At 46.1% G+C, this 60,948-nt stretch overlaps 2 protein-coding genes across 4 annotated transcripts; one reads left to right on the top strand and one right to left on the bottom strand.

Moving 5' to 3' along the window:
• Nucleotides 1-1,476: 1,476 nt before the first annotated feature.
• LOC144508387 (uncharacterized) lies at nucleotides 1,477-25,275 on the top strand. Of its 3 annotated transcripts, XM_078236257.1 has the most exons (9): nucleotides 1,482-1,556; nucleotides 4,977-5,294; nucleotides 10,856-11,173; nucleotides 18,187-18,307; nucleotides 19,054-19,109; nucleotides 20,541-20,605; nucleotides 21,057-21,098; nucleotides 21,222-21,265; nucleotides 23,819-25,275. In XM_078236257.1, the coding sequence occupies exons 1-9, from the start codon at nucleotides 1,505-1,507 to the stop codon at nucleotides 23,823-23,825; spliced, it is 1,023 nt and encodes a 340-aa protein (XP_078092383.1). In that variant the 5' UTR covers nucleotides 1,482-1,504; the 3' UTR covers nucleotides 23,826-25,275. The 3 variants fall into 3 exon arrangements, with proteins under 3 accessions (XP_078092384.1, XP_078092383.1, XP_078092385.1); XM_078236258.1 differs by lacking the exons at nucleotides 4,977-5,294; nucleotides 10,856-11,173 and adding an exon at nucleotides 16,749-17,066 and having other exon boundaries at nucleotides 1,477-1,556; XM_078236259.1 differs by lacking the exons at nucleotides 1,482-1,556; nucleotides 4,977-5,294; nucleotides 10,856-11,173 and adding exons at nucleotides 15,451-15,515; nucleotides 16,749-17,066.
• Nucleotides 25,276-30,877: 5,602 nt separating this feature from the next.
• LOC144508388 (uncharacterized) lies at nucleotides 30,878-38,720 on the bottom strand. The gene is made up of 4 exons (XM_078236260.1): nucleotides 38,396-38,720; nucleotides 35,426-35,510; nucleotides 33,702-33,789; nucleotides 30,878-31,709 (listed from the first exon to the last, which is right to left on the bottom strand). The coding sequence occupies exons 1-4, from the start codon at nucleotides 38,700-38,702 to the stop codon at nucleotides 31,545-31,547; spliced, it is 645 nt and encodes a 214-aa protein (XP_078092386.1). The 5' UTR covers nucleotides 38,703-38,720; the 3' UTR covers nucleotides 30,878-31,544.
• Between the last annotated feature and the right edge of the window lie 22,228 nt (nucleotides 38,721-60,948).

The following is a 60,948-nucleotide window of genomic DNA, read 5'->3' as shown; positions in this document are numbered from 1 at the left end:
AGTTTACAAAGTACTAATATAGTGTATATAGTATTGTGTATGGAATGTAAGTGAGAGTAGTTTTAATGTCTGTTTTAACTTGAGATAAGGCAGCATGCGATGAAGGGACATGGATTCATTGGAAATCTAATTGACCTATGGTAACTGCATTAAAACAGGCGCTTATCAATGTGTTTTTCCTGGGACAGCTGCTTTGCTCGAGTATATTTTTGGTGTATCTGTCAGCGCTTGATATAACTCGATTAGATTTACAGAATAGTTTTGTCAATCTTTTACAGCAATTATGCAAAGTCTTAATAAATACATATCAAGGCTTGGAAGTGATTAGCGTGCTAAATATAACATAGTTCATTCAACTAACAAATACGAAAATTTTAAAGAACTGCGGAGTTACAAAAGTTAATTACATAACTTAATTCTAAACCTACTATTTTATTCTAAACATCAAAAGTTACGCTAACTAATGTATTGCACAAGGCTGAAAGTTTTAATATCTGTTTTTCTTTCGGGAGTTGATAATTTCCATTGCGAAGGAGGCGGATGGTTACACACCAGTAATTGTTCAACCATAACGTCTCCCATCACTGGCTCAAGGTCCATATGCTTTTCCTCATTTGTCAAAACAGGTATTGTGATTAGCTGGTGTCCCAGAATTCAACCTAAAAGCATATAATGTTTGCCATAAAACGAAATTGATGTTTAGTGCTTAGTTGACACACAATCGAAATATGACATAACATCGATTGTGTGTAAACTAAACATCATTTTCCCTAAAATGGGGTTAACTGAGGGCCAGGTATGATGGCCGAAGTGGCATTTTTCGGTCTAGTAACGAATTGCATAGAACGGGCAACATGGGATCAATTATTAGATTCTGGTCAATTTCAAGTGTATTGTTTGTTATATGTAGCCGGACATAAGTTAAGCATTCCGCAATACAGTCCTTCCCTTTTTCAGTCGCAATCGGATGTTTATGTTGTTAATGGGCCCATATTACTTCGAAGACCCCAGTCCTCCGAATATAATTCTAGAAATGTTTTGTGTTAATCTCGTTATATCTTGGAGCTCTATTTTTGTACTGATTTTTACAGCGCTATCGATTTTTAGGTATCCCTTTGCTACTCCTACCTTGCCGAGAACCCTGGATTTGCAATGTACTTTACACATTTGTATGTCCTTCCTTTCTATTAGTTTTTAAAAATATATCGTCACGTATTCCCTTGTCGAGCAGTGCTGTTTATTTGCTATGTGGAGTTTTTCCTCCCAGGGCAACCTGTCGTTCCGGTATTGAGTCTGATAACTTTTCTTTTGCAAAAATATACTTTATTCGGAAAGTATTTGAAAAAGCATTACAAACGTTTCACCATGGTCATTGCAGAGTCCAATACTGCGTGAACAGCACTCGGTCCAATCAGCATTGCCGCTTTCGTAAACGCTTGAACTGATCTGTTCAGTAAAAACAGGAAGAGCGGATCAGAGTGTGACGGAGAGAGATATTCTCGGGATGGGGGGACCACTGTTAACTGCGGTTGCTGTTTGCTCGTTTATAATTGAAGGTGAGGATCACAATCATCTATTTCAATAATTAGAGCAGCAAGTGATTACCAGGCAATTAGATTAAAGGTAGGTCAAAGGTAGGGTTCTGAAGACTGTTGAGGAACAGAGAGATCTTGGGATCCATATCCACAGATCTCTGAAGGTTGCCACTCAAGTGGATAGAGCTGTGAAGAAGGCTTATAGTGTGTTAGCTTTTATTAACAGGGGGTTGGAGTTTAAGAGCCGTGGGGTTATGCTGCAACTGTACAGGACGTTGGTGAGACCACATTTGGAATATTGTGTGCAGTTCTGGTCACCTCACGATAAGAAGGACGTGGAAGCGCTGGAAAGAGTGCAAAGGAGATTTACCAGGGTGTTGCCTGGTTTGGAGGGTAGGTCTTATGAGGAAAGGTTGAGGGAGCTAGGGCTGTTCTCTCTGGAGTGGGGGAGGTTGAGGGGAGACTTAATAGAGGTTTATAAAATGATGAAGGGGATAGATAGTGAACGTTCAAAGACTATATCCTCGGGTGGATGGAGCTATTACAAGGGGGCATAATTATAGGGTTCATGGTGGGAGATATAGGAAGGATGTCCGAGGTAGGTTCTTTACTCAGAGAGTGGTTGGGGTGTGGAATGGACTGCCTGCAGTGATAGTGGAGTCAGACACTTTAGGAACATTTAAGCGGTTATTGGATAGGCACATGGAGCACACCGGGATGATAGGGAGTGGGATAGCTTGATCTTGGTTTCAGATAAAGCTCGGCACAACATCGTGGGCCGAAGGGCCTGTTCTGTGCTGTACTGTTCTATGTTCTATGTAAAATATTACTATCGTTAAGAAAGTAAAATGTTGTGTCGAGTTTGACTGCTTCCCTGTATTTCTTTGATTTGGAGATGCCGTCGTTGGGCTGGGGTGGGCACAGTAAGAAATCATAGATAGAATCATAGAAAACCTACAGTGCAGAAGGAGGCCATTCGGCCCATCGAGTCTGCACCGACCACAATCCCACCCAGGCCCTACCCCCACATATTTTACCCGCTAATCCCTCTAACCTATGCATCCCAGGACTCTAAGGGGCAAATTTTAACCTGGCCAATCAACCTAACCCGCACATCTTTGGACTGTGGGAGGAAACCGGAGCACCCGGAGGAAACCCACGCAGACATGAGGAGAATGTGCAAACTCCACACAGACAGTGACCCGAGCATCGAACCCGGCACCCTGGAGCTGCGAAGCAGCAGTGCTAACCACTGTGCTATCGTGCCGTAACCACCAGGTTAAAGTCCAACAGGTTTACTTGGCAGCCGGAGCTTTCGGAATGTTGCTCCTTCATCAGGTGATGAAGGATGCAGGAGCAGTGCTCCGAAAGCTTGTGCAACCAAGTAAACCTGTTGGACTTTAAGCTGGTGCTATGAGGCTTCTTACTGTATTTCTTTGATGTGATTATCTTTCCTCCACTTGAGTCACTGCCTGTATGGAGTTTGCACGTTGTCCCTGTATTTATGTGGGTTTCCTCCAGGTGCTCCGGTTTCCTCCCATCGTCCAAAGATGTGCAGGTTATGTTGATTGGCTATGTTGGGCAGCACGGTGGCACAGTGGTTAGCACTGCTGCCTTGCAGCAAGAAGTCTCACAACACCAGGTTAAAGTCCAACAGATTTATTTGGTAGCAAAAGCCACAGCCTTGCAGCACCAGGAACCCAGGTTCAATTCTGGCCTCTGATCACTGCCTGTGTGGAGTTTGCACATTTTCCCTGTGTCTGTGTGGGTTTCCTCCGGGCGCTCTAGTTTCCTCCCACAGTCCAAAGATGTGCGGGTTAGGTTGATTGGCCATGCTAAATTGACTGTAGTGTCAGGGGACTAGCATGGTAAATATGTGGGGTTACGGGGATGGGGCCTGGGTGAGATTGTGGTTGCTGCAGACTTGATGGGCCAAATGGCCTCCTCCTACACTGTAGGGATTCTTTGATCCCCAGGTTTACCATCCTGATAGAAAGTGGTCAGATGGCTGTGACAGTCAGAGGTAAAGCATTTTCTTAAAAGAAAATGAACCATAAGCTGAGGCGGAGAATGAGAGCTGGACATTCGGGGAGAAAAGTCAGCATGGTTATTTTGATGACAATTGATTGTGGGGAATGTAGAACCATAGAAAATTACAGCTCAGAAACAGGCCTTTTGGCCCTTCTTGTCTGTGCCAAACCATTTTTTGCCTCGTCCCACTGACCTGCACTTCGACCATATCCCTCCACACCCCTTTCATCCATGAACCCGTGCAAGTTTTTCTTAAATGTTAAAAGTTTATCACTTTATCCGGCAGCTCATTCCACACTCCCCCCACTCTCTGCATGAAGAAGCCCCCCCCCCCACAATATTCCCTTTAAACTTTTCTCCTTTCACCCTTAACCCATGCCCTCTGGTTTTTTTTCTCCCCTCGCCTCAGTGGAAAAAGCCTGCTTGCATTCACTCGATCTATACCCATCAAAATCTTATACATCTCTATCAAATCTCCCCTCATTCTTCTGAGGTGGCGATACCAGCGTTGGACTGGGGTGGGCACAGTGAGAAGTCTCACAACACCAGGTTAAAGTCCAACAGGTTTATTTGGAATCACAAGCTTTCGGAGCGCTGTTCCTTCATCAGGTGAAATCAGCACAGGTTGCTTTGTAGTCCTGTCACGAAAGAAAACTTGGCAAAAAGGAGACATTGGGACAAGTGACTGAACCCTCGGCCAAAGAGGACGTTTTTAAACAGCGTATTGAATAGAGAGATGGGAATGTTTTGGATCGGATTGATTGAAGTGAGGACTGGGGCAGCTGAACAGCCTGGTCGCTAATGGTGGAGCGATTAAACCCCGGGAGAAAGCAGAGACCAGGACTGGGGCAGAAAGTGATCTCGGAGGGAAGAAGGAGCTGACAGAGATTATGGAGGCGAGAGGCCTGAATGCGATTTAAATGATAGCAGTGAGTCATTTCTGGAGCGAATCAATGTTCCCCCAAATTGTGTGGTGCAGCCGCCTGCGAGATAGTTATTGATCGAGGGTAAATATATATTCTTGTACTTGCGGCTTCGAAAAATAGAGATCGAACACTAAAGAAAAGGGCCAGAAAGCAACCTTTCTAAAAGCAACATAATGATATCTAACATCCAATTACACAAGTTTCCCTCAGGGGAACAGTGCTCACCCATTGTGCCTTCAGTGAATGAGTGAATTGATCAGCGAGTGGAACAGGGACTGGCGCGGTTCTCAGAATGGAGACACTGACCGCCCTAGCTGTTTGTTTATTGATATCTGTGGGTGAGGATCACTTTCTCACATCATTTATTTTAGTAATTGGAGAAACGACACAGTAAGGAAATCCGGAGATGTTGTTATTAACACTTAGAAAAGTCTGTGTTGTGTTGAGTTTGACCGCTTCTCTCAATGTGATTTTCTTTCCTCAGCGGAGCCCCAGGGTTTAATCATCCAGACAGAAAACAGTCAGATTAATGTGATGGAAGAAGGAGACGCTTTTTTCTCAGTGAAGCCGTCAGCTGCGGTGAAGAGTGGGAGTTGGGAATTCCAGGATGGAATTATCGCTCAGTGGCTCGGTCCAAATTTTACTCTGCACAATGACTACAAAGATTGGTCTGAATTATTCCTTCCTAACGGATCGCTCCTGCTGAAGTCAGTGACAGTTTCTGACAGTGGGAAATATACTGTTAGAATGGTGCCAGAAACCGGCAATGAATCAACAGCAAACATCACTCTGAATGTCCTTGGTGAGGGACGTCTTTGTGCTCTGCGCATGCGGGATGACGCCGCCAATGGCATTGTGGGGGTCGCGGGGTTGGGGAGGGAGGGATGGGAGAGGCAAAAAAAAGGGGCGGCATGGATAAGTTGGGCCGAAGAACCCAACTTCGGGGCAGCATGGTAGCACAGTGGTTAGCACTGCTGCTTCACAGCTCCAGGGACCTGGGTTCGATTCCCGGCTTGGGTCACTGTCTGTGTGGAATTTGCACATTCTCCTCGAGTCTGCATGGGTTTCCTCCGGGTGCTCCGGTTTCCTCCCACAGTCCGAAAGATGTGCTGGTTAGGGTGCATTGGCCGTGCTAAATTCTCCCTCAGTGTACCCGAACAGGCACCAGAGTGTAGCGACCAGGGGATTTTCACAATAACTTCATTGCAGTGTTAATGTAAGCTGACTTGGGTCACAAATAAATAAATTTTTCGTGGCTATCCTGTTGGCCCCGCATTATAAGCCGGAGATCTTGGGGGTCAAGGAGCCGGTGCCAGGCCGGTTACTGCACTTGATGGTCCGTGAGGGGGCGTGGTCATTCACTTGCTGAATGTCTACACCCCGGGCGGCGGACTGCAGCAAACAACTTTCTACGAGAAAGTGTCCGCTCACATCGACACCATCGCGGGGGGGCGAATGCATTATCCTCGGGGGAGATTTCAACTGCATCCTCGAGGCACGGGACCGCACCGGCCCCTGGCTGCGCACCCTGGCGACGGTGAAGTTGCGGGACCTGCTCGGGTCCCACGACTTGGTGGACGTCTGGAGACATCTCCATCCTGGCTCCAGCGCCTTCACTTACATGAGGCCTGGAGTTGGAGCATCCAGGCTCGACCGCCTTTACATTTCGAGGGCGCACGTGTCCGGCGTGTCTTCGGCCTCCTTGCGGCTGGTGGCGTGCATGGACCACAGCCTGGTGTGGGCGGACTTTGCGCCGTCTCGCGTCTGGCAGGGGTCCACGTACTGGCACTTTAACAACACGCTGCTGGAGGACGAGCGCTTCCTGGACTCGTTCCGTCGATTCTGGGCCGGCTGGAGAAGGAAGCGGGGAGGCTTCCTCTCCTTGAGGCTCTGGTGGGATGTGGGCAAGACTCACGTCCGTACCTTCTGTCAGGAGTACGCAAGGGGGTCGACAAAGAGGCGGAAATCCAGGCTCGAGGACTTGGAGAAGGAGGTGCTCGACCTGGAGGCACGTCTCAATCGCCCGACGCGGAGCCGGCCCTGCGTTTGGAGTACAGGGAGAAGGAGGGCGCGCTGCCGGACCTGCAGTTGCCAGGTCTCGCGGCGCGTACGTGAGGTCGCGGCTCCAGTTCCAGGTGGACCTGGACCGTGGCTCCCCCTTCTCCTCGCTGGAAAAAGGGCGGGCTAACCGTCAGCAGCTCCTTACGCTGCTGGCCGACGACGGTTCCCCCGTCTCGGATCCGGAGGGCATCCGGGCCATTGCCCGGGAATATTACACCTCGCTCTTCTCTCCGGATCCGTCCAGCGACGATGCCCGCAGACCTCTGTGGGAGGACCTGCTGCAGGTCAGCCCGGAGGGCGTCGGCAGGTTTGAGACCCCCATCACCATGGCCGAGCTGACCGGCGCCCTCAATGGCCTCAGTCGGGGCAAGGCCCCGGGGCTGGACGGGCTGACAGTAGAGTTCTTCAGGGCGTTCTGGGACGTCCTGGGGAGCGACTATGCGGGGGTCCTGGGAGAGAGTGTCGCTACCGGGGAGATGCCCCTTTCGTGGCGCAGGGCCATCATTGCCCTGCTGCCCAAGAAGGGGGATCTCCACCTCCTAAAGAACTGGTGCCCGGTCTCCCTCCTCAGCACGGATTATAAAATCTTTGCCAAGGCTATGGCTTCACGCCTTGGGTCCGTGCTGGACCACATGATCCACCCTGACCAGTCCTACACGGTCCCAGGCCGTTGCATACACGATAACCTCCACCTGGTCCGGGACCTAATCCATCATTCCCAGAGGGCTGGTCTGTTGGGCGCTTTCTTGTCATTAGATCAGGAGAAGGCGTTCGACAGGGTGGAGCACGAGTATTTACTCGGAACTCTGCGGGCATTCGGGTATGGGACGCATTTTGTCGCCCGGATCCGATTTCTATACTCTGCCGCAGAGTGTCTGATTAAGGTTAACGGGTCCCTGACGGCGCCCCTTCGCTTTGGGAGGCAGGGCTGCCCCTTGTCCGGCCAACTTTATTCTATATGCGTGGAGCCATTCCTGCGCGTCTTGCAGAGGAGGTTGTCAGGTTTGGCCCTGCGCGGACCGGACGTAGGGGTGGTCCTGTCAGCTTATGCCGACGACGTGCTCCTCGTGTTCACAGACCCGGCTGACCTGCGGAGGATGCAAGAATGCCAGGCGGTGTACTCCGCCGCGTCCTCCGCCAGGATCAACTGGGCCAAGTGCTCCGGACTGCTTGTCGGTCCTTGGGAGACAGACCCCCTTCCGGAGGAGCTCAGGCCTTTCACCTGGAGCAGGACCAACCTCCTCTACTTGGGGGCCCATCTCTGCCCAGCCGAGGAATCCTGGCTGACGAACTGGCGGGAGCTGGAGGCCAAAGTCTCCGCCTCCCTGAATCGCTGGACAGGACTGCTCCGAGTGCTGTCCTACGGGGCGTGAGTTTGCGTCATAAACCAGCTGGTCGTCTCCATGCTGTGGTACCGGCTGGTCACTTTGACCCCTCCCCCTGACTTTGTCGCCGATATCCAGAGAACCCTCCTGCGGTTCTTCTGGGACAACCGACTGCACTGGGTCCCTGCTGCGGTCTTGTATCTCCTGCTTGAGGAGGGCGGACAAGGTCTGGTGTGCCTCTGCACTCAGATAGTGACCTTCTGCCTCCAGGCCCTGCAGAGGTACCTTTACGTTGAGCCCCCTCCACGATGGTGTGCCATGGCGACGTATTTCTTCCGCCAGTTGCACGGCCTCAATTATGACGTGCAGCTCCTGCATATCGAACTGGGGCGTGCTTCGACCGCCCTGCAGGAGTTGCCCGTCTTTTACCAGGACCTCCTCACTGTCTGGAACACGGTCGCGTCGCGACGCAGCTCCCCCCCCCCCCCCCCCGAGTCACGAATCAGGAATCCGCTCCTCCAGTCGTATGACTTCAGGTGGCTGGCGGAGAGGAGGGCTGTGGACGCCGGGGTGACCAGAATCGGGGACGTGTTCGATGGCGGAGGACCGGGCTGGATGAGTCCCCGCGTGCTGGCTGAGCCCCCGCGTGCTGGCTGAGCGCGCGGGGCCGACCGTCCGGCGCGCGGCCAAAGCCATCCTAGACCTTAGGACGGTCGTGCTCGGCCCCGAGTGCGCATGCGGTCTCGAGGCGGCGCAGGCGTGTGGTGGGATCCCGCCCGAGCGTTCCCCTGTTCGGACGGAATTCCACATTGGCCCAAAACCTCAACCCCCCTCCCTGGGTGAGGTGCCCCACAGCCTGAGCCGCCTCGCGGAAATGTCCTCCGTGCCTTTTTCTACCACGCGGAGGCGTTTCCTGTACGGGCTGCTGCTGCACACCTTCCACTACCGCCTCCTCGCCTGTCGCCCGGATACACCCTGGCGGGCCTTGTTGCCGCCGGGCGGCGGAGGTCCCCACTGGAAGTCCCTCTACGGAGGGATCTCCCCCAATTACGTTGGGGACCTGGGGTGGAGGGTGATGCATGCAGCAGTGCCGCACAACCGTAGGATTCACTGGTTCATGGGCTCCGAAGACTGCCCTTTCTGTGGCCTTGAGGAGTCCGTGGACCATGTCTATGTTTTGTGTCTTAGGCTGCACTCCCTTTATGTTTTCCTAAAGGACCTTTTATTGATGTTTTGTTTGCACTTCAATCCCACGCTCCTGATCTACGGACACCTGGTGCGGGGAGGGGAGGGCCGGGATGGCGACCTCCTCGTGAACCTGCTTCTGGGCCTGGTGAAACGTGCCATTTACCGGTCCAGGCAGCGGGCGATCGAGGGTGCCATCCATCCTGACTGTCTGCCCCTCTACCACGGCTACATTCGCGGCCGGGTGTCCCTGGAGAGGGAGCATGCGGTGTCCACGGGCGCGGTTGACGCCTTCCGCGCCCGTTGGGCACCGCAGGGGTTGGGGTGCGTTATTGACCCTGACAATCACATTTTAATTTGATGTTTTTAAGTTTCCTTTGTACTTTGATTTCTGTTTGGGCTGTTCCCCCCTCCTTTTGGGGAGCTGCCCCTTTTACTTTGTCCTGACTTAACCTGAGTTTGTTTATTTGGTTTGACCTAAAAAGAGGGCAGAGAGATATTCTCAGGATGGGGGGACCACTGTTAACTGCGGTTGCTGTTTGCTTGTTTATAATTGAAGGTGAGGATCACGATCATCTATTTCAATCATTAGAGCAGCAAATGATTGCCAGACAATTAGATTAAAATATTACTGTCAGTTAAGAAAGTAAAATGTTGTGTCGAGTTTAACTGCTTCCCTGTATTTCTTTGATTTGGAGATGCCGGTGTTGGACTGGGGTGGGCACAGTAAGAAGTCTCACAATGCCAGGTTATAGTCCAACAGGTTTATTTGGAATCACGAGCTTTCGGAGCGCTGTTCCTTCATCAGGTGAAATCAGCACAGGTTGCTTTGACGTCCTGTCACGAAAGAAAACTTGGCAAAAAGGAGACATTGGGACAAGTGACTGAACCCTCGGCCAAAGAGGAAGTTTTTAAACAGCGTATTGAATAGAGAGATGGGAATGTTTTGGATCGGATTGATTGAAGTGAGGACTGAGGCAGCTGAACAGCCTGGTCGCTAATGGTGGAGCGATTAAACCCCGGGAGAAAGCAGAGACCAGGACTGGGGCAGAAAGTGATCTCAGAGGGAAGAAGGAGCTGACAGAGATTATGGAGGCGAGAGGCCTGAATGCGATTTAAATGATAGCAGTGAGTCATTTCTGGAGCGAATCAATGTTCCCCCAAATTGTGTGGTGCAGCCGCCTGCGAGATAGTTATTGATCGAGGGTAAATATATATTCTTGTACTTGCGGCTTCGAAAAATAGAGATCGAACACTAAAGAAAAGGACCAGAGAGCAAACTTTCTAAAAGCAACATAATGATATCTAACATCCAATTACACAAGTTCCCCTCAGGGGAACAGTACTCGCCCATTGTGCCTTCAGTGAATGAGTGAATTGATCAGCGAGTGGAACAGGGACTGCTGCGGTTCTCAGAATGGAGACACTGACCGCCCTAGCTGTTTGTTTATTGATTAGGTTAGGTTAATTGGCCGTGCTAAAAATTGCCCTGAGTGTCCTGGAATGCGTAGATTAGAGGGAATAGTGGGCAAATATGTAAGTATATGGGGGTAGGGCGTGGGTGGGATTGTGGTCGGTGCAGACTCGATGGGCCGAATGGCCTCTTTCTGTACTGTAGGGTTTCTATGTTTCTATGATATCTGTGGGTGAGGATCACTTTCTCACATCATTTATTTTAGTAATTGGAGAAACTACACAGAAAGGAAATCCGGAGATGTTGTTATTAACACTTAGAAAAGTCTGTGTTGTGTTGAGTTTGACCACTTCTCTCAGTGTGATTTTCTTTCCTCAGCGGAGCCCCAGAGTTTCACCATCCAGACAGAAAACAGTCAGATGAATGTGATGGAAGAAGGAAACGCTTTTTTCTCAGTGAAGCCGTCAGCTGCGGTGAAGAGTGGGAGTTGGGAATTCCAGGATGGAATTATCGCTCAGTGGCTCGGTCCAAATTTTACTCTGCACAATGACTACAAAGATTGGTCTGAATTATTCCTTCCTAACGGATCGCTCCTGCTGAAGTCAGTGACAGTTTCTGACAGTGGGAAATATACTGTTAGAATGGTGCCAGAAACCGGCAATGAATCAACAGCAACCATCACTCTGAATGTCCTTGGTGAGGGACGTCTTTGTGCTCTGCGCATGCGGGATGACGCCGCCAATGGCATTGTGGGGGTCGCGGGGTTGGGGAGGGAGGAATGGGAGAGGCAAAAAAAAGGGGCGGCATGGATAAGTTGGGCCGAAGAACCCAACTTCGGGGCAGCACGGTAGCACAGTGGTTAGCACTGCTGCTTCACAGCGCCAGGGACCTGGGTTCGATTCCCGGCTTGGGTCACTGTCTGTGTGGAGTTTGCACATTCTCCTCGAGTCTGCATGGGTTTCCTCCGGGTGCTCCGGTTTCCTCCCACAGTCCAAAGATGTGCTGGTTAGGGTGCATTGGCCGTGCTAAATTCTCCCTCAGTGTACCCGAACAGGCACCAGAGTGTAGCGACCAGGGGATTTTCACAATAACTTCATTGCAGTGTTAATGTAAGCTGACTTGGGTCACAAATAAATAAATTTTTCGTGGCTATCCTGTTGGCCCCGCATTATAAGCCGGAGATCTTGGGGGTCAAGGAGCCGGTGCCAGGCCGGTTACTGCACTTGATGGTCCGTGAGGGGGCGTGGTCATTCACTTGCTGAATGTCTACACCCCGGGCGGCGGACCGCAGCAAACAACTTTCTACGAGAAAGTGTCCGCTCACATCGACACCATCGCGGGGGGGCGAATGCATTATCCTCGGGGGAGATTTCAACTGCATCCTCGAGGCACGGGACCGCACCGGCCCCTGGCTGCGCACCCTGGCGACGGTGAAGTTGCGGGACCTGCTCGGGTCCCACGACTTGGTGGACGTCTGGAGACATCTCCATCCTGGCTCCAGCGCCTTCACTTACGTGAGGCCTGGAGTTGGAGCATCCAGGCTCGACCGCCTTTACATTTCGAGGGCGCACGTGTCCGGCGTGTCTTCGGCCTCCATGCGGCTGGTGGCGTGCATGGACCACAGCCTGGTGTGGGCGGACCTTGCGCCGTCTCGCGTCCGGCAGGGGTCCACGTACTGGCACTTTAACAACACGCTGCTGGAGGACGAGCGCTTCCTGGACTCGTTCCGTCGATTCTGGGCCGGCTGGAGAAGGAAGCGGGGAGGCTTCCTCTCCTTGAGGCTCTGGTGGGATGTGGGCAAGACTCGCGTCCATACCTTCTGTCAGGAGTACGCAAGGGGGTCGACAAAGAGGCGGAAATCCAGGCTCGAGGACTTGGAGAAGGAGGTGCTCGACCTGGAGGCACGTCTCAATCGCCCGACGCGGACCCGGCCCTGCGTTTGGAGTACAGGGAGAAGGAGGGCGCGCTGCCGGACCTGCAGTTGCCAGGTCTCGCGGCGCGTACGTGAGGTCGCGGCTCCAGTTCCAGGTGGACCTGGACCGTGGCTCCCCCTTCTCCTCGCTGGAAAAAGGGCGGGCTAACCGTCAGCAGCTCCTTACGCTGCTGGCCGACGACGGTTCCCCCGTCTCGGATCCGGAGGGCATCCGGGCCATTGCCCGGGAATATTACACCTCGCTCTTCTCTCCGGATCCGTCCAGCGACGATGCCCGCAGACCTCTGTGGGAGGACCTGCTGCAGGTCAGCCCGGAGGGCGTCGGCAGGTTTGAGACCCCCATCACCATGGCCGAGCTGACCGGCGCCCTCAATGGCCTCAGTCGGGGCAAGGCCCCTGGGCTGGACGGGCTGACAGTAGAGTTCTTCAGGGCGTTCTGGGACGTCCTGGGGAGCGACTATGCGGGGGTCCTGGGAGAGAGTGTCGCTACCGGGGAGATGCCCCTTTCGTGGCGCAGGGCCATCATTGCCCTGCTGCCCAAGAAGGGGGATCTCCACCTCCTAAAGAACTGGTGCCCGGTCTCCCTCCTCAGCACGGATTATAAAATCTTTGCCAAGGCTATGGCTTCACGCCTTGGGTCCGTGCTGGACCACATGATCCACCCTGACCAGTCCTACATGGTCCCGGGCCGTTGCATACACGATAACCTCCACCTGGTCCGGGACCTAATCCAGCATTCCCAGAGGGCTGGCCTGTTGGGCGCTTTCTTGTCATTAGATCAGGAGAAGGCGTTCGACAGGGTGGAGCACAAGTATTTACTCGGAACTCTGCGGGCATTCGGGTACGGGACGCATTTTGTCGCCCGGATCCGATTACTATACTCTGCCGCAGAGTGTCTGATTAAGGTTAACGGGTCCCTGACGGCGCCCCTTCGCTTTGGGAGGCAGGGCTGCCCCTTGTCCGGCCAACTTTATTCTATATGCGTGGAGCCATTCCTGCGCGTCTTGCAGAGGAGGTTGTCAGGTTTGGCCCTGCGCGGACCGGACGTAGGGGTGGTCCTGTCAGCTTATGCCGACGACGTGCTCCTCATGTTCACAGACCCGGCTGACCTGCGGAGGATGCGAGAATGCCAGGCGGTGTACTCCGCCGCGTCCTCCGCCAGGATCAACTGGGCCAAGTGCTCCGGACTGCTTGTCGGTCCTTGGGAGACAGACCCCCTTCCGGAGGAGCTCAGGCCTTTCACCTGGAGCAGGACCAACCTCCTCTACTTGGGGGGCCACCTCTGCCCAGCCGAGGAATCCTGGCCGGCGAACTGGCGGGAGCTGGAGGCCAAAGTCTCCGCCCGCCTGAGTCGCTGGACAGGACTGCTCCGAGTGCTGTCCTACGGGGCGCGAGCTCGCGTCATAAACCAGCTGGTCGCCTCCATGCTGTGGTACCGGCTGGTCACTTTGACCCCTCCCCCTGACTTTGTCGCCGATATCCAGAGAACCCTCCTGCGGTTCTTCTGGGACAACCGACTGCACTGGGTCCCTGCTGCGGTCCTGTATCTCCCGCTTGAGGAGGGCGGACAAGGTCTGGTGTGCCTCTGCACTCAGATAGTGACCTTCCGCCTCCAGGCCCTGCAGAGGTACCTTTACGTTGAGCCCCCTCCACGATGGTGTGCCATGGCAACGTATTTCTTCCGCCAGTGGCACGGCCTCAATTATGACGTGCAGCTCCTGCATGTCGATCTGGGGCGTGCTTCGACCGCCCTGCAGGAGTTGCCCGTCTTTTACCAGGACCTCCTCACTGTCTGGAACACGGTCGCGTCGTGACGCAGCTCTCCCCCGTCAGGAGTAGCGGCTCTCGTGCGAGAGCCGCTGCTCAGGAATCCGCTCCTCCAGCCGTATGACTTCAGGTGGCTGGCGGAGAGGAGGGCTGTGGACGCCGGGGTGACCAGAATCGGGGACGTGTTCGATGGCGGAGGACCGGGCTGGATGAGTCCCCGCGTGCTGGCTGAGCCCCCGCGTGCTGGCTGAGCGCGCGGGGCCGACCGTCCGGCGCGCGGCCAAAGCCATCCTAGACCTTAGGACGGTCGTGCTCGGCCCCGAGTGCGCATGCGGTCTCGAGGCGGCGCAGGCGTATGGTGGGATCCCGCCCGAGCGTTCCCCTGTTCGGACGGAATTCCACATTGGCCCAAAACCTCAACCCCCCTCCCTGGGTGAGGTGCCCCACAGCCTGAGCCGCCTCGCGGAAATGTCCTCCGTGCCTTTTTCTACCACGCGGAGGCGTTTCCTGTACGGGCTGCTGCTGCACACCTTCCACTACCGCCTCCTCGCCTGTCGCCCGGATACACCCTGGCGGGCCTTGTTGCCGCCGGGCGGCGGAGGTCCCCACTGGAAGTCCCTCTACGGAGGGATCTCCCCCAATTACGTTGGGGACCTGGGGTGGAGGGTGATGCATGCAGCAGTGCCGCACAACCGTAGGATTCACTGGTTCATGGGCTCCGAAGACTGCCCTTTCTGTGGCCTTGAGGAGTCCGTGGACCATGTCTATGTTTTGTGTCTTAGGCTGCACTCCCTTTATGTTTTCCTAAAGGACCTTTTATTGATGTTTTGTTTGCACTTCAATCCCACGCTCCTGATCTACGGACACCTGGTGCGGGGAGGGGAGGGCCGGGATGGCGACCTCCTCGTGAACCTGCTCCTGGGCCTGGTGAAACGTGCCATTTACCGGTCCAGGCAGCGGGCGATCGAGGGGGCCGTCCATCCTGACTGTCTGCCCCTCTACCACGGCTACATTCGCGGCCGGGTGTCCCTGGAGAGGGAGCATGCGGTGTCCACGGGCGCGGTTGACGCCTTCCGCGCCCGTTGGGCACCGCAGGGGTTGGGGTGCGTTATTGACACTGACAATCACATTTTAATTTGATGTTTTTAAGTTTCCTTTGTACTTTGATTTCTGTTTGGGCTGTTCCCCCCTCCTTTTGGGGAGCTGCCCCTTTTACTTTGTCCTGACTTAACCTGAGTTTGTTTATTTGGTTTGACCTAAAAAGAGGGCAGAGAGATATTCTCAGGATGGGTGGACCACTGTTAACTGCGGTTGCTGTTTGCTTGTTTATAATTGAAGGTGAGGATCACGATCATCTATTTCAATCATTAGAGCAGCAAATGATTGCCAGACAATTAGATTAAAATATTACTGTCAGTTAAGAAAGTAAAATGTCGTGTCGAGTTTAACTGCTTCCCTGTATTTCTTTGATTTGGAGATGCCGGTGTTGGACTGGGGTGGGCACAGTAAGAAGTCTCACAACGCCAGGTTATAGTCCAACAGGTTTATTTGGAATCACGAGCTTTCGGAGCGCTGTTCCTTCATCAGGTGAAATCAGCACAGGTTGCTTTGTAGTCCTGTCACGAAAGAAAACTTGGCAAAAAGGAGACATTGGGACAAGTGACTGAACCCTCGGCCAAAGAGGAAGTTTTTAAACAGCGTATTGAATAGAGAGGTGGGAATGTTTTGGATCGGATTGATTGAAGTGAGGACTGAGGCAGCTGAACAGCCTGGTCGCTAATGGTGGAGCGATTAAACCCCGGGAGAAAGCAGAGACCAGGACTGGGGCAGAAAGTGATCTCAGAGGGAAGAAGGAGCTGACAGAGATTATGGAGGCGAGAGGCCTGAATGCGATTTAAATGATAGCAGTGAGTCATTTCTGGAGCGAATCAATGTTCCCCCAAATTGTGTGGTGCAGCCGCCTGCGAGATAGTTATTGATCGAGGGTAAATATATATTCTTGTACTTGCGGCTTCGAAAAATAGAGATCGAACACTAAAGAAAAGGACCAGAGAGCAAACTTTCTAAAAGCAACATAATGATATCTAACATCCAATTACACAAGTTCCCCTCAGGGGAACAGTACTCACCCATTGTGCCTTCAGTGAATGAGTGAATTGATCAGCGAGTGGAACAGGGACTGGTGCGGTTCTCAGAATGGAGACACTGACCGCCCTAGCTGTTTGTTTATTGATTAGGTTAGGTTAATTGGCCGTGCTAAAAATTGCCCTGAGTGTCCTGGAATGCGTAGATTAGAGGGATTAGTGGGCAAATATGTAAGTATATGGGGGTAGGGCGTGGGTGGGATTGTGGTCGGTGCAGACTCGATGGGCCGAATGGCCTCTTTCTGTACTGTAGGGTTTCTATGTTTCTATGATATCTGTGGGTGAGGATCACTTTCTCACATCATTTATTTTAGTAATTGGAGAAACTACACAGAAAGGAAATCCGGAGATGTTGTTATTAACACTTAGAAAAGTCTGTGTTGTGTTGAGTTTGACCACATCTCTCAGTGTGATTTTCTTTCCTCAGCGGAGCCCCAGAGTTTCACCATCCAGACAGAAAACAGTCAGATGAATGTGATGGAAGAAGGAAACGCTTTTTTCTCAGTGAAGCCGTCAGCTGCGGTGAAGAGTGGGAGTTGGGAATTCCAGGATGGAATTATCGCTCAGTGGCTCGGTCCAAATTTTACTCTGCGTAATGATTACAAAGATTGGTCTGAATTATTCCTTCCTAACGGATCGCTCCTGCTGAAGTCAGTGACAGTTTCTGACAGTGGGAAATATACTGTTAGAATGGTGCCAGAAACCGGCAATGAATCAACAGCAACCATCACTCTGAATGTCTTTGGTGAGGGACGTCTTTGTGCTCTGCGCATGTGGGATGACGCTGCCAATGGCATTGTGGGGGTCGGGGGGTTGGGGAGGGAGGAATGGGAGAGGCAAAAAAAAGGGGCGGCATGGATAAGTTGGGCCGAAGAACCCAACTTCGGGGCAGCACGGTAGCACAGTGGTTAGCACTGCTGCTTCACAGCGCCAGAGACCTGGGTTCGATTCCCGGCTTGGGTCACTGTCTGTGTGGAGTTTGCACATTCTCCTCGAGTCTGCATGGGTTTTCTCCGGGTGCTCTGGTTTCCTCCCACAGTCCAAAGATGTGTGCGTTAGGTTGATTGGCCATGCTAAAATTGCCCTTAGTGTCCTGCGATGCGTAGGTTAGAGGGATTCGTGGGTGGATATGGAGATAGGGCCCGGGTGGGAATGTGGTTGGTGCAGACTCGATGGGCCGAATGGCCTCTTTCTGTGCCGTAGGGCTTCTAAGATTCTAAGAACCTGTTACCATGCTGTAAACCTCTATGACTCATACATAAATTATGTAGTCAACATTTTTTCCCATGGTCGGGGAGTCTAAAACGAGAGGGCCTCGGTTTAAGGTGAGAGGGGAGAGATCCAAAAGAGTCCAGAGGGGCATTTGTTTTTCACTCCGAGGGTGGTGAGTGTCTAGAATGAGCTGCCAGAGGCAATTGTAGAAGCGGGTACAATTTTGTGATTTTAAAAAGCATTTAGACAGTTACATGGGTAAGATGGGTATAGATGGATATGGGCCAAATGCGGGCAATTGAGAGTCGCTTAGTGTTGAAAACTGGATGGCATGGACAAGAAGGGCCTGTTTCCATGCTGTAAACCTCTATGACCTCTACACATAACCACTCATGGTAACACAGTATAAAGTTACAGGAATTCCATTCAGGATCAAGAGTAGAGAGAATCCATTCCCTCTCACTCAGAGTTGCCCAGAGGTTGTCTTTAAATTAGATGGCCATTAGCTCCTCAGGATTTAGTCCTTGTTACTTCGATTCTTTGGAACTTGGATGCTGTCAAGAGCTATGACAATAGATGTACATTGCCACAGGGTTGCAATTGTTTCTGGCATTTGGTTTTAATCTCAATGTTTTTTCTTATTGTACTTTCAGATCCACTCCTAAAGGTCCAAAACTTAAACTTAGGTGCCATAATTGGCATAACGAGTGTTCCTCTTATTCTGGGATTGATCATTGGGATAAGTGCATGGTTGATCAAAAGAAAAGCATGCGGGTAAATATTGTTTTTTTTAATGTTACTGGCATCTTTCTTAGTTTTGTCCATGGCCGGGTAAATTAAAGTAGATACGTGGAAATTTGTTTCAATATATTTCTATATCACTGTTCAAATCTATGTAGTTATAATGCATGTTTACACAGGCAATATTCATGCTTTATAATTCAGGTTGATTGAAATCTTCCTTATGTTTGCTTCTCACTCTGGCATTATGACATTTCTCTACCGTTACCGGTGCAGTGACTTAGTTTTGCATCCCCGAACTACACCGACTCTAATACATTTTAGGTTTCTGCCAAGCTTGCTTTCCTTCTCCATCAGCTCCGAGTTTTGACTATTTGTAGTAATATAAATGATTAGTTAAAAATGAATAGATTGTGTATACAGGTAATCGAAATTCTATATCCAACCTCTGATCAATTCATTTTGGCTCCATCTCATTTTGCCTGAATATATTTGGTCTTGACTCCCAATGTTACTTCATTGACATTGTACCGCCAACACCTTCTCAAGAGCAATTAGGAATGGGCAATGAAAGTGCTGGATTAGCCCGCATGTTCTGTGAAATAATTAAAAAAAACGCAGATGTTGCCCAATGTACATGTCATTTCTTCCTTCAGTTAGTAAACCAGTTTTCACTAGTACTAAGACATTAACACATATAATTTCTGTTGCAATATGAATGCAATATTGAATCTTCCCGTAAAGTTTACATTTTGTTCTGTTGCGCAACATTGGCTTAGGAGAAAAAATTCAACACAAGAGCAAGAGGCTACGAACAGTAATGCAAAAGCAAACGGTAAGTGAAAGACTTTCCATGTTGTTGTCGGACTGCAGGCTTTACTAGTGCCTTTTGAATTTAAGTTAATTTAAGCATGTCTCAGAAAGAGTTTTGAAACATTAATGTTGCACTTTAATGTAAATAACCTAATGCAACAATTCCCAATGCTCGCTTTGCAAATAATTGTGCAGAGTACCCAATGCTGATTTGAAATAAATTGACATTCCTCACATGTATCGGTCAGCATTCTGCTTCGTTCAGGTTTTGAACATGGCACTAACAGGTGGATGATGAAAGGAAGCAACCGTTTATGCAATGTACACCTTGTGCAACTCGCTTGACATTTTTACATCTCATCTATATTTGTGTACCTATTTCACACGATTGCCTCATTTTACTGAGAGTTGCACATACCTTGTGAAAGTTCAGAACCTTATAGCTTTGCATAGGGATGCAGAATTGACCTTGAGATGGACATTTTGCAGAAGCTAATCATTTTGTTGTCTAATAACCGGCCCTCAGTTTGTAACATCAGTCAGCTTCATTAGCACCCACACGTTCAATTATTGTGGCAATTTTGCCCGTGTGTCTGAATGCAACATGGGTGAAAGTGACTCAGGAGTTCATTCTATTTCTCTCGTGATTCATTCTGAGAACTATAAAATGGTATTATGACTCACTATCACTCATCTTACGTAATCGCACATAGAATCACTCTCATTATCCATATTCTGCACTTTTTGGTTCAGACCTTTCCAATTGTCCCATGAGACTGTAAAATTAATCTAACAACTCCAGTAGTAACTATTTAATAGGCACAGAATCCACTTCAAAACAAGAATAAGAAACAAAAACTGCCACCTCTTAGAGCATGAAGCAACTGTTCCAACTCTATTGGCATCTTGAGTGGTTCATTGATTTCGGACTAATGTCACTCTTTTGAAAAGAGTATACTGAAGATTAACTGGAACAGTACCAGAGAAACAGGACTTCAGTTTCATGGGAGAACTGGAGTTGTTCAGCTTATTCTTCTTAACAGCATATAGCAAAATGCAAGATTTAACAGGTGTGTACAAAATTGCAAAATATTGTGACAGTGAAAATTGAGGAACTGTTACCAGACACAGAGGATCAGTAAATATTGGATAAAGGTGCAATTTTATTGGAAAAGACAGTTGTGAGATGCATGAATTTCTCTTTAGGCAGAGAGCTGCTATGATTGTAATACATGGCACCCATGCCTGGTGGACACAAATTGAACAGTAAGATCACAAGGAAATCAACTTATTTACAAAGATATGGGGAAATGGCTGGAAATTAGATGAATTGTATAGGACTTTCAAAGAGCTGTAACTGGCATGGTGGACTGGAAGACTTCCTTTAGTGTTGTCATTGTATGATTCTATGATCATATGTTGGTGGCTGTTTATTCGTGTTGTATTCTCACAGATCCCTCTGCTGCAATTGGTGAGAGTTCGGCAGCGACCTATGAAAATATTCCAAGAAAACAGAAGGTTGGTCCATTATATTAATATATGGTCACATTGCTGTGCACATTCAACTAAAGACAACAATGTCATTGTTCCTGCAGTAGTGTTAAACTGGATTCACTCATAAGCCAGACTCGGGTAGGGGTTTCTGATTTTCTTGCCTTACTCAATTCAAGGGTCAGTAGGCTTTTAAGAAAATCCAAAAATCTACTTGGTGCAAGATGGAATATGTGGGTTAATTTTCAAGTTTGCCACAAGAATAAAGAGCAGGTTGTGTGTAAATTGGATACTCAGTTCACTGTTGTTTCTCATTTAACACATGTTAAAAAGGAACATTCAATTCTGAAATTTAATCTGGGGGTTGGTAATTTTATTGTGGGATATATGATATGCTAATTGTTCTAAAGTCTAAAGTAATGACATGGATTTTTTGTGTACCTGATTATATTTTGTTTTTCAAATTACATTTGTACAGGAGCAAGCTTCAAAATCACTTGATGAAAACTCAGCTTACATGGTCAGGCTATTAATTTGTACATTCCTCTCAATCATTCAATTACAATTCTTTCAATTTTTCAATTCTATTTTGCCACATTCTATTGCTGTCCAATGAAAACAAATACTTCTTAAATTTTTACAGGATTTACAATTGCAGGATCGGTCAGTTTATGGTCAACTAATGAGGTATGTAGACAGAAAACGTCAAGTCATCGAATACCTTTTTTTGAAACGTAGGTGTTTCCATTTACGAACAAACTTGCAAACGAATTAGGGACAGGAGTCGCCCATCTGGCTCCTTCAAACTTACTTTGCCATTTAATAAGATCATGACTGATTTCATTGTGGCCTCAACTCCACATTTCCTTACAACCTCGATAAACTTTCACTCAGCCATGCTAGTCAAGAGTTTATTCACCTCTGCCTTAAACATAGTCAATGACCCTGTCTCCACCATGCTCTGGGGGGAAAGAGTTCCAAAGGTTCACAAACCTCTGAGAGTAAAAATCTCATCTCCATTTTGAATGGGCAATCCCATATGTGCCCCCTAGTGCTCTCTCACAAGGGGAAACATTCTTTCAGTATCCACCCTTCCAAGATCCCTGATTTGTCCTCAAAAGTAGGATATCACATGACAAGGCAGTGGTTAATTCTGACCTTCAGAAGTTCTCATGGTATGCAGTGTCAACCAAATCTTGTAGGACTTGAGACTGTTGTATCCCAAATACAACAAGAACAGTTTCATAGCAATTTGTCTGTACTCACATAAATTACCAAATCTAGTAAGTTCAATTTCAACTTTGTCTATTGAGAGCCATGGACACTGGATGATCAGCCCACTGTGCACGACAATAACATTATATACACTTTGAGTATATTGTGACTGAGAATTCATCTGTGGATTGTTTTCTAAAATATTGTTGTTTTGGACCAAAGATTTCAGACTTGGTGCAGGATTCAAACAAATTACCTCCTGAAAATTTTGACTTCAGGTCGTAATAATTATAATGCTACTGATTTGTGGAATTTACTTGACTCCAAAGACATGTAATAAACAATAAAAATCTTGATGAATTTAGCTCAAATATATTTTGTGCTTTGACAAGCATCACATTAGATGGTGGGAAGCGGTGGGGGTTGGTATGGATAGGGTGAAGGAGAAAACTACTAAAACCTGTTACCTTCCCTCCTGTCCACATTGAGTACAATTTGGACATGCGTTTCTTAATCACTGGGCATGCGGAGAATTGGAATAACCAGCAGGAAGCCCTTTGTGGGTTTAAACAAAGACAATTCTTTATTTACTCACTCAGTCACTCAAACAGCCTGACACAAAAACACTTCTTAAAAAAAAAAGCACTGTTGAAGTAAAGAGTGCAGTTTTACAAGTTTTAGAATCAAAATGACGAGCTCATAATTCCCATGGCTGTTTGATTCTGGAAAACATGCATTGGAGGCCAGTTGGGAAATTTACTCCTGAAGTTTAGTTTAGGTAGGTTCCACAGTTGCAATCACATGTTGAAGTGCGACCAGGATAGTCTCAAAAAATTGGAATTTCTGCAGGTCACAAAGTTAATTGTGGTATTGGTGGGCCTGAATGTTAAGAATTGGGGAAATTTAAGATTAAAAAATAGTCAAAGCAGGGAGTTGACTAGAGGCAGGTGTCTGGAGAGATGATGGGATGTGAATTAGCCTATCAGTGGGAAATAAGTATTTTACTATATGACTGAAGAGAATAATGGTGTTATAGAAGTGGTACAAAGTTGAGAGATAAGGAAATTGACACGCAGCCAGGTAAGTTCAGTTTTATTTGCAAAAATATATTTTACTCGTAAAATATCTGAGAACATTTCAAAATGGCCACAGACTCTACAATAATATTCAGGTTTTCTATGTACATCATGTTGTACTCTCAAGGTGCTTCAACACTGCCAAAGAAATGTTACAGACATTTCAAAATGGTCATTACAATGGTGCAAAGGTATTGAGGTTGTCTACCTATAAAGTTGAGGTGCTTCTATACAATTGTGATCCATGTAATATTCACTGGGAGTAATTACTCAGTATTTCACTGAGGGAGTTCTGCACATTTCTGTTCCTCTCAGTTCACTATGGCTGAAAGGCCTCAGAGAGTGACCTTTCTCCATTGTGCCTCTTCAGTGACTGCCCAGGCTTTAGCGTATTCTCAGCACATAATCCTGGGCTTTGGAATGTGCCAGTCTGTTGGTTTTGGGACAACTCTTTGCACTGGAAGACCAGCAAGTTTCAGCAGACCAAAGAGCATCTTTCACCACGTTGATGATCCTTGGGATGAACCACGACAAAAACCATCTCATCTCTCTCCCGACCTTCTTTGCCAAGGCACATTCCAAAAGGAGGTGAAAAACTGGTTCTTTCCCGCCACAGTCACCTCAAGGGCAACATGCAGACGGGGTAAGACTCCGATGTGTAGGCAGGATCTGACAGGGCCTTTCTCACCAGCAGCCAAGCTAGGCCTTGGTGTTTGTTTGCAGGTTCTGGTGATGAGGCAGCTAGGTAAGTTCAGTTTCTGAGCACACATCGCATCCTGTTTTCCAATGTATTTGGCGGTTTGTGGAATACCATAATCCACAATTGTAGCAACATATATTTTCACTCCATGTGAGCAATAAAAAAAGTTACTTTTTCCAAAAAGTGATGCATTTCACCAAAATTATTTCGACAAAGAATCAACGTTATTTCCACTTTTTTCTTTCACAGGCCTTAACCTCGTTGATGACTATCAGGGTATTCTGGTACTGTGACTCCATTCAATAGAAGCACAACAAATTCATGAAGATGCTGTTACAAGAAACTTGCCTTACTGATTTCCTCTGAAAAAAAGCATTGATACCATTGACAATGTTACTTTCAAACTGCTATCTGCCTCACCTTTGCCCTTCAATTCAGCATGTTAGCTCTGCTGCTGTCAATGTGGTCATCTCCAGGTTTCATCCCCTGTTCTCAATAAGGACTTTGCCCTTCCCCAACCCAATTGTTCAACAACACAGCTCTCTGTATCAGCGGGGAAGCGACACACATCATTCTGCACCCAACTGGTTGAGCTATCCTTAACCAAATCACAGTGGGCCACACCAAGCATTGAGTTCCTGTGCCAAAACTGCCAAATTACTCTGGAATCACTCTGGATAGCAATGATATGTGACATTTCATTTTGCATCACCCATCAGGGCCCTGCCTTCCTGCAGCACTGTGCCATATTCCAGTTTTTTACTCCATGATAGAGCAGTGGCACTGTCCTAATCATTTGCAAATGTCATTTTTAGTTACTTGATCACAGGGCTTTTCTCTGTCAAACTTCCTGCAGCCTTTCACGGTTGAAAATGCAGCCTCCTCGAACACCTCTCCTCTGCTGTCCAACTCAGTGCTTCAATTAGAAGGTTATTGATGCTTGCTGGAGGCCGAGGAATGAACAGTACAATGCTGTCCTTGCACCTGATGCCCATTTCTCTAGAAATCATTTTGAAATGCAGACTACATCTTTTCATTCCCTTCCAGGGCCAAATGTCTGTTTGCATCTATCAACTGGATCACTTTAATGCTAAACATCTCCGTAAGATCAGACACCAGTTTCCTATACTCATGAACTGAAAGGCAATATTAGCCCATCTTTTAACAATTTAATCCTTGTTATCATTCTGGTAAATGAGCACCACCGCAACTTTTCTCCTCTTTGTACCTCAACCTCCTTCAGATGAGCATCAACATCCCATTAGATATTTTAATGCTGGTACCTGTCTTTTATTGATTCATGTCGTTGGTTTATATATTTTATAAATGGCTGTGTACAGCAATGGGTAACACACCTAAGGAAGGACATTCGTTTGTATTGTGCCTCATTGAATGATGTGCAGTGAGGTACATATGAATGATAAGCATTTGACTTGGCCAAGGTATTGATGAATCTTTATACATGTAAAATTAATTTTATATATCTGGATTGTAAATTTTCTCTTTTGATTACATATTTTTAAAAATGTTTGATTTTCACTCATTTCATTCTGTTGCAAAATGAAATATTATTTCTTTTATTTTCCTTTTATTGCTGTCTGTGAGAATTCCTCATTGTGATTGTGCTGCTTAGTGTGTTTGATGGCATCATTGTTTCTGGTCACCAAAACATATTCAAACTGACTCCAGATTAAAATCTACTAACAAAATATTTGAAATCTATGCCAAGGAGATTGCTCCAACCTAATGGACACCTTTTATCCAGGCCAACAATGAATGCAGTCACTTCACTGGCATTACACAATCTGGCTATTGGGTTTGTTTTAAATGCAGCACCGGCTCACCAGAATGTCAGTGGTGCTCCAAACATGACATCATGGGACTAGTTCATATAGTCCAGGCTTTTATTTCCTTTCAATTATAACGTTCTTAAGTTTGTGAAAAGAATTGATAGGGGTGATAGAGGGTTAACTTTGACCATTGGTAGGGAAGTTGAGGCTCAGTCACACTCTCCAACTTCCTTCTGCTGGACTCACACACATATGGGCTAACCTTCAGCAGTCACCCTCTGCTGGACATTCTCTGCATCACACATACACAATCTCATCTTCAGCAATCTCCCATAGAGTCATACAGTGCAGAAAAGGCCTTTTGGTTCCCTTGTTTGGACTCTGTCTGTATCTCCTCGCTCTCTCTCTCTCTCTGTCACACGCACAAACACACACACACACACACATATCTCCCTCTAATCTAAGAGGATAGGATATTCCGGCCAAGCTTGCCCGAAACCAGAAAATCTCACCTGAGGTCAACGGGCCTTTCCATGATCTGCCCCTCACCCGCTCCAATTCCTGTGATGGGCAGGACAGTAAAATTCATCCCTCTGTTTGTCTCTCTCTCTCTCTCTCTCTCTCTCATACACACACACACACACAGGGGCCAACCTTCAGGTACGTTCCAACGGCTCTCTGACTCAGATCGGTGGTGGGCGAGGGGGGAGGGAGGGGGGAGGGAGGTGGGTCAGATGGCTCTCTGGTGGGGGGGAGGGAGGCGGGTCAGATGGCTCTCTGGTGGGGGGGAGGGAGGCGGGTCAGATGGCTCTCTGGTGGGTTCTGCTGCCACTCTGCATGTGATCGGTGGAGGGGGAAGTGAATTCCGCTGCCGCTCGGTGTGTGATCAGTGGAGGAATGGGGGGCGGGCCAGCGGTCGGTCTGGGTGTCGGGGGCGTGGGGGGATAAAGGGGTCGTTAATGTTGTGGGGGTTGGGCAATATCTGTGGGGGCCAGGAGGGATGCAGTATCCGGCCTGGGAGCGATGTGGCAGGGAGCGTTTTTCTTTTTTTCTTTTACTGCGCATGTGCATTTGAGGGCACCGATCGGAGCTGCATCTTTTCAGGCGCGATAAGCCCCGCCCACAACAGGGCCTGGGGGCTAAAGGCTGATGTCTCCCAGCCCGCTGCACTACTCAAGTGGTACAGTGGGCCGGGCGACTCCCGGCCACACTGACTTACACTCCTTCAGCTCACTCCCTCTACTGGACACTCCCTATCTCACACACACACATAGAGGCACACACACACAGACACACACACACAGGCTCACCTTCAATCGTCTCACTCTGTTGGACTCTGATTATCTCAGACAATGTACATGAACACTCCTTCCTCAGATATCTGGAGATTGAAGTTGGGGGATTATATCAAACTGCAATGTGTGTATTTGGTGCAGTTATCAGATGCTAATCCCATTCAGAATGGCAGTAGCTTCATTTTGCTGCACTCTGAAATTCCCCTGCCAAACATTGTCAATGTTTAATCCTACACAGTCGTTCTTACAATGTTCGAAAATAATTTCCTCAATCTGATGCACTGATTCATTGAACATTGAAAGCACAAACATTTTATGGCACAGAATTTATTTTTTACATCCTTCCAGCATTTGTTCACATTGTATCCGTGTTGGGCCAGAAAAGAGGTTATACAAACTGTTCCCATTTTGAGGCTCTTGGTCTGCAATCCGATAGGTTATAGTGATCCAGAAAGACAGAGAGAGCAGCTGATTTGGAATCTAAATGCTCTATCTCCAGTCTTACCCTCTATTTCCCCTGCCAGTAATAAATCTCTACAAACAGAACTGCCAGAGGAAGTTTCTGTGTTGACTCTGGTGAAACAGGTTCCCTAATACACAATGGAAGCTGAATGATACCTCAATTATTTCAGGCATTGTTAATATTGAGTGTACAAGTAGGTTAATGTGATCCTGTCCCAAAAGTGAAGTGTGTTTTTCTTTTATAATCTCAATCTCATACTGTATGCACACACATCAACATGTTATAGTCCATTAGAAAGGATGTAACAGCAGAGCATTTAGAAATGTATAATATAATCCAGCAGAGCCAGCATGGCTTCACGCGGGTAATCATGCCTGATAAACCTATCAAAATTATTTGAGGTGATAACAAGCAAGATAGATAAAGGGGAACCAGTAGATGTAATATACTTGGATTTCCTAAAAAGCAGTTGATCAGGTATTGCACAGAAGGCTGCTGAATAAAATAGGTTCCCACCATGTCGATGGTAGTATTTTAGGGTAGAGGATTGGCTAACTCATAGAAAACAGAGAGTTGGGATAAGATGGGCAATTTCAGGATGGCAACCTGTAACTATTGGAGTGCCACAGTGATCAGTGCTGGGGCCCTAATTATTTACAATATATATTAATGACTTGGAGGAAAGAAGTGAATATACTCGAACCAATTTTGAGGATGACACCAAAATAGTTAAGAAGACAAGTGGTGAAGATGACACAAAGCGTCTACAGAGAGATATTGACAGGTTCAGTGAGTGTGTAAAAACTTGGCCGATGAAATATGATGCAGGAAAATGTGAAGTTATGCACTTTGGCAGGAAGAATAAAGGAGCTGAATGTTATTGAAATGGAGAAAGACTGCAGAAAGCTGCAGCACAGAGGGATTTGGGGGTCCTCATGCCCAAATCACAAAAAGCTAGCATGCAGGTTCAGCAGGTAATAGGGAAGACAAATGGAATGATGGCCTTTATTTCAAAGGGAATGGAGAACAAAAATAGGGCATAATCTCAGAATAAGTGATTGTCCATTTAAGACAGAAATGAGGAGGAACTTCTTCTCTGACGGGATAATGGATCTATGGATTTTTTACTGCAGAGGGCTGTAGAGGCTGGGTCATTAAGAATGTTCAAGGCTGAGGTAGACAGATGTTTAATCAGTAAGGGAATCAGGGGTTATGATGATGAGGTGAGAATGGAGTTGAGGATTTTCATATCAAAGGGAGGCACGGTAGCAAAGTGCTTAGCACAGCCGCCTCACAGAGCCAGGGACCCAGGTTCAATTCCTGGCTTGGGTCACTGTCTGTGTGGAGCTTGCATGTTCTCCCTGTGTCTGCATGGGTTTCCCCTGCATGCTCCGGTTTCCTCCCACAGTCTGAAAGAGATGCTGGTTAGGTGCATTGACCCGAACAGGCGCCGTAGTGTGGCGACGAGGGAAATTTCACAGTAACTTCATTGCAGTGCCTTACTTGTGACTAATAAATCAATAAAAAATCAGATCAGTCATGATTTCATTGAATGGCTGAGCAAACTCAATGGGCTGACTTCTGTTCTTAAATCTTATGGTGCTACACATGCACACATACACACAAAGACACTCTCCCTCTCTCTCTCTCTCTCTCACATGCAAAGGCAAACTCTCTCACACCACACTAACACTTGCAGACACACACTCACACAAGCACTCTCACACTGACCTCGGTGGCATTGTATCACGTTAATCAGAAGATAAACAGAATTGAGGAGGAGACAGAATTTGACCTGTTTCTAATTCATTCATCCAGAGACAATGGATCACCCACTGCAGCAGCCAGCCAAATGCAAATTAGCACCGAACGGAACATTGATTGCACTGGGATGGGAGCGGCTGCCAAACTAATGTAGCCACCTCGAGACAGTTGTGCTAAAGATCAGTCTGCAACCTGTAATATCCATGCAGCTGGGAGTCAAGGGAGAACTGACCTCTTACATTACAGATCACAGACAAGTGACCAAAGGAACTTGCTGAACGCAATTTTCTGCTTCCTATGGCAAGGACTCATCACAGAATCCCTGATAATATGTCATTCGGCCAGGAATCCATAAAATAAATGTTTGAATCCCAGCCAACACAGATTTTACACAACAGAAAATTAAACAGTTTTCCTTTTATAAAGGTGACCTGGAATTTAAATCAATGTGACAAAATGGTATCGATTCCACTAATATCATTCAAAATCTAACAGCAGACCCACTTGAAGCTGAACAGGGTTCAGTAGCTGCAAAATCCATCCAGTTGTATGAAATGTTGAAATGAATGAGAAATTAAAAGTGGCATCCGTCAGCAAGAAGCTCAACAGTGAATTAATTCAAAGATCTAGGGCCCGATTTTACCATTGCGTTGTGCCCTTTTTAGGGCGCGAAAATGTGGTAAAGTCGGGCGTGAGGCCATTAATGCGATCCGCGCCTGTGTCTGTGCAGATGCCCACTTTACCAAGGGCCCGAAAATCCGATTCGTGCCCAAAACGGGCACAACGGTGATTTAAATGCATTTGCATACATTTAAATTGAATTAATGGCTGCCCGCCCAACTTTACCAGCATTTCCCCCTTTACCATTGCGTTGGCGCATCCCGATTCGGTGCAAAACAGACATGCTCGGCAAAGGTCTGTTTCAGGCACTCCAGCGGCTGAAGGGGGGAGGCTCAGAGCTTCCAACAGCTCTCCAACTCAGATCGGTGGTGGGGGCAGGGGGGAGGTGGGCCAGATCATTCTCTGGTCGGCGGGGGGTGGTAGAGTGGGCGGGAGAAGGGAAGCCCGATCATTTTCTGGTGGGGGGCGGGGGAGGAGGAGGTGGGTCAGATGTATCTCTGGTGGGGGGGAGGGAAGAATGAGGCCAGATCGTTGTCTGGTGGAGGGTGGGGGAGGTGGGAGAGGAGGGTGGCCAGATCGTTGTTTAGTGGTGGGGGAGGATGGAAGGCCCGATCATTCTCTGGTGGAGGGGGAGGGGGGGGCGCTGGGGCAAGGGTGGGTCCACTACGGGCGATCGGTGTGAGGGAACGGGGGGTCCGCGGCTTCTCTGCAGGCGATCGGTGGGGGGGAAGGGGGCAGAGGGTCGCGATCGGTCTGGGTAGCGGCAGGGGGATGGGTGGATAAGGGGGAAAGTTATGTTGTCGAAGTGGGTTTGATGTCTGTGGGGACCTTCGCTCCCGCTTTTCGCTCCCGAGCTGCTTTATCTGCTTTTTGCGGCTCCGGAGTGAAAAGCGGGAGCGATGTCACACGGGCGCGCTTTTTCAAATTTTTTTCTAATTACACATGCGCAGTTCAGAGCTCCGATCATTTCGGGCACGCGAAGCCCCGCCCACAGCGTGATTCAGACTCGCGATTTTTTTTTCAGGTTAAATGCTAATGGGGGCACCTGAAAGCAGATTTCCAAGTCGGATCTGAATTGCGCCCAGATTCAGCACATAGAATGAAAATGTGAAAATCGGGCCCCAAAGCATCAATCCAGACTTGAATCATTTGATTTGTGGATTCTCTGAACTCTCAGTCCTTACCCTTCATAATATCGTCCCTTCTCCACAATGTCTGTGAAATCTTAGTAAATTCTGAAGGAATCTGTTGGGAGTTGGCACTAAGATCACCGTTCATTATACTGGACTTGGAAACAATATCGTTGGAGAGAGTCAACACCCTTTGATAAAGATATTGAACAAGACAAGAGGGATTCAGAAATGGAACAACGTCCAACAGAAAAAAAAACAAGTGATGTATTTAAAAAGACTCAAGCAGCCTAAAAGGTTACATCGATCTTCACAAACACACCTCTGGTCCATTTCATAGTATGTGAGGAAATGGAAACACCTTTGGGATTTTAAGTCAAATCTTCCCACAGTGAAATTTTTACATGTTAGCAATTAATTTCTGAAAGATTGCCATTCTCAAAGCTCTTTCGACAATCTCATAGAAACTTATAAAATTCTAACAGGGTTTGACATGATAGATTCACAAAGAATGTTCCCAGTGGTGGGGGAGTCCAGAATTAGGGGTCATAGTTTGAGGATAAGGGGTAAACCTTTTAGGACAGAGGTGAGGAGAAATTTCTTCACCCAGGGGATGGTGAATGTGTGGAATTCACTCCCACAAAAAGTAGTTGAGGCCAAAACATTGTGTGATTTCAAGAGGAAATTAGATATAGCTCTTGGGGCTAAAGGGACCAAGGTATATGGTGGGAAGAGCGAATCAGCATATTGAATTCAATGATCCATGATCAAAATGAATGGCGGAGCAGGCTCAAAGGACCAAATGGCCTACTCCTGCTTCTATGACAATATGAACTTGCTGTTCTACGCCATTAAACATGTTGTCTTCAGCTATTGCTGATCTCTGTTGATGAGAATCAGGCCACCTCGATTTCATTTCCATTTAATTGCAGCGTATTGGTTGGGTTCCTCAGTCTGGAGATGCATTTCAGGTTTGTGAATGTTTGAGATATTGAGTGCTGCGTACAGAACCTCCTCACTTTGAGCTGATTTGGATGCAGTCCCTGGACCATCAATATTCCTGTCCAGGCCTTGGTCCTGTAGCAGAAAACTGTGTGTTAGACATAGTGACGTGGATGGGAGTGTAATATCTGTACCAGAATAATCTACTTTATTCAATCTCTGATACCAATCTACTGTTCATACTCAGTCAGGGAAAAATCACTTTTAATTCTGTTTCATCTGGAGGTTAAAAATGGATTGCATATGCAGGGATGCGATGTACAAACCTCTGGATAAAGAGTGAGGGGAATCACTGGGGAGGGGGGAAGGGGGCCATGCCCAACATCGCCCTAATCCTGATGGCCACCTTTGTGTTTGGCTTCATCGAGCTATGCGTAGATCCTTGGTATGCAAAAACCAATTGTCACCGGGTACTGATGTTCTACCTGTCCCTGGTGTTGGGAAGGATGGCTCTGGCTATGCTGCCACAGAGCATGGATGTAGTTAGACTGTACTGTATCATCAGTCCTTCGTGGAAAAATTAACATGGAGAAACAGCTTTAACCACCGTCAGGCAGGGGTCTGTACGTAATGTCCTAGAGGCCCTACGGGAGTTGGTGGATGGAGTCAGATGGTTCCCTGAGCAGACTGTCAGAGACATCTGGCAGAATGTCTCATCACCAGAACTTTCAGGCAAGCACCAAGATCTTGCTGGGTAGATAGTGAGAAAGGCCCTCCCCATCAAATCCTACCTACCCACCTGGAGTCTCATCCCTCCACACGCTGCCCTCAAGGTGACTGTGGTGGGGAAGAGACCAGTGTCCACCTCCTTGTGGAAGGCGCCTTTGCAAAGAAGGTCAGAAGACAGATGAGGTGGTTTTTGTCGAGTTTCATTCTGAGCAGCTCTGTGAAGCAGGACTCTGTGCTCTGCGGGCTGTTCCCAGCGACGCCCAGACAAACATCAGCTGCTGCTGGAGGATCATCAGCTCTGTGGAAGATGCTCTTTGGTCTGCCCAAAACCTCCAGTGCAAAGAGTTGTCCCCAACCAAGTGTTGCAGACTAGTTCATTCCGAAGCCCAGGATGGCAAATAGAATAGAATTACTGCAGTGTAGGAGACCATTCTGCCCATCAAGTCTGCACCAAGTCTCCAACAGAGCTTCTTACCAACGCTCACCCCCTGTCCTATTCCCGTAACCCCATACATTTATTTTGCTAATCCCCCTACCCTACCCATCTTTGGATATTGGAAGGATACGGGATCACAGGGAGGAAACCCAAGCAGTCACGGGGAGAACGTACAAACTCCACAAACTACATGCTGAGGGATGCACTCAAGCTTGAAACAGCTGCCAACGAGGCTCAATGGGGAAAGGTCACTTTCTAAGACCTTTCAGCCATACTGAATTGAAGGGAGGGGAATTGTACAGTACCTCCTCAGGCTGTCTGACTCACACTGAATGTACACAGTGAATATTATCACAATTTATTGAAGCACCTCAGAGTGCAACTTGATCTATGTAGACAACTTCAATACCTTTGCACCATTTGTAATGGCCATTTGAAATGTCTGTAATGATACTTTGACTGTGTTGAAGTTTCTTAGAGTGTAACACGACATGTGTAGAAAACGTGAATATTATTGCACTTAGTGTGATGGCCATTTTGAAATGTTTGCAAAGTTCTTTCAGATAAGGAAAGAAGGAAAAAAAAACACTTTCAATTCTATGGCCGGAATTTTACTGCCCTGTCCACCATGGGAATCAGAGCGGGCAAGGGGCAGACAATGGAAAGGTACGTTGACCTCAGAAAGGATTTTGTGATTTCGGGCCAAGCAAGGCCCTAAAATCCCATTCTATATTTTAAGTTTGACACCAATTTCCTGGGCAGGAAATGTCTATGATGTATTCACCAGAACAATGACCAATCACCTCCAATCCAGAATTTAAAAGCTCAGCCAAACAAGCTTTCACAGCACCCATTACATGGTGGCATTGTACCTTTAGCCTGGTTCATGTTGGTTAGAAACAGACTAATAAGAAAGCAGATATCTCCTTCAGATGTTGGACAGTTTCTTTTTCCTCTCTTACCTGGGTGTTCAATGGGTGTTGCACCATCGAATAAGTCACTGAATCGTCAATGGTTGCTGGGACAGAAGCGATGTCACTTGTCTTCTTCCTGATTAGTAAATAAGGTGAACACAAATCTCACAACTGTTTATCATAAAGTGTAATAGATTTACAAATGCCAGTGTGTTCAACTATGGCTGTTACACAATCAGGAACATGGCTATTGATTGTTTCCTGATAATCATTGACACAGTTTGATTCCTGTTGAATTATTGCCCCTAAAATTCCATCTTTCAACATGGAATATTCCCTCAATATCAGAAAGTTAGTGTATGGGAGAATTCATCAATCGGTGGAGTGTTTCACAGTGTGTGTCGAGTTTGTTGCACCTCTGCCCAAGAAAGAACTAATGCAATTGCCAGTTGAAGTCAAGGACTTAATCAGAAATGGAGAAAAGGGGTCAAGGCCCCCCTCACTCCAGAGGATAATATATCCCTGTATTTTACCAAAGCATTAATTATTGACATTGCACATGTTAAATATAGATCATTGGAAATTGCACTTTTTCAATACATTCAATTTTTCTCAGTCAGTTTGGAATTCTGAATTTATTTTTCATTTCAATTTTATTTTGTCAAATGTAGCTGGTTTTAGTGTTTCTTCATTCTGTTCTGTTCAATTCACCACAACAAGGCATTTCATTCACACATGTATGTGAGAGCTCATTGCAATACACTGGTTATCCTGTCTATGGTTCATGCCAGCTTTAGAAACTAGAAGCAGGAGTCAACCATTTGGCCCTTCGAGTGATGCTGGAGAGAAGGGCCAAGTCGTTCTTTTCAAACACAAACTTGTCCTGTGATTCACTGAAGTATTGTTGAATTCAGCTTCTGATGAATTTTACAGCTCATTCTCTTGGTCCCAGTTAAATTTTTTAAAAATGTTTTAACAGCTCATTTTTTATTCCAGTTCCGAAATTCAGGCAATACTCTTCTAATCAATACATTGAACACACCTTCCTTGGTGACCAAGTCCAGGGGTGGGACATGAGCTGGAATGTCTGGTGTCCCAGGGAAGTTACCCCACTGCGCCAGAAGTCATCCACCTTTACTTAATGATGTCCCAAAGCATTTCTCAAGTATTTTTGAAGTTACAGATTTTTTCCCCAACCATACACAAACAGTGAGGTGACAGTGGATCAATGATTCTGTTATGGTGGGTTGACTGGGGATATATGTTTGCAATGACAGTGAGAGAATCTCACTCCTCTTACATCAAGACTTTTGTGGAATCTTTAGCATCTGTGTGCGCTGATGCAGGGCGTTTTGGGTTATATGTCTGCGAGCAAAGGCAGCATCTTTCACAATGTCCCAATCGATGACAGTCTGAGAGGACATTCAGTTTCTACACTTTTTTCTGAAATCTAAACCTACAATTTAGATAGACAGAAAGGAAAGGCAGCAACCCAGGGAATAAAATACAATTTTTCTGGTTTGTTGTTGGCTGAAGTGAAAAACCAGCAACAGACCAGTGACAGACTGATCAAGGAGCCTCCACCATTCCCCTATTTCCCCACATGAGGACCTGGCCACCATTCACTCTCCCTTTCACAACACACATCTCCTTTTCCGGATCAGGAATCTCAGGGCAAAACACTTGAAGGGACAGCTCCGGAGTTGCAGAAACCTGGATGCCCCAAAATCTTTTTAAATCCACGATTCAGTATTTATGAAACACGCACATACCTCTGTACCTTCACCACAATCACAATCAGGATAATAACAATGACGAATGTTCCAACCAGGCTTACAATCATCCAGGGGAATGCTTCTAAAATATTCCAAAAAAAACTTGTTATTCAATATTGCTCTCAATGATAATTTTGTTGCAAGATAACTTTCATCTGAATGTCAACCCACATTTCATATATTTTGACATTAAAAAATAGGAGTCTGAGTTATTCTATCATTTCACAAAACAACCAAAGGTTTAATCTAATTAAAATAGCCTTGTGTGGTTTGATTAATGCATTGGGAACTCTTCACTGCTCAAGGATGGGACAGCATTTGGATTCATTTATTAAAAATTCATTTATGGGATGGAGACGATGCTGGCTCGAAGCATTTATTGCCCATCCCTAGTTGCCCTTGAGAAGGTGGTAGTGAGCTGCCTTCTTGAACTGTTGCAGTCCCTGTGGTGTAGGTACACCCACAGTGCTATTGGGGAGGGAGCTTCACATTTTTGACTCAGCGACAGTGATATATTTCTAAGCCAGGATGCTGAGTGACCTGAAGGGGAACCTCCTGGTGGTGGCATTCCTAGATACCTGCTGCCCTTGTCCTTCTAGATAGTAGTGGTCGTGGGTTAGAAAGGTGCTGTGTAAGGAGCCTTGGTGTGTTCTTGCAGTGCATCTTGTAGATGGTACACACAGCTGCTACTGTGTGCGGTGGGGGAGAGAGTGAATGTTTGTGGATGGGGTAGCAAGCAAGCGGGCTACTTTGTCCTGGAAGGTATTGAGCCTCTTGAGTGTTATTCGAGTTGCACTCATCCAGGCAAGTGGAGAATATTCCATAACAATCCTGATTTATGCCTTGTAGATGGTGGACAGAATTTGGGGAATGAGGAGGTGAGTTACTCATCACTGGATTTGTAGCCAAAGTATTTATATGGCTAGTCTCGTTTCTGGTCAATGGTAATTTCTAGGACGTTGATAGTGGGGGATTCAGTGATGGTGATACCACTGAATGCCTTGGGATTATGGTTCGATCCACTCTTGTTGGGGATGGTCAGTGCCTGGCACTTGTTTGTTGCGAATGTTACTGACAGGAATTGCAACTGGATTTCACTCATGTTTATGGCCTTGCTTTATGTCCTGTGTGAAGCTGCATTACATTTATAAATCTTGTTTTCATTTGTGATAAGCTCAGATGGAATGAAGACTAATGGAGTTCACTGACACAATGTCATCTTCATATCTCTGCTTCGAGAATTTCTGGGTATCCCACAGGTACAAATTCTGAACAGTCCCAGGCTGAGTCATGACATCTATCAGCTCGGATGAACCTCTCAATAAATTTCAATTAGCTTGTTCTGTACACCTAATGTTTAAATTCCTCATTTGCCATTGATCTTTTCTCAGTTCAGTCACTGAAATCCCTCAAAGAGCCTCAAGCAATGAATGTAAAAACATGCTGAGTGAATCCACATCTCTCTGCAATCGCCACACGGATCAGTTAGTTCCTACATTATTTACTCTTTCATGAGATGGGAACTGGGCCAGGATTTGTTGCTCATCCCTAATTGCCCCTGAATTGAGTGGCTTGCTCAGTCATTTCAGGGAGCAAGTAAGAGTCAACCACTTTGCAGTGGACCTGGAGACCAGATAAGGATGGCAGATTTCCTTCCTTAATGGACATGAGTGAACCAGATTGGTTTTCCCCCAATAACTGGTCACCATCACTGAGGCTAAATTTCAATTCCAGGTTTGATAAATTGAAGTTAATTTCCCTCAGCTGCCCTGGTAGGATTGAACCCACATCCCCAGAGCACTAACCGGGGCCTCTGGGTTACTGGACCAGTGATATCCCCATTACACCCAACCTTCTCCCCTTTAATCTGCCCCCAAATTAATTGTTGACGCAGCATATCCCACACACTTCATCATTTTGTTTACAGCAATCTGAAATGCATTCTTTTCCATTCTGTACCCTCTGCTTGTTTCACTCCATCAGTTTAACTGTGACACTGGAACTAGAATTAATGAAAATGAGTTTAGATCCACTTATGGGCCTGAACAAGATAGAGGGAAGGGATTGGTATGCAGGGAGACTGCAATTTACAGTCAGATTCGGAGGAGCAAATTGCATTTTGTAACCATTTATTGAAATTTGGAAAAAATGCCGTTTCAAGATTGTTGGCAAGTTCCAGACGACCGAATTTTAAAATGGATGATACTGATTCTTCTGTTAGTCCCTGATTTTTTTCTCTCGCAATAATATACTTTATTTATATACAATTTGTAAAACACATGACAAAACATTTGCGATTATTTTGACAGTAAATTTCAACGATGTTTACATTTCCTCCTGAGATCAAAATTCACGCTGAGTTCAGTTTGCGAACAGTACATATACTTCAATATTTTCATTACATCGTCCAAAATTCTTTACAAACTATATACATTAGTCACGTTGCACTCTGCAGTTCTTCACTGATGGCAAATGAACCTTGTGCCAATACAGATTTAGTATTGATTTGCTGAATGGAGCTAGCTTTTCCTGATGACATGGTGGCAGGGTGGTTAGCACTGCTGCCTCACAGCACCAGGGACTTGGGTTCGATTCTGGCCTTGGGCTCACTGTCTGTGTGGAGTTTGCACATTCTCCCTGTATCTGCGAGGGTTTCCTCCGGGTGCTCTGGTTTCCTCCCACAGACTGAAAATGTGTAGGTAAGGTGGATTGGCCAAGCCTAATTGCTCCTTCGTGTCACAAGATGTGTAGAGTAGATGTATTAGCCGTGGTAAATATGTGAAATTATGGGGATACTGTGGGGGAAAGGGCCAGGGTAAGGTACTCTTTCAGAGAGTTGGTGCAGACTCAATTGGCCGAATGGCCTCCTTCTGCACTGGAGACATTCTACAATTCTATTACAGTTGTGGTAGTGGAAGTGAATGTGCAGTGACTCCCTTATAGTATTCAATGGATTAAAACATGTACCTTCAGTGTGGAGCTGGTATTTGCTGATAGAATCACCATGTTTGTTCACTGCTCTACATGAAATCAGGTTTTCAGTTCCCATTGGTAGATCCAGTCTCACGTAGCTCTCCACCAGGAACATATTCACCGCCCAGGAGGTGATTTCCACATCTGAATTTATCCCAGGGAGGATTTTTCCGTTGAGTTCCCATGTCATGTTTGCAGGTGGATTGGCTCTGACCCTGCACGTACAGTTGCTCCCATTTTCAGAGGTCTTGCAGATCGGTCCCGAGATTATTCTGGGTTTATCTAAAAAGAAAGGAAACATGTATCAGAAATTAGTATATTTAACAGTTGATATTTCTAAATATAATTATTTTAACTTCAACTAACTGTGATAGCTATGGTAGATTATTTTGAAAATGCATTAAAGATAAAATAAAGAAAGTAATGTGATAATAAGCTGTAAAATTCCCAAAACCTGTTTTATCTGCCTGTTTGGAAAAAAAGGTCCAGTAATTTCAATATTTCCTTAATTTTGCTCTTTTTAACATATTCCCTGATGAAGGGTTATCCTGACTTGAAATGTTGGCTTGATTCTCTCTCCACAGATGCTGTCAGACGTGCTGAGATTTTCCGGCATTTTCTGTTTTGGTTTCTTCAGGTGTCAGTCTAATAAGTTCAACGAGCCAAACCTCTAAATATTCCATTGCCAATTCAACATTGATATTTATCTTGGAAAGGTTTGAGTTAATTAACATCATCCAGTTCAGATGTGTAAAACAAATGTGTCACAAAAATCACATAGATTGTGTTTGTGTAACCTAATTAATTATGTTTCTAACAAAGTAACAGAGAATGTTATTGAGCGAGGTGCAATAGATGTACAGATTCTAAGAAAGAGTTTGACATTGTATCACTGAAGTGACTGGTTAACTAAGTTAAAATTCAGGGAGCAGGAAGTTGGTCAGCTGGCTTTCGAACATGGACTGAAGGAACAGCAAGCTCTGGAAAATAGTTGTTTTAAAACTGAAGGCTGGTTGACATTGAAAAGTTAGAAGTTTATTTATACGTCACAAGTCGGCTTACATTAACACTGCAATCAATATACTGTGCAAATCCCCCAGTCGCCACACTGCGGCGCCTGTTCGAGTACATTGAGGGAGAATTTAGCATGACCAATGCATCTAACCTGCACATCTTTGGACTGTGGGAGGAAACCAGAGCACGCGGAGGAAACCCATTCAGACACAGGGAGAATACATAAACTCCACACTGACAGTGACCCAAGCTGGGAATCAAACCTGGGTCCCTGGCACTGTGAGGCAGCAGTGTTAACCACTGTGCAACCGTGTCGACCATTGCTGGTTGCCAATGATATTTCGGAGTCACTAATTTTCTGAGATGTATAACTGATTTGGTTGTTCCAAGTGCCCCTCACAGGGCACTTACTTGGGTGTAGAACAGTGGCACAGTGGTTAGCACTACTGCCTCACAGTGCCAGGGACCCAGTTCAATTCCCGGCTTAGGTCACTTTCTATGTGGAGTCTGCACATTCTCCTCGTGTTTGCATGGATTTCCTTTGGGGCTCCAGTTTCCTCCCACAGTCCCACAGACACACTGGTTAGGTGCATTGGCCATGCTAAATTCTCCATCAGCATACCCAAACAGGTGCTGGAGTGTGGCGACTGGGGGATTTTCACAGTGACTTCATTGCAGTGTTAATGTAAGCCGCCTTGTGACACTATTAAATAAACTTAAAACAGTACATTATACTATTTCAAAATTTGGAAACTTGGTGAGCTGTGAGAATGATGCAAATCCACAGAAGCAAAGAATGTCGATAGTGCCGAAGGAGGCCATTCGGCCCCATCAGGTCTGCACCCACTCTCTGAAAGAGCGTCCCATCCAAGCCTCCCCTCTGCACTGTTCTGGTAACCCCATGCATTTACCATGGTCAATCCACTCAACCTGCACAGCTTTGGACTGTGGAAAAGGTAAATTTGCCATTGAGTCAGATGACCAGAGGCTGCCTTCCTCTTTGGTGAGAAGAGCTAACTGGTGGTGACTTAATCTGAGCGTCGCCACATCTCAGGCGAGAGGTAAGGTTGAGAGGATGGGGCTTTCATGAATAACCTCAGTGTGGGAATTGAACCCGTACTGTAGGTGTCACTCTATATAAACTCCAGCCATCCAACCAATTGATCTAAACTAACCCCCAAGTAAAGTGGAAAATGTGGGCATCGATCCCGCTATCTCTCACTTACAAAGCCAGCGCTCCATCGGCTGGTGGCTCTGACATCCATCATTATGAAGTGCTTCGGACGGCTAGTCATGGCACGAATCAATTCCAGCTTCCCAGACTACCTGGACTACAGTTTGTCTCCCACGGCAACAACAGACGCCATCTCTCTGGCCCTGCAATCAAGCCTGGAACATCGATAACAAGAACACCAATGTCAGACTCCTATTTATTGACTGCAGCTCAGCCTTCAACACCATTATTCACACGGAACTCATCTCCAAACTCCGTGGCCTGGGCCTCAGCTCCTCCCTCTGCGACTGGATCCTGAACTTCCTCACCCACAGACCACAATCAGTAAGGATAGGCAACAACATCTCCTCCACGATCATCCTCAACACCGGTGCCCCACAAGTCTGTGTTCTCAGCCCCCGACCATACTCCTTCTACCCTGATGACTGTGTGGCCAAATTTCTCTCCAATTCGATTTTCAAGTTTGCTGATGACACCACCAGAGTGGGTCGGATCTCAAACAATGACAAGACAGAGTGCAGGAATGAGAGAGAGAATCTAGTGAACTAGTGCAGCAACAATAATCTTTTCCTCAATGTCAACAAAATGAAGGAGATTGTCATCAACTTCAGGAAGCGTAAAGGAGAACTTGCCCCTGTCTACATCAATGGGGATGAAGTAGAAAGGGTCGAGAGCTTCACGTTTTTAGGTGTCCAGATCAGCAACAACCTGTCCTGGTCCCTATAGTTAAGAAAGCCCACGAACGCCTCTACTTTCTCAGAAGACTGAGGAAATTTGGCATGTCAGCTACAACTCTCACCAATTTTACAGATGCACCATAGAAAGCATTCTCTCTGGTTGTATCACAGCTTAGTATGGCTCCTGCTCTGCCCAAGACCACAAGGAACTGCAAAAGCTTGTGAATGTAGTCCAATCCATCACGCAAACCAGCTTCCCATCCATTTACTATGTCAACATTTCCCACTGCCTCGGAAAAGCAGCCAGCATATTTAAGGACTCCACGCACCCCGGACATTCTCTCTTCCACTTCCTTCCATCGGGAAAAAGATACAAAAATCTGAAGTCACTTACTGACCAACTCAAGAACAGCTTCTTCCATGCTGCCATCAGACTTTTGAATGGACTTACCTTGCATTAAGTTGATCTTTCTCTGCACCCGAGCTATGACTGTAATACTACATGCTGCACTCTCTCATTTCCTTCTCTATGAACGGTATGCTTTGTCTGTAGAGTGCGTATTTGCTAATTGAATCACCGTGCTTGTTCGCTGCTCTGCATGAAATCAGGTTTTCAGTTCCCATTGGTAGATCCAGTCTCAGGAAGCTCTCCACCAGAGACCTATTCATCGCCCAGGAGGTGATTTCCACTTCTGACCTCATCCCAGGGAGGATTTTGGCATTGAGTTCCCATGTCATGTTTGCAGATGGATTGGCTCTGATCCTGCAGGTACAATTCATCCCGTTCTCAGTGGTGGTGCAGGTCGGGCCCCTGATTATTCTGGGTTAATCTCAAGAAGGAAGGGTGGAATCAGAAATTATTACATTTCACTGCTGCTGTTTCTAAATCCAACGAATTGAGCCTTTGAAGTAAAAGCAATATTTTTGGTGAAGGCGAAAACTGGAGATGCCGGAATCTGAACAAAACACAGAGAAAGCTGGAAAATCTCCGCAGGTCTGACAGCACCTGTGGAGAGAGGACAGAGCCAACGTTTCGAGTCAGGATATTAGTTTGAGCGGTTTGTTGTAAGTGTCAGGGAACAGTCGATTTCGCACTAGTTTAATGGCGCATTATTTTTTGAATAATTATCCATAATATTCCCAAAATTTGTTTCATCTGGCAGTATCTGGGGGAAAAGGCCAAATAGTTTCATTATTTGCCTTAGATTTGTTCTTCAACTAAGTCCTTTACTTTTTGGCTACCGTGTTTCTCCAGATGGTCAGCTCACGGGACATGGATAAACTAGCAGCACGGGTAGACGGGTGTCTAATGGAATCTGATGCAGTGAAATACGGGGTTTGGCATTTGGCAGAAGAAATCGCGAGAGGCATTATGTCGTAAACGCCACACTTCCTAAGAGATTACGGGGTCAGAGGGACCTGGGGATACGCGAGCACATCATTGATAGTGGCAGATCACAGTAACAGGATAGATGGCAAATGATGTTGTGATCTTGGGATTGAGAAGCAGAGATACTGTGCACAAAGGCAGAGAGGTTACGCGGAACCCCGTCATACCTCCAGTTCGGCCACAATTACAGGGTTGTGTCCAGTTCCGCTAACCACACCTTATGAAGGATGAGAGTGAGGGTCTTTGAGAGGTTGCAGAGGAGATTTAACAGCCATCGGGGATCACAGCTACAATCAGAAGTCGCAGAAATTGGTCGTGACCGACCTGAAGCAAAACTGGGGAATTTTTTTCTCGGGGTGTTCAGGATATGCCAGGGAGCAAAGAAAATATGTTCCCATCAACCGATGGGACAAGAGGATAGGAATTCAGATTTTAATCAAGAGGTGCGGCGAGAATATGATGAAGAACTCGTTGATGTATCAAATGCTATCGACCTGAAACTCACTGCATACGAGATGGACGGTGTGGAGACAGTTCATGACTTCAAAAGGAAATGAAATGGACCATTCCCGGCAATAAATGCGCCGTCTAACCAGCATAGAACAAATGGCTGGGTCTACTTGATTTTTTCCACAGAGATAGCATTGACTCGACTGGCCGAATGCCCATCCTCCTGCAGCGGGAGTGAGTTTATCGCCGTGTGACCGACCAGAAACTGGGTGTCACCATTCCTGAGATTGATTTTGCCGAATTTATGCTCATCACAACGGGAAACACTTATTCATTGGAACGGGTGAATAACATGAGGCTGCCAGCATTACTTGTGAAGAATTGGATATAGAATAATTCTTCCAATAAATTTACTTGTGGTCCAGACTCATGAGGGTCCACCCCAGTGAATTAATGGCATAGTGAGCCACATCTCACTCCAGGTCGCCACCTTAATTTCCATCATTCAGACCATCGATGCTGAAGTATGAATAAAATAGGAAATGCAGGAAAATCTCCCCAGGTCTGTGGAGAGAGAAACAGATTTAACTTTTCCAGTCACTGCGATTCGTCTTCAGAGCTGGTTTTGCTGAGGTGTGTCTGTATAAAGTCCCGCTCAGCCTGTGTCCCAGACTCATTGAACCCTTTTGCTGAAAGGCTTCAAAGTCAATGAAAAGTTAGAATTTGATGCAGAGTCCAAGATCTGAAAGGGAAATACTAATTTGAGAAATTAACCCACACTTACATTGTACAGAAACCTGTGTGGAGCTGTTCACGGTGCCCTGGTTATATCGGGCCACACACCAATATTCACCAGCATCTTCAGCAGTAATATTGTGAAAGATCTGTTTTAGTTCCCGACTGGAAGACTTGCTGACCTCTTCACCATTTTTCACCCATCTTAAACTGACGGCTGGTTCTCCCCACACGGTGCAGTGTAAGGATGAGGAGCTGCCTTCCACCGCTACGACAGAGGAATTGACTCTTGGTTTGACCATTCTACCTGAAACAGACATAAGTGCAAATTATGAATGAGATGTAAGCTTGATTCAGCTCCAAGATAAATCAATATATTGGGTGAATTGATCCTGCCTCAAATTGGAACTCTCACGGAGACTGAAGCTGCAAAGAAGAAGATATTTACTTCGGTCAGTCTCCCTTCTCTTCCCATTGTTCTTTGGCGTCTCTGCGTCTCAATTCCAAGCCCAGCCAACGATGGGATCTGATGTTATTGAAGAGACCAGCTTCACCTGCGATTATTCATTCTCCTTCTTAATACCTCCCTCATACTAAACTCAGAACCTCACTGGAATCACCGAGGAACACAAAGCCCAACACTTGAGTCCCCAACATTGACATGGATATTGGGCAGTTACATGTGTTTCAGAGCACTGTGGCACAGTGGCGAGCACTGCTGCCACACAGCGCCAGGGACCCGGGTTCAATTTCGGCCTTGGGTGACTGTGTGGAGTTTGCATCTTCTCCCGGTGTCTGCGTGGGTTTTCTCCTGGTGCTCCGGTTTCCTCCAACGATTAGCCATGCTAAATTGCCCTTCTTCTCCCAAGATTCTTAATTCGATGGGTTAGTCATGGAAATGTGTGGGGTTATGGGAATTGGAGGAATGGGCTTGGGTAAGATACTCTATCAGAGAGATGTGCAGACTCGATGAGACGAATGGCCCCTCCTACGCTGTAGGAATTCTATTCTCGATCATTCCTCAATTGAAGGATAAACTGCACCATGGATGGACAGTTCCACTGGCAGGATTTCCAGAGATCTGTCTTTCGGATAGGAACCATTGAGTTTATTCACGATGCCTCTCGATTCGCAGTTTCAACTACCCTGACCGTTCCGCGGAAGAAATAACAGCATCAACTCCCTCCAGGTCCGAGTTCATTCATTCAGACTGGAGAAGTGGATTGATAATATTTAAAGGACTAAGATTAACCCTTACCCGTAACAAAGAGACGGACTTCAGAACGCTCAGTGCCTGATTTGGAAATACTTCCAATGGAATTGATATTCGCGATGAATTGATATTCCCCCTCATCACTCTCCCGAATGTCCTTTATCAGGAGGGAGCATTGGCCTTTTCCAAGGTTGCCTATGAACTGAACTCTCCCACGATTGTCAGTGTCTTGCCTGTCTGGGTTTTCCGAATCATAGATAATGGAACCAGCGGCGTTACTGGGGACCAGCTTCAGCCATCTCCCATGCAAACTGCGGATGTTGTCTCTAATGTTGAAGCAGCACGGGATCTCTGCAGCTGAACCCAGCAAGGCTGATACATTCTTTGGCATCACCACCGGAAAGTGAGAAATACAAATAACTGAGAAAAAGAAATGTTTTAAAAATTGAACCACATTTAGACATTTCATATCTAATAAAATATTTGCCATTCGCCAAATACTCCCTCAACGCAATCCCAATTTGGGTATTCGTTGATGGGTTTTCTAATCAAGGAAAATTAAATATCAAACACAGCTATTCATTTGTTTATTATAATATATTTTATCAGCGCACATGGGTCTCACAAATATAGATTTAAACAGCATCCAAAAAATGAATACATGTCCATGAAAAAGAAAGATTATCCTATAATCCAAAATATACATTAAAATTACTTTTAATTAAAATAAGCATTAAATATCCATCCAATCTCCCTTGAATTATCCAATACATATCAGTTAATGGTGTATAAATCTGCATTGAAACATTCATTTTTAAAATAATTGGTATAATTAATATCCAATATTTAATACTAATCGTATAAACAACTAATATAATTAAATAATATAATTAATATCCAATATTTAATACTAACCGTATAAACAACTAAACAGCCACATCTAAATCCGGTGTTATTCCAGCTCACCATTTCCAAAATGAATACCAAAAAATAATTCCATTGTGCATTTGTCTGCTCATTTGCGACACGGTATAAATCATTTGTTGTAGAAATTAGCACAAGCATAAGGAAATATACCTTGTGTCCATGACACCATGAAAATTAATAGGGAAATCCACATGTGGGAAACAGATGTTGACTTCAGTGTCAAAGGAATCTGTTTCATCGTTAGTTCAGTCTGCTGGTGAATATATGATGGTATATCTCAGAGTTCCACTCTAATGTTCAATAGAGAAACAACGTATATCTCTCCATCTGAGGCAGAATTACCGTATGTACCATGATTTATGAGCACAATAAATCAGAAACAACATCAGAATGGGGTAACCCACGCTTGCATCAGCTTCTAAGACACTATTCACACATCATCCTTTTCGGGTAGCTCATACAATGTTGGCCAGACTTGGAGCTACAGTTAATTTACCGCAGTGGGCACATGTGTGGCTTTGAGAGCTCGGTTAATTTGTGCACGAAAACCCATTTCTGACGTCAGAGATAGGAGCTGTTTAACACAAAACTCTTGCCCTTGTGGTCAGCGGGTATTTTGTTGATGTGTTTGACCTCTGTACCCATCACTGAGCTCGTTAAATGATGGATCAAATCATTCCATTTCACACAGATGGCAGGATGTCCATGTTTCTAGTGGTAGTGGGAATGTCTCCTCTGTGTGATGCTGTTTTTATAATAAGATAGAATTTGCAGTATCGCATCAGGCCATTCTGCCCAGTCCCACTTTACTAATGTTCATATTCCAACCAGATTTGCCCCACCCCCTATTCAGCTCACCCCATTAGCATCTCTCTCGCTTGTGCTTATCTCGGTTACCATCGATGCATTGCGCATGAATTAATCCCCGTGACAGCCAGCTCCACATTGGCAGCACTCTCTGGGCAAGAAGAGTTTATGATGTGGAGATGCCGGTGTTGGATTGGGGTAAACACAGTAAGAAGTCTTACAATACCAGGTTAAAGTCCAACAGGTTTATTTGGTAGCAAAAGCCACGAGCTTTCAGAACAGGCTGTTCCCTCGTCAGGTGGGTGGGAGTTCTGATCACAAACAGGGCACAAAGGCACAAACTCAATTTACATGAATAATGATTGGAATGTGAGTCTTTACAGCTAATCAAGTCTTAAAGGTACGGACAATGTGAGTGGAGGGAGCATTAAACACAGATTAAAGAGATGTGCATTGTCTCCAGAGAGGACAGCTCGTGAGATTTTGCACATCCAGACAAGTTGTGGGGGTTACCGATCGTGTGACATGAACCCAATGTCCCAGTTGAGGCCGTCCTCATGCGTGCGGAACCTGGCTATCAGTCTCTGCTCAGCGACTGTGCTCTGTCGACCGGGCAGAATCACTGAGCAGAGACTGATAGCCACGTTCCGCACACATGAGGACGGCCTCGACCGGGATATTGGGTTCATGTCACACTCCTTGTAACCCCCACAACTTGCCTGGATGTGCAAAATCTCACTAGTTGTCCTGTCTGGAGTCAATACACATCTCTTTAACCTGTGCTTAATGCTCCCTCCACTCACATTGTCTGTACCTTTAAGACTTGATTAGCTGTAAAGACTCACATTCCAATCATTATTCATGTAAATTGAGTTTGTGTCTTTGTTTCCTGTTTGTGATCAGAACTCCCACCCACCTGACGAAGGAACAGCCTGTTCCGAAAGCTCGTGGCTTTTGCTACCAAATAAACCTGTTGGACTTTAACCTGGTGTTGTTAGACTTCTTACCAGGGAAAGATATGCATGGGTGCAGGGAGAAGGCCAGAGTTCGGCACTAAGCGAATTGCTGACTCAGACAGCAGGACAGATACTATAGACTGGCAGCCTTGTGTCGCGTACCCATTCTGACATTCCGGGAGAGCGAAACGCACGTCAAAACCGAGAGTCAGGATGATGTTTTGGTCGGTTGTTGTGTCAGGGAACAGTCGATATCACACTATTTTAATGGCGCATTGTATTTTGAATAATTATCTATAATATCCCCAAAACGTGTTTCATCTGGCAGTATTGGGCGTGGGGGGGGGGGGGGGGGGGAGTGGAGGGTTGTGGGGGAGGCCAAATAATTTCATTATTTTTCTTTGTTTTGCTCTTTAACTAAGTCCCTTACTTTTGGCTGCCGTGTTTCTCCAGATGGTCAGCTGACGGGACATGGATAACAGAACGGACAGACTGGTGTCGAATGGAATCTGATACAATGAAGTACGGGGTGATGCATCTTGGCAGAAGACATCGCCAGAGGCAATATCGAGTCAACACCACGTTTCCTGAGAGAATACTGAACCAGAGGTACCTGAGGATACATGTGCACATCATTGCTTGCGGCAGGTCACACTGACAGTTTAGGTGGCAAAGCATGTCCTGATCTTAGGATTAAGAAGCAAAGACACTGTGCACAGAAGCTGAATCCCGCCACATCTCCAGTTAGGATTATGTCCAGTCCCACTAACCACACCTGATGAAGGAAGGGTGAGAGTCCTTGAGAGGGTGCAGAGCAGATTCACCAACGAGTGGGGATTACAGCTACAATCAGAAGCCGCAGAAACTGGGGGTTATCGACCGAAAGCAAAGCTGGGAAAAGTTTTTCTCGGGATGATCTGGATTATCCCAGAGAGCAAAGAAAATACGTTCCCATCAACCGATGCGACAAGGGGACAGGATTTCCGATTGTGATCAAGAGATGCGGCTGTTTAACTGCCGCATATCCGCGGGTCTCCACATTTTGCACGTCATTCCAGTTCACGGCAGTTTGAGACATTGCTGGTTGCTGATACATCCACTCCACTCAGCTGCTTTTATCGAATTCGGGGAGCAAATGTGGAGCTGGACGCGATGTGAGCATGCTTCAGAGTAAAATGTTAGAACTTCATATTTGGTAAGTTTGCCAATGGCAATGAATGAGGGGATGAGCATTTTGAGCGGGTATTATAAGGGATAAAGGATTGGAGAATAATGTTGATAAGGCTGCGGTGACAGACTAAATGGGATTGCTCTTTCAAAGAACTTGCGGAGACACGGGAGGATGAAATTCCCCTCTGTGCTGCCGAATTCTGCAATTCTAAAGTGGCTAAACAAACAGTATCGAAGTGTATTATAAATCGAAGGACACAGAATCCCAGAAGGACAAAGGCAAGTTTGTGCAATAGGCGGATAGGTGGCAGATAAAGTCCAAGACTTGAAAGCGGGAGCCGAGGGACATGAGTGTACACGCGGACAAAGCATTGAAGTTTGCAGAATGTGTTGAGAGAGTTGAAAATAAAGCAGGCAGTATTCTAAGCTTTAACAATAGAGGTATAGAATATATCGGCAAGGAGATTGTGGGCCCGATTTTACCCTCAAGTTGCGCCCGTTTTCGGGCGTGAAAACTTGGTGAAGTAAGGCGTGAGGCGAGCAGCGGGATCCGCGCCCGCCTCTGTGCCTGTTTCCCCTTCATGAAGGCCCACAAATGGCCTTTGCTTGCATTTAAATTGACTTGATGGGTTGCACGCCCAACCTTGCCGGCACTTCCCCCTTTACCACCGCGTTCACCCATCCAGAATTGGTGCAAAACAGACATGCTCAACAAACGTCTGATTTGGGCGTTCAGTTCGTGAGGAGGGACGTGCCGAGCGTCCGACGGCTCTCTGCTTGAGATCGGTTGGTGGGGGGGGGGGGCGGGGGAGGTGGGTCCGATGCAACTCTGCCTGTGATCAGTGAAGAGAAAGGGGGCATCTGCTACACTCTGCCTGCGATTGGTGGGGAGGGGGGGGGGGCCGCGATCGATCTGGGTGGTGAAGGGGATGAACATAGAACATAGAACATTACAGCGCAGTACAGGCCCTTCGGCCCTCAATGTTGCACAGACCAGTGAAACCAACCTAAAGTCCATCTAACCTACACTATTCCAATATCATCCATATGTTCACCCAATGACCATTTAAATGCCCTGAATGTTGGCGAGTCCACTACTGCTGCAGGCAGGGCATTCCACTCCCTTACTACTCTCTGAGTAAAGAACCTACCTCTGACATCTGTCCTATATCTATCACCCCTCAATTTAAAGCTCGTGTTCCCTCGTGCGAGCTATCACCATCCGAGGAAAAAGGCTTTCACTATCCACCCTATCTAATCCTCTGATCATCCTGTATGCCTCTATTAAGTCACCTCTTAACCTTCTTCTCTCTAACGAAAACAACCTCAAGTCCCTCAGCCTTTCCTCATGAGACCTTCCCACCATACCAGGCAACATCCTGGTAAATCTCCTCTGCACCCTTTCCAATGCTTCCACATCCTTCCTATAATGCGGTGACCAGAACTGTACACAATACTCCAAGTGCTGCCGCACCAGAGTTTTGTACAGCTGCAACATGACCTTCTGGCTCCGAAACTCAATCCCTCTGGATGGAGGGACAAGGGGGTCAGTAATGTTGTGGGGGTGGGGCAATGTCTGTGGGGGCCAGGGGGAGGCATTATTTGACCCAGAGCGATGTGGCAGGGGAGCCGCAGTCTATCATTTGTTTTCTGTGCATGCGCAGTTGGAGGCACCGATCGGAGCTGCAGGATTTCGGATGCGTTAAGTCCCGCCCACAGGCGTCTGCAGCACGATTCGGAATCGCTGATATTTTTTCAGGCAGAGTGCAGATGGGGGCACCTGAGAATGGGTCTAAAAGTTGGATCTGAAACACTCCCGGTTTCAAGTCCACCCAGCACTTAGAATCAAAATGGTAAAATAGGGCCCTGCGTTGAACTTGTGTAAGAGGTTAGCCAGACCTCAGCTGAACTGGAACAATGAATTCAGTGCACTAGACTTTAAGAATAATGTGAACATATTGGGGAAGGTGGAGCAAAGATTCTAGACCTCAATGGCTCCAGGAATCAGTAACTTCCCCTGGGAGGATAAATTGGAGCAGTTGAACTGTTTCCTTGCCGAATGTTGCAAGCCAATCTGATCGAGGTGTTCAAAGTCAGGAGGGGTCTGGGCAGAGAAGACAGGAAGAAACTGTTCCCATTGGTCGAAGGATCATGAAGAAGGGGGAACAGATTTAAAACAATTGACAAAATAAGCAATGGAGGGGAGAGGAGAAACATCGTCACGTTGCTGGGATTTGGGAAGTACTGCCTGAGTGGTGGAATCCGGTTCAATCGAGGCATTAATAACGGAAATAGGCTGTGATCTGAATAGGAAAGATGTGCATGGGTGCAGGGAGAAGGCCAGAATTCGACACGAAGTGAATTACTGGGATGCATGTGCATACCATTGATAGTGGCAGGTCACACAGACAGGGGAGGTGGCAAAGCATTTTTTGATCTTGGGATTGAGAAGCAAAGACACTGTGCACAAAAGCTCCAGTTCAGCCACAATTACAAGATTGTGTCCTGTTTTGCTAACCACACCTTATGAGAGTGATGGTCTTTGAGAGGGTGCAGAGGAGATTTTCCAGTGATTGGGGATCACAGGTACAATCAGAAGCCGCAGAAACTGGGGGTGATCGAACTAAAGAAAAGCCGGGGAATATTTTTCAAGGGATGTTCAGAATTAAACCAGGGAGCAAAGAAAATATGTTCCCGTCAGCTGATGCGACAAGGAGACAGGATTTTTGAATATGATCAAGAGATGCGGCGGGAATATGATGAATTCAATGATGCACCGAATGTCATTGTCCTGAAACTCACTGCATACGAGATTAACAGAGTGGAGACAATGAATGATTTCAAAAGGAAATGAAATGGGCAATTCCCAGCAATAAATGTACCGTTTAACCAGGATAGAGCAAAGGGCTGGGTTGACTTAGATTGTTCCACAGAGAGATAGCATGAATTCGACTGACCGAATGTCATCCTCCTGCACCGGGAGTGTCATTATCGCATTGTGAACTACCAGAAGTTGGGTTACCACCATTCATCCCAGTTCTTTTGGCGAATTTATGCTCAACGCAGCGGGAAACGCTTATTGATTGGAACGGGAAATTAATAACATTTGGCTGCCAGCATTACTTGCGAAGAATTGGATACAGAATGATGCTTGCAGTATACTTGCTTGCAGTCCGGAGTTGTGAAGGTCCCACCCGGAGAATTAATGAGCCACATCCCACTCCAGGTAGCCAGCTTAATTTCCATCATTCAAACCATTGAGTTGTTGCTGAAATAAAGCACAGAAAATGCAGGAAAATCTCCGCAGGTTTGGCAGCATCTGTGGAGAGAGAAACAGTGTTAATGGTTTGCGTTCTATGATTCTTCTTCAGAGCTGGTTTTACTGAGGTGTGTCTGTACCATGTCCCGCTCTGCCTGTGTCCCAGACCCGTTCACTTTGAAGCTTTTCAGCGAAAGGGGTCAATGAAAAGTTAGAATTTGATGCAGAGTCCGTGATCTGAAAGGGAAACATTAATTTGAGAAATTAACCCACACTTACATTGTACAGAAACCTGTGTGGAGCTGTTTCCTCCGGGAGCTCCGGTTTTCTCCCACAGTCCAAAGATGTGCATGTTCGGTGGCTTTGTCATGCTAAATTGCCCTTAGTGGCTCAAGATTGTAGATTAAATAGGTTAGCCATGTTAAATGTGTGGGATTACAGGGATCGGCCGTGGGAAAGGGCCTAGGTAAAATACTCTGTCAATCGGTGCACACACGTTGGGCAGAATGGCCTCTCATGCGCTGTTGGGATTCTATTCTTGAGCATCCCTCAAATGGAGGACAGTTCCACTGGATGGACAGTTCCACTGGCAGGATTTCCAGAGATCTGTCTTTCGGATAGGAAACATTGAGTTTATTAGCAATGCCTCTCCATTCGCTGTTTAAACTACCCTGACCGTTAATGGAGGAAATAACAGCATCAGCCCACACCAGGTACAAGTTCGTTCATTCAGACTGGAGAAGTAGATGGGCAATGTGTAAAGGATAAACACTTCCCGGTAACAGAGAGAAGGATTTTAGAATGCCCAGTGCAATGTGAAGAAACACTTCCCACGGTGTTGATTTCCATGGTAAATTTATCATAGAAACCCGACAGTGCAGAAGGAGGCCATTCGGCCCATCGAGTCTGCACCGACCACAATCCCACCCAGGCCCTACCTCCACATATTCACCCGCTAATCCCTCTAACCTACGCATCTCAGGACTCTAAGGGGCAATTTTTAACCTGGCCAATCAACCTAACCCACACATCTTTGGACTGTGGGAGGAAACCAGAGCACCCGGAGGAAACCCACGCAGACACGAGGAGAATGTGCAAACTCCACACAGACAGTGAACCGAGCCGGGAATCGAACCCGGGACCCTGGAGCTGTGAAGCAGCAGTGCTAACCACTGTGCTACCGTGCCGCCCTCGTCACTCTCCCAATCAGGAGGGAGCAATGACCTTTTCTAAGGTTGCCTTTGAGCTGAACTCTCCCATGCTATTTAGAATCCAGCATGTCTGGGTTTTCCAAATCATAGATAATGAAACCAGCAGCGTTACCGGGGACCATCTTCAGCCATCTCCCATGTAAGCTGAGGATGTTGTCTACATTATTAATGCAGCACAGAATCCAGCAGGGCTGATACATTCACTGGCATCACCACCAGACAGTGAAGATTACAAATAATTAAGAGAAAAAGAAATAAAAAACTAAGAGTAGACCCTTTTTGACATTTCATATCTATTAAATATTTGCCATTTGACAAATACTCCCCCAACATAATTCCAATTTCGGTATTAGTTGATGGATTTTCCAATCAAGGAAAATTAAATGTCAAACACACTTATTTAATTTGTTCTTGTAATGTCTATTTTATTAGTGGATATGAGTCACACAAATATATATTTAATCTTCATCCAAAAAACGAATGCATATTTATTAAAAGAAAAGATTATCCAATAGAAATCCTCCAAAATATGCATTAAAATTACTTTGAATCAAAGTAAGCATTAAATATCCATCCAATCTCACTTGAAGTATTGAATGCATATCAGTTAATAGTCAATAAATCTGCCTTAAAATATTCAGTTTTAATATCATTAGAAGTATCCAATATTTAATACTATTTGTATCGGCAACTAAACAGCCATTTCTAAACCAGGCGTGAAACCCTCATGTTATTCCAGCTCACCATTTTCAAAATGAACTACCAAAAATAATTCTATTGTACATTTACCTGCTCATTTGCTACAAGATTAAAATCATTTGTTGTCAAAATTAGCACAAATATAAGGAAATATACCTTCTGTCCACAACACCAGTAAAACAAATAGGCAAATCCATATCTGGGAAACAGATGTTGATTTCATTGTCAAAGGATCCCGTTTCATCATCAGTTCAGTCGGCTGGTGAATATGATGTGATGGTATATCGCCAAGTTACACTTCAATCGAGAAACAACGGATATCTCTCCATCTCAGGCAGGTACATATCATATGTGCCATCATTTATGCGCACAATAAATCGGAATCAGCATCAGAATGGGGTCACCCATGCTTGCAGCCTCTTCTAAGTCACGATTCACACATCTTCCTTTTCGGGTAGCTCATAAGATGTTGGCCAGACGTGGAGCTACAGTTCATTTACCTCAGTGGCTACATGTGTGGTTTTGAGAGCTCGGTTAATTTTGTGCACGAAAACCCATTTCTGACGTCAGAGATAGGAACTGTTTAACACGAAACTCTTGTCCTTGTGGTCAGCGGGTATTTTGTTAATGTATTTTACTTCTGTACCCATCACTCAGCTTGGTAAATGATGGGTCATATCATTCCATTTCACATGGATTGCGGGATGTCCATGTTTCTACTGGTAGTGGGAATGTCCCCTCTGTGTGTCGCTGTCTGTTTTTACAATGAGATTGCATTTGCAATATTGCAACAGGCCATTCTGCCCAATCCCGCTTTACTCTGTTCATATTCCAACCAGCCTTGCCTCTGCTCCTATTCATCTGACCCCATTAGCATCACAGTAAACCAATCTCTCTCTCCCTCTCTCGTTTGTGCTTATCGAGGTTCCCATTAACTATATCGATGCATTTTGCATTAATTAATTCTCATGACAGCCAGCTCCACATTAACAGTGCTCTCTGGATAAGAAAAGTTCTTTTTTATTCATTTGTGGAACGTAGGCGCTGCTGTTTGGCCATCCCTGGTTTACCCTTGACTTTCTAGCGATTGATATAACTGATCTTTCTCTATTCCCTAGCTATGACTGTAACACCCTCTCCTTTCCTTCTCCCCTGTGTACTCTATGAATAGTAAGAAGTCTCACAACACCAGGTTAAAGTCCAACAGGTTAATTTGGGAGCAAATACCATAAGCTTTCGGAGCTTGCTGCTCCTTCGTCAGATGGAGTGGTCTCTGTTCTCCAACAGTGCACAGACACAGAAATCAAGTTACTGAATACTAATTAGAATGCAAATCTCTACAGCCAGCCAGGTCTTAAAAGGTACAGATAATGTGGTTGGAGGGAACATTAAACACAGGTTAAAGAGATGTGTATTGTCTCCAGACAGAACAGCTGGTGAGATTATGCAAGACCAGGGGCAAGCTGTGGTACATTATCTGTACCTTTTAAGACCTGGCTGGCTGTAGAGATTTGCATTCTAATTAGTATTCAGTAACTTGATTTCTGTGTCTGTTCTCTGTTGGTGAACAGAGACCACTCCATCTGACGCGGGAGCAGCAAGCTCCGAAAGCTTATGGTATTTGCTACCAAATAAACCTGTTGGACTTTAACCTGGTGTTGTGAGACTTCTTACTGTGCTTACCCCAGTCCAACGCCGGCATCTCCACATCATGACTACTCTATGAATGGCATGTTATGTCTATATAGCCTGCAAGAAAGAATACCTTCCATTGTATCCTAATACATGCGACAATAATAAATCAAATCTGAGAGGCCTGCTAGGCCAGCTCAGAGGGCAGTTGAGAGTCGTCCACATTGCTGTGGTTCTGAAGTCACATGTAGGTCAGATCGGGTAAGGACAGCAGATTTCCTTCCTGAAGAGACATTCGTGAACCAGATGGGTTTTTCTGATAATTGACAATAGTTTCATGATCATCAGTAGAGTCTTAACTCCAGATATTTTTAATGAATTCCAAGTCCACAAATGCCGGGTGGGTTTTGAATCCAGGTCCCCAGAACATTCGCTGAGTTTCTGGATTAATAGTCTGGTGATAACACCTCAAGGCTATTGCCTCCCCATTTACCCAGCGAAGATTTACTCTGAAGTTCACCTTTGACTTGATCTTTTCAGTTTATGCGGTGTTTCCTTCTTCTATACAATCTGAGATTGTTTGCTACCTTGCCAGCGAACAGGCCATTTCACAAACGTTTCCAAAATTGGTGGGGACTTGAGGGGAGTAAACTCACACAGACGTGGGGGCAGAACAGAGGGAAAATGAACTGATAGAACTCCTCTGCAATGAGCCATCACGTGTTTGATGGGGCGAATGACCTTTTTTCCTGAATGGCTCCAAGATTTCATGATTTAATCCATCAGAGGCAACCTTTCCCTGTTTGTACTTCTGCATAATTCTGAAATTTAGCCCTGGACTGTCATTATTGGAGAGTGAGCAGAGAGCATTTGATCAATTGGTTTGAAATGTGCCAGCGTTTCGGATAAGGATAGAATTGAACTTTCAATTCCTGGATGGTTGTTGATACATTCACAAATAGCAGCATCCAGGTGGAGGTAGAAATGAAGGGGTTGCATTTCCAGCACGTTTCACAGTCTCAGGGAGTCCAATTGCAATTATTTTAGATTAACATCCATTTACAGATCCAAGGCCACTATTTATTGCCCATTCCGAACTGCCCTCCAATTCAGGAGTCATTTGAAAGTCAACCACATTGCTGGGGTCTGGAGTCACATGTAGGCCAGAGCAAGTTTCCTTCACATTCGTGAGCTGGGTGGATTTTTTAAACCTCATTCCATGGTCATGATTAGATTGTTATTTCCAGATTTGTTATGACAATACCACTACACCACTTCATAGTGAAAAAAATTGCAGTCAGCATTCACTGACACTCTTGTGTCCTACAAGCTTTGCTGCCTTTTGGCTAAGATCAAGTGTCAGATCAAGTCCAAGATTTGTTGCCATGCCTTATTTTGTCAGATTGGATCTTGTTTGTGTTATGATTCAGGTCAGAAACTCCAAGAACCGGCCTGGTTTAGCACATTGAATTTGGCTAGACGAAGCATGATATGTTTCAGCTCAGGCAAGATTAAAATGCCCCACCAGGGAGCTTTTACCAAACAACATTTATTAAAGAATATAGTTCACATGTAAGGAAAGAAACTTAGCCATAACGTTTATCAATTAGAAACAAGCACAAGACAACAGTAATATAACTCTGAACAAATGTATCTAAGATGTTCCGATCAAACAAAAACTTCATGAGACAAAATCCTTCCACAGGTTTCACACAGCTCATTTGGTACTGGAACTGAGTCCTTTGAATGAATGCTGCAATTCAACACTCAGAACAGTTTGCAGTCAGAACACCAGGGAGACTCTCTGGTCAAACCACCAGCAGTAGATTTTCTCCTCCAGGAAGGCTTTCAGCTAACCAGCAGAATTTCCAAAACAGGGAGAGAGCGAGAAAGACACTTCTGTCCAGCTTGATGTCCCTTCTAAAACTAAAACCTGCAGCTCAGAACTGAAAATGAAAGAGTTCCTGTCACTTGACCTGCAAACATTCTTCCTCCTGGCAATGCAGGGTTATAAAACTAATTCCCAAAGTAAAAATAAACAACCCCCATATAAGTCACTGAAGGAGCAATGAAAGGACTCCTCGTAGAAAACCTGGTGCCACAATGACATTTGCTAAGGCTGTGAGCTGCAGAGAGCCTGATTTTTAATAAAGAAACATCTCTTAAAGGTACACTAACATCACATTTGTCTCTCTTGTGGGGACCTTGAATTGGATTCGATTGGACTTTGAATTTGTTTTTTGGAGAAGCAATGAATGGGTTTGGGTTTGACCGGGCCATTCTGAGCATTGGCTTTGTAATTTTACGGGAGGTGTTATTTTTAAGTCTGTATCTGGGTGCATTTCCCAACCGTAAGTCTGCCTGGATAGAGCCAGTTAGGAACTGGCTGGAAATGGTGTTGAGATGAGATTTAAACAAAGGCTTCAAAATACAATTAAAACTGGTCCAAAAGCTGATTGTTTAATTTAATTTGTTTATAATCCATGGAAGGCCAATAAAACGTTTTAAGAAATATGAGTTTTGCAGTGACGGTCAGAAAGAATTGAACTGCAAGATTTCATTGTTTAAAATCCAAAAATGTGTGGGTTAGGTGTACTGGCCATGCTAAATTGCTCCATAGTGTCAGGGGAGCTAACTAGGGTAAAGGCAAGGGGTTATGAGGATGGGGCCTTGGTGGGATTGTGGTCGGTGCAGACTCAATGGGCTGAATGGCCTCCTTCTGCACTGTGAGATTCTGTAATTCTGTGATTCTAAAACAGTGAAAGTTCTGGCAATGAAATGGCAGCGGCTGGGCTGGGGAGAATGTGTGGGTGGAAGTGAAGGGCGAGGGTAGCAATGAGTCAACTTAAGCAAACTGTTAATCGGCAAAGTCTGATTCTCAACACTTGAGATCAAATCAAAAAATAACAGTTTAAACGTGCAACTTTTTTATTGAGAAAAATACTGACTGACCATTGACATTTAAGATGCGTGTTGTCGCCTCAGCTACTGAAGGTGTGGAACCCACATGTTTGCAGGCAGCGGCTACAGAAAGAACCACAATGTCACATTCAGCTGGTATTGACAGGCTGCGAGATAAAGAGGTAAGACACATGGGGGCGTGTGAAGCTATGTTTGTTATTGGAATATGAAATGTTTGTTCCTGCGGGGTTGAAGACAGTGCGGGTGTCATTTCTATTCTCTTACAGAGTCTTTGAGGCTGCGATGAGATTAATATATCCAGGGCCAGTGGGTCACATGATACTGGGGACTGGCAGTTAGAAATTGTACTCCTCATGAAGCTATCAGTGGGCACAGCCAATGTCCAGGAAGGTATTCTAGGGTGGAATCACACACAGACCTCTCTATCATAGAGAATTGCATTTAGTTAGTGCCTTCCACCAACTCAGGACATTCAGTTGCCCTGGGTGACAGTGAGGAGTTTTCTTTTAATTTTTACTCCATCCAAAAACCAAACTTGAACCCAATTAATGGTCCACACAGGAGAGACAAACAAGATCCAAACTGATAGGATAAGGCATTGTATCTCATCCTGGGCTTGCTCTGATGCTTGATCTTAGCCAAAAGGCCGAGATGGCTTTGAAAAATTGTATCGAATAATGCCTTGTTTAACCCCATTGGCTTGCCTGATCATTGACTTTACCCGAGCCTGGGAGATCAACCTGCCTGGTCTTTGACTCTCTCCTGCCAAGTAAGTTTGCACATTCTCCCTGTGTGGGTTTCCTCCAGTTTCCCCCCACAGTCCAAAGATGTATAGGTTAGGTGGATTGGCTATGCTAAATTTCCTCTTAGTGTTCAAAATTATGCAGGTTAGGTGGATTGGCCATGCCAAGTTGTACCTTAGAGTCCAATGATATGTAGGTTAGGTGGATTGACTCTATTAAATTGCCTCTTAGTGTCCAAAGATGTGTAGGTTTGGGGAATAAATCATGGTAAATGCATGGGGTTAGGTGGGGGACTGGGTGGGATGCTCTTTCAGAGTGTCAGTGCAGACTTGATGGGCCAAATGGCCTCCTTCTGCACTGTGGGAATTCTATGATTGTCTGGTTCAGTGGCCCTGCTGTAATGAAAGCACTGATGTCTCAGGAGTGAGATCTGAATCCACTGACACAGCTCACAAGGTGCGCGTGGATACCCACAGTCAGCTAGTTAACCAGGTACCCTGGCCTAAACAAATTCCTCATACAGTGCATAGGTTAAAATTCTCGACAGCCCCAACCTTTCAGAGAGATATTCTCAATGGCATTATTTGGGTGTCTATGGTACACAGAAAGACCTTTGCTTGCCATTTGCTTGTGTTACCGTGTTACCTGTCGACCTTTTTGCTGCATCCTGGCATTAATGTATGGATCTATCTTTTTCCAAGTGTATTATCATAGAATCATAGTATCCCACAGTGCAGAAGGAGGCCATTCGACCCATGAGGTCTACACCAACCACAATCCCAACCAGACCCTACCCCACAACGCCATGCATTTACCCTCACTAGTCCCCCTGACACTAACAGTTAATTTAGCATGGCAAATCCACCTAACCCACGCATCTTTGGACTGTGAGAGGAAACCTGAGCACCCGGAGGAAACCCATGCAGACATGGGGAGAATGTGCAAACTCCACACAGACAGTGACCCAATCCAGGAATCGAACCCGGGTCCCTGGCGCTGTAAGGCAGCAGTGCTAACCACTGTGCCACCCCTTATGGAACAGATCAAAGTCTGCCTTGTGCACCATTAGGTGTAGGAAGAGAAAATGGCAAGCAAAGGGCAGTAGCACCCTTACGGAGACCACTCTTCAATTCCACAATGCTCCGTTGGGATTTGACCCCATGTGCCCAGCCCCGGATCACTGATTGACCACTTACTCCCCCAAGCCCTCACCACCCTCCCCGTCTCCACTCGCCCCAACCCCCCAAACATCTTCAAACCCGTTGGCCATCAGTTGATGGAGACAGTGTCTGGATGTGAATATACATCACACCAAGTTGGAAAATAAAGTGGAACAGCGAGAAAAAAAAATCCACTCAACAAGCGAGATGCAATGGAACTTCCTCAAGTTTAACTTTCTGTCTCTTAGCATCGAAGTGGGAACAAAATGTACACAAGATCTCATCTGCAAATTCTTCCGGCTTGAGCTGGAGGAGGGGGATGGTGAGGGTGCTGTCCTTTAAGTGCAA

The sequence above is a fragment of the Mustelus asterias genome, chromosome 20 (assembly GCF_964213995.1).
Source record: "Mustelus asterias chromosome 20, sMusAst1.hap1.1, whole genome shotgun sequence".
Taxonomy (NCBI): Eukaryota; Metazoa; Chordata; class Chondrichthyes; order Carcharhiniformes; family Triakidae; genus Mustelus; species Mustelus asterias.
The sequence above is the reverse complement of the archived record's forward strand: the minus strand, read 5'-3'. Positions and strand labels throughout refer to the sequence as shown.

Bases quoted from the DNA above. Each gene is read 5' to 3' on its own strand.
- LOC144508387 (XM_078236257.1), top strand. From the start codon at position 1,505: ATGGGGGGACCACTGTTAACTGCGGTTGCTGTTTGCTCGTTTATAATT. The intron at 1,557-4,976 runs GTGAGGATCACA...TTCTTTCCTCAG, and splicing joins TTGCTCGTTTATAATTGAAG to CGGAGCCCCAGGGTTTAATC. The intron at 18,308-19,053 runs GTAAATATTGTT...ACATTGGCTTAG, and splicing joins ATCAAAAGAAAAGCATGCGG to GAGAAAAAATTCAACACAAG.
- LOC144508388 (XM_078236260.1), bottom strand. From the start codon at position 38,702: ATGTTTCCTTTCTTTTTAGATAAACCCAGAATAATCTCGGGACCGATC. The intron at 35,511-38,395 runs GTACATGTTTTA...GGAATATTTTAG, and splicing joins ATACCAGCTCCACACTGAAG to AAGCATTCCCCTGGATGATT. The intron at 33,790-35,425 runs GTATGTGCGTGT...TTTACTAATCAG, and splicing joins ATTGTGGTGAAGGTACAGAG to GAAGAAGACAAGTGACATCG.